A 60,948-nucleotide genomic window follows, 5' to 3' on the forward strand; every position below is an offset into this window, starting at 1 on the left:
TATAAAATATATATATATTTTTATTTTTTTATTTAAGAAGACTATTTTCATTGTTTTTCATCAGAAATAATATTTATTCATTGTACATACTTATTATTAATAAATTTGATAGAAAAAAAAAATTGGATTTGAATACTTAAATACATTATTACATAGATGATTTGTGCCTGCGCGTGCTAGGTATTACGCAAATATGTAGCTGGGTACCTAATCGTCGTACTTACATGCACCGATTATAATTTACTACTCTCATAAAGACAAGTTAACCGGAGTGGAACCAAATAATCGCCTGTAAATATACCATCTTAAAAATTGTATTAATAATTATGTGTTTCCGAAACGCTTTTACCTATACACGTAGTCGTATAATAATATTTAAAAATATTTTACGTATTTGTGTATGTGTGCGTGTTTGCCGTACTGTCGTGTGTAACGACGGTGTGGTCGTCGGTTTTACAAACTAGTGTATTCTTATGTGTATGTATACAGGGCCTGATTAAGGAGTTGGTCACCAGTAGGCTAGGGTTAGCAAAAATTCTACATTCGTAAAAAAAAAATGTTGTGGTGCCCCCAATTTAACGTTGACCAATTAGCGCCCTAGGCTGTAGCCTACTAAGCCTATTGGTTAATCAGGCCCTGTATGTATATAACTACATATTACTCGCGTTCCCCAAAAAAGGTAGATTGGAGGTAAGTCGAGGGGCTATTAAATTTAATATAGCCAATTTCGGAGTATACATTATATAAATAATCGACATAAATTATATCTCAAAAGCCTATAATTATATGTTATAGAATAACCATGACTGTGTCTGTACGAGTATAAATTATATAATTTGGTAGGTACCTTACAAGTATTTATGAGAAACAATTAATAAAATATATAATATATATGTATATATTATGATATATATTTTTTTTAAGTTTCAACCTAGTATAAGATATTTTTATATCAATTTAATTTTAATTATTATGATTACTATTTATTGAAATTATTATTATATTTTAATTTTACTCAACAGAATTTATGTTTAATTCTTTTTTTTTAATTTTTAATTTTGACCATTAATAATTAATTAAATAAAAAAATTTATGTGTTTACTGTATACTGTTTAAAATACGCATGCGTTTACCAAACATTTTTTATCAGAATTATATTTTAGTTATTACCTATAATTTATAATTTTTTTAGTGTTTTTTGTCAAATTATGTAGTTTTAGGAAATGATAAATATAATTAATGTTATTATGATTATTAAATTTATGCAATAATATTAAGACATTCTTTAACACTTCCTATGTTATGAATTATAATTGTTATGAAATAATTTGTAATCACATCCATAACAGTTAATTTACATACACTGTGTATTGTGCACCGGAATAAACCTGATATAGAATCTATTTCATTCGACGCGTTTTAATTCTTACATAGACCTTTGCGTAGTAAATGTGTGCTCTTAATGAGGAATCCTTGAAAAATTTCCAAACTCCACTCAACTAATTCAATAACCAACACAGCGCATTCAAAATCAATTTCTATTGACAGATGTGCGTAGTAGGGAATGCATTACTTATTTATACGCGCATATAATAATAGTAGGTAAATATACGTAGTGCGAAAAATAATAACAATAACCATTGTTGACAGTGTGACGGTCGTCCAAAGCCCCTGTAAAAGGTTTCCCGACGCCAAACCGGCGGCCCGCCATACCCTATATATGCTATCACCCGGCGTTGTTTGTGCTCTCAACGTTATTTGAGTAGGTACGATAAATAGCGGTAGGAATAACAAAAGGATTTTGTTATAATGGGAAAAAAGCTCGACAAAAATGAAAATAAATAAACGTAGAAATATTGAAAATAATATGTGTGGAAAGGTATTGGAGACGTATATCATTAAATATACCTATTGTTGTTTGAAATTGAGATACAATTCAGCACTCGAAAACACGAAGCCCGTCGACGTCAGTCTTTTCATGGGACCCTAAGTAGAATATTAGTTTCATGGCAGCCGGAGTTATTTGTGGTGCTTTCGGTGACGAATAAGAGGAACTACAAAGGATTCTAGACGCGAACAGGAGTAAAATAATAATGGAAACTGTTCGGAATACAAAATAAAATAATAACGTTATGAAAAAACCCATTCTATCTATATGTATATAAAAAGGAAAAACTTGTCAACAACAAACAGGAATTCTCCCAGTTTATTATGTTATACGTGACGGTAATATTATTTTTCTCTTATAAATCGTCTATGTGACGTGTAGCGTAATAAGAACAGTGGGCGACAATGGCTAAAAAATGTTATTTGTTACATTTTTCCGAAAAGTAATAAATCTGCAACTTTTTCTCTTTATAGAGGTTTAAAAATAAAATAAATTCTTATAACAATTTTAACATTTTATATTACTTTTTGAAACATCAAACACTTTTATAATAACATAATATTTCAATTTTAAGTCACCGCGTTCAATTTACAGTATAATATTTTATAAAGAAATTCGGTAAAAAGTAAAAGTGTAAACCTAATGGAGTTTTTTTACTTGCCAAACATTTTTTATATATGTATAAAGTGTATACATATATAAGTACCTATTTCAAATAAAGGTAAAAAAATATATAAAATGTATATAGGTAAGCGCTAAGGCGTTTCTATTTTCGTCTTAGAGCGGGACGAGGAATCTTTTATATTAAAACCTACTTAGTTTAAGAGCAGAGTATAATATTATGTGCGTAACAGCGGAAAATATTATTCCGGGCCTTTAAAAAAAGAACTAAAAGTTACATGTTGCGTCATTACAAAGATTGAAAATTGCGTAGTTTCCGCTAGAGTGAATTATTAAATTTATTTCACATTTTTTATTCATACAGAAATCCTATCGAAATCTTAAATTCATTAAATACATTATTCATGAACACCGAATAATGTTTTTTGATCGTATCACTAGTAATAAACATCGGTGTTATATTATTATATATTTTATTTATACATTACACACATCAGTGACATAACGTGTGACAAAATGTCATATGTTTCATCAGTTGATAATAAACCAAATGTTTACTTATGATGCAATACGATGGAGAAGGACGGAGAAAAATAAAGGAATAAGTACCTAAACGATAATGAACATAATATTGGAATCTTGTATACTCGGAAGAGACGGTTTTGCCACCAAAACACGAGACCTCGTCTATACCCTACAGCTATCAGCTGAAATAAAACTTGTACATATTTAATTCAAATGTCATCAAAATATAATAACGATTATTCTGTTTGAAATTAAAAATTAAAATATTCGGTGCACTGTAACTGCGAATGCATTGTGGACATTTTATAAAATATCACCTCAACCCTCATGATTTTTTTGATTTTTTTATTATTTGAATACTATATATTATTATGTTATTAAAGGTTAAATACAAATAATATTAAATAAGTATAACCAGAAACAGCATAATTTAAAATATTATGTACCACTAACATTATTTATACCAATCATTTTAAATTTAAGCAGTAATAACTAAAGTCTAATTATGTATCTAATAAAAATAGTACATACATGATACATACATACATACATACAATAACAAACATAGTCGTTATCAGTATTTTTTTATCGAAACAATGCAGAGCCACATGTGTTTTTTTTAAATTAATGTTTTTCAGTATACACTCGACTGGGAGGTATTTTTCCTATAGTAATTAATAATAATGTAAATATTTAAAGCAATAAAATATTATTGTATGAACGAATGCACACTAAAATGTTCTATAGCTAAATATCAACTATTTATGGCTTTTGTGACTTAAAGCAAGTTTAATGTTTATAAACATTAAACATACATACCTAAATAAAATGATAGATTACGCACTAAACTATTAAATATTTTATTATATTACGATGCACGGTATTTCTAACATAAATCAAATAAGCGCCTAAAATTGAAATTTATGGGGTGCTTAACAACCTCAAATATATTATTTGATTATTTGATTAATTATTATTTATTTACTTATAATTGTGTATTAATTTTTATAATGTATTGAATAACAAATGATTACGGACAAGTATGACGTGAGAACGATGCTCAAACGTGTCAATGTTAAAGTGTTAAATATTTTTCAATATTTAACAAATTAATTATAAGCTGAAGATATAAATATATTATTACCTATTATATATTTACATCTGTAGAGTGCAGGATGCTTTAAGGTAGATAGTTAGTTATGAATTATTATTATTTTTATTTATATAATTCATTGTTATAATTAAAATTGTTGTAAATAAATCATTTATTACAAAGTTATTTGTATCATTGAATGTAGGATTTGTATAATTTTAGCACTTTCAACATTAAGACCTATGTAACGATGAATTGTAGAGTGTAGACTGACTAGACCATGTTTAGTACTGAGCTTACATACAAACTACAAAGACCTAATAATGATATAAAGTACAATATTCCCGTACCAGGTGTCTGTCATAGGCTAAACTACTGAAGTATGTATACGCCAATAAAACTTACAGATTTGTAACTTTTTGTCTGTTAGTGTTAACTTTTATAGCCTATTATAATTTATAACACATTGTTATCATATAAATTATACGATAAAATTTGGTCTAACTTATTCGAATTAATCACATTTTAATCTTAATAGTGCTATTTTGAAATCATTAAATATATTTATATTTTATGCAATAACCTAACATACTGGCTTATTATGTAGGTATGTCACAAGGTTATAATAATATGTCATGTGGATGTGGTATTTGTGTTTTATTTTTTGATTATTCGTTCTATAGACACCGTTGGAATATTTCGGAAAGCAACACTAAAATGGTGTCTATAATTAAACGTTATTTTTAATTTAATAAAATCGCACATTTGAAATCATTTAACACCTATAATTTAGGTATAACTACTCGATAATGTATCTGTGACTTATGTTTTGAAAAATAAAATATCCATCATATGTAAAATTTATGTAAACAATGAAAAATGGTTATACCTACAAAAACTAAAATATAGTATGCATATAAAGGTTCTGTTTGACAGAACCTTAATGCAGTGTTATTAATGAAAACATATAACTATATTATAGTATGAATTATAAGTTATTAGTGTCATAAAAATAGTCTGCTTGACGAAAAATATAACACCAACGTATTTTGTACTGACGATGACGGTTCATAGTAGGTACACATTAATACATTATTAGGATGGAGAACAAATAAATTAGTATTTCATTCGTCTAGCCAACGCAACGGCATTCTTTTTCTAATTTAAAGTTTTTAAATAAGTTTCAAAAATGTACAATACTATTATCTTGTCCAAAATTGAGTTTTTTGTTTTTAAACATCTATTCGTATTAAGCACGTACACATCATCGGAGTATCGCCATCGTTCCGTGATGAATTTAATCCATACAATATATCGTATTATATATTAAATTTTGTTTTATGCACATAATGCTATTTCTACTAGCTGAGTATAATATTTTTTGTTATACTCATTACTCAACATTGTGTTTCATTTTAATGCACGTCATGTACTTGCACAAAAGAGTTTTTTTTTCGAAATTGGATTTTCATTACTATTCAATACCAATTCATGGGCCATCACGACCGTAAATCCATAAATAAAGTAAAGGGAGACGCTCGCATGGCCCTTCCCCGGGGCCCCGCTACTAGACATCTGCACTTTTTTTTATACATTTCTTAGTTTTGTATGACTCATACTTCCTAATAATAAATAATAATTTATTAAAAATAAGAAATCACGGTAATATTTTCTCACAAACATTTTTATATTTCATGTACAAGTAAATATTATATATAATACGTATATGTTTTATAAATAAGAAAGTATAACCATATAATAATTTGTTGCATATTTTAACCGGGGACCTCGTAAGTTCCAATGTCGGTACTGAATACAGTGTACACGACTGCTGAGGTTCGTAGATTTTATTTTGAATAATTATAATTCTACCTTATAGGTGCCTCGAAATGTTTAAAAACGTATTTTAATCGTACCTTCAGAATTATTTTATTCCTTATTTTATTACCCTTAATAATAATAATAATAATAATTTATTACTGTGAATACTATAATCATGAGTTCGTGACTCACTCCTGGTAGGTAAGTAGGTAGGTACCATCTATTGTGGCGGTGCACCTGGCTCAAATAAGAGAAGTATAAAAGAACAATGCTGTATAAGAAAAAAACATTTCCAGTAATGTTTTGAAAAAAACGTAAAGCTACTGCAACTAGAACTACTGGTATTAAAAACAAGAGCCTTGTCTATAATGTGTAGCTTAATTATTATGACATTTGTTATCATTGGAAAGATTTCTATTCCTTACAGGTAATTGTTAATAGCTGAAAGTTTGAGTACTTTTGTTAAAGGTTTCTATCAATAACACATTTGCTTTGCAACTCTATAATTATTTATATAATATTTGAATAATATAGTGTTTTCGCGATTCGCTGTATCTACCTATGTCCTATTATAGGAAAATAATTAACTTAATCTTATCTAAAGGTTCTCGTTAATAGTTTTTATTACGGTTTTAGTTATTAACTCATATTGGAATTATTATTGTTGTTATTTATGATGTGGATTTAAAATAAAGTCTAAGTCTTATTTTAGAAATAAATCGAAAGATCGACTGATAAAATATTTGTAATGATTTTCTTCTGATTGTTAATGTAATTTATTGTTGCGTTGGATTGTCGTTTAAAATTCAACCCAACGGCGAATATTGCGTAAATAATAAATAGGTACCGGGAACGTACACAAGTAAATTAACAAATAGTAAGTATAATAATATGATTTTTGAATTATTATTATTTAGGTACCTATAACTTGTAGTAACAGTCAGTTTATTGTATCTTGTCCGGGTTCGCACAAGCATTATGGTGAAGTATATAATATTGTAATATTATACTCACCGGCTACTACGTCCATGTAAAATACATATATATATATATATATATATATATTTATGTTATAAAAATATTGCCAGTTACCTAAAATAATGATACGGATAAAAATGATTGGAAATGCTATACGAATATAAACATGAAATTCAACCCCTGCAGTAACCGAAAAAAATATATAAATATAAAACTAGTGGCCGTCAATCTGGCGGGTCATACACGAAAATCCCATTATCGTCGACTGTCAACCCTCGTCAAAACGTATTCCCGCCATACAGTCGCCAGCTCACAGGACTCCATCAAAGGTAAAAATATCGTAATAACAATGTAAAATAAAATATGACACTGTCTATATCCTTCACTTCATGGCTCCGCCGAACACGTGTTTGACCGCTTTTTTTTAAATCCACAATTTATGAGTCATAATTACTTGTTTCACACATTATACACTTTTCGAGCAAATTGACTGTGGCATGTGATTATTTGGCGGTAGCTACGTATTTCTCACCAAAGGTATGGCACTTAGTTTCCCGGTCAATTTTAAAGGTTTAAATTTTAGGTTATTTGTATTCAGTGTTAATTTGAAAATGATTTATTTATGAATTATGCATAGCTTTAAAATTTGTCATGAACTGTTCGGTGTAAGAACAATAAAAAAAAAAAATATATATATATATATACATTCATACATATATAATTTATAGTTTAAAATATTCAATGTAATCTATACCTTAGTTGAATATTATTATAGATAAATATAAATGGTAAAATGTTTAATTCTTTTTTTGTATTCCGATGTTTAGAAAAATATGTACTATTTTTTCAATAAATAAATAAAATAAAAATAAGGAGTAATTCGAAAAATGTAAAGACCCAAATAATATCTATGGCGATAGTAATAGTATTATAATGTTTATCATAAAGTAGAAAAAATATAGTTTTTTATAAGCATACCCGAAATTATCTAAACTTAAAAATGATCACCGCGATAATAAATTTAGGGTTCTATGATTATCGCTACGACACTGTAGACATTATAATATTATCAAATATTCTAACTCGTCTCGATAATATAACTAGGGATCGGCGGCGGAGCGGTGTGCCAAGTTAATGAAGATCCCGAGTAACAATAACGACTAACTACCCCTAGCACCCTACCGCCCGCCCGACGTGCCGCACCCCTATTGAGTTTATTAGTACTATATATTATTATAATATACCTATATTTAATACGTTTTTCAAATATCTACTATACGAGACATAAGACGACCTGACAACGTATTGTGTGCTCGTATTCGGAATCAATATATTTTATTATTATGACATCGTATCAACGTCGCACGAGAATAAAATAAATAACCTATGTCGACCGATCTAACCTGCTTTCTAGTCAAACCAAACCGACTACGCGGCATCAATCACATTAAAAAATGGTCCTCTCAAAACGTGTCCATTGTCTAGTCAGAAATCCACATTCCTAACGTAGCCGTCTTAGGGTGCGATCTTCTTCGCACGATCGGTATTTTCAATACATAATACGTGTTAGAAAGAATGGTTAGATTTTTAATGTTCGTCTTACAGTAACCGGTTTCAACGTACCCACTTACAATGGATAGAGGGTAAAAATGATAATAACACATAATATATTATTATTATTATCTGCGGTCGACGGCGCCGGTGCCGTGTTCTGTTCCTGACTCAGCTGGCTGGCGCCCTACGGTCCGTCACAGAACACGGGACCGGCCCGTGTTAAAAAAAAAAAAATACGAATTCTTGAAAGAGGGTCGACAAAACTCCGACTACGACAGATATCCGCCGACAAGGTTGATACCGAATGAGGGTGCGATTGTGTGCAGCACGTACAGCTGCACGATTTTATGGACGTTTGCCATGAGGGAATATCATATCGTATATATATATAACTATAGTGATATTATTGTAGGTACATAGAAAACGAAGCAACAACGCACACAAAGACAATAATACACTGCACAGGTGTATAAAATAAAATCTACAGTTTTTCTCGATTTTTAAATCTATACCTATGAAGGTAAACTGAAAAATTATGTTTCTTTATTAATCTGTTAATTTACCATCGAAAAAGTGTTAAAAAAAAGTATCAAGTAAATATTTTACATAGAAAATAAAATATAATATTTATATACTTAAAATAATCATAATATGTATTACGTAATACGTACTAATAAAGTAATAAATAATTATGATCTATATTATATTATTATAGTGTGACCATAATATTCAATATTGTTTGTCTAAATGTGGTACACTTATTGATAGATACCTTTTGAATAAAATTTGTAATATACTAAAACACATTTTACATTATTTAATACGATTGTTAATATGACATATTTTATTTTTCAAAAAATAGTAATGTTTTTTTTAAACTATAATATAATCAGAAAAAATAAAATACCTTTATTAGATTGCACATTACTGCTTCATTATTCAAATGGTTGTAAATTGTTTCTTTTCGAGAGTTATTGATTGGTAAATATTTTTTTTTAACTACATGAACGTAAAATGTTTTTCACCAATTAAATTATCGAGTATATTTTGGTAAATATATATTACCTAATAGTATTTGAAAAAAAAAATACTCAACTATTTTGAACATAAATGATAGTAACATAATAGTTAAACGTTAAACAAATTGATACATAAATAGTAAATACCAATAATAATGATTTAATACCTATTTATGCAGCTTGTGTATAAATTGTTTGATGTAGGCGGATACATATTATATTTGATTATCTTACACAACGAATTTAAATTACTTAATTATGTTATTGAAAATAATTTATTTAGAAAGTACCATGCCTACTTGATTTTATATTAAATTGTAATAGGTATGTATACCATTTTATTGTAAATATGTAACTATAATCATAATCAATTTATATAAATATTATTTATAATATTTTATTTAAAATATCAAAATCAATTTAATTGTGAATGGTGTAAGAGTTCGATCAACTTTCAATAAAATTTGAAAATTGTTTTTAAGTAAGCTTCTTGACAAATTCAAATATATTTTTAAGAAATATTATCCGAATAACTAAGACGATTATCTAGTATAATTTACATACAATATTTGGATGCGAAGGTATGAAAACACAGACGGAAAATATTATTTTGTTGCTATGAGGAACTAATTTAAACAAATTTATACTTAAACATCTGACCGAATTAGCCTAGTTAGAATAATAAAATTTTAATAATTATATTCAAATATTTGAAATCATCAGCTTTTTTTTAGGTTTTTGTAGAATATGATTTATGATTATTGAAAAACTGTTTTGACTGTTTGTAAAAACATCGGCCTCCTAAGAATATTTAACTACTGACTATTTCTAAGGAATTCGATTTAACTAATTTACAAAGTGCGTGTTGTCGTGCGTGACTTATTGACGTACTGTTATGATGTTTACGTAGTAACTGATTAATAAAGTGTAAATTCAACAGAAAGGTATACTTGCAAGTATAATCCTCGAATGTCTACAATAATAAGTGTTTCACAAGTACTTAACAACAATTTAATTAATTTTTGTAATTGACCCGTCATTAGTCACGCTAGAGTATATTAATAGTTACAAGTCGCATCGTGGTATTTCCGATAGCATTATAATTCATTATAATAAAGAACGTTGTTTCATTGATTTATATTACCTCTATAAATACAACATTTTTGTATAAAGTTCTTTCTTATATTAAATTAAATTGAATTCAATTTTTTAATTTTGTTTTCGTAGTATTTAATCATTTTTAAATGAATAGTGAATTTAAAATAAATTTAAATATAATGTTTAAATTAATTTTCGCATCAACAATTGTATCAGTACTTATTTACCATAAAGAGTATTTTTAAATAAAAAATACAGTTTGTATAAAATTCCATGAATATTAATATTTTCATATTCTGCGAAGTATTTATTTTATACTCGCAATACTATTTTAAAAATAAGTATTTTTTAACTGATATAGTACTATACTTAAGACTTATGATTTTTTTATGAATACATATTTTAATATAGAGAGAATACCTACAGCTTTAGTTCTTAAAAATGTTGTTTTTATTCCTTTGTATTTTATAAATGGTATTAAACAACCGGTAGGTATAGATAATTATACTGTATAAAAGATTTAAGTGCAAAAACATTCATATTTAAATTTTCTTTATTGTAACCTTGTTTTTATATTTTGCTTTTGTGCAGTAGAGATTATTTTAGGAAATATTACGTTTATGTACTTGTTGTACTTACATAATAAAGAAAAAATAACAAATGTATCGTACCGTTGATGAGCTTTAAACTTTTAAAACACTTAAGTAGGTACTTAATTTTTGCTTTTTATTTCATAGAAACAGACAATAGTATGACTTTTACAGACAAAGTAAAAAAAAAAATTGCCGCTGTTGTATTTCACTTATTAATATAATGTATTGAAAGTTATTATTTCGAACAAAAACTTCTTTCTATAATATTATCATTATAAATATTATAAAATACGTTTTAAGTTGTTTAAAATGCTCCTATTCTAAAATAATAATTTATAATACCCATTTTAAGCACGTAATCCAATGTGTAGTACACATTTTATTTCTGCACTCGAAACATAAAGAATAAGATGAACACAAAAAAAAATCATTTGTGTATTTTTTATTTTGAATAAAAATAAACGATGAACAAGAAAAAAATATAATAGTGGTCAATCACATATTATTGCCTAATTATAACCGACACACGTAGTCAAACTATATGCATATAATAACCGTAAGTTGCATAAACAATATAAACATTATTATTATACGTATTATAAAAAAAAATACTTTAATGTATACAATACTAATAAATATTAATTAATAAGGGTAACCTTTTTTTACACAACAGCAAATAATAATGAATGTATCGACTACAAATCACAAAATATTTATCGTGTGAAACAAAACATAATGCGTATAAAGATACTACAATGTACCTACATCACGCATGTATTAACATGTATATATAGGCAATATGTATGTATAATAGCCAATAGGTATACCTATAATTTTTTTAATTGCCACAGTTTATATACCGTATCTTATCGGTTTTGTTGCAGATTGTATAATCTTAATTTTTTTGCCGCAGTTTACACATCGACTTTTAGAAAAAGGTTAATTTTGCTACAGTTTATATAATTGTATACAGCAGAAATATGTTATGTGGGATATATTAAGTGTGATTTGCCATTCCTAATAATAAAGAACAAACTTGAAAACCCCGGGAGTTGTATAGTTTATTAGTTTATATTAGTTATTGATTAGTGGGTGGCGATTTTGGCCCGGATTCTGCAAAATTTCATCCCACCAGCTCGGCATGTAACCTACGTTATACACAACTTATACCCAGCAGCAGTATAATATTTATCATGATATATCATATAACTTTTTGACTTAGGTTCTAATACACATAATATAAAACTATATTATTATAATATGTGAATGTCACTGTGACATTCTATAGACCATATGTCTGAACGTAATTAGACATTTTTTTTATTAAAATCTAAAACGTACTCCATATTATATTATATTATTTTCATTATTAGGCATGACCCTGAATTTTTATTTTATAATTTAATACCTGAATCAATTTTTGATAAAGAAAAATATATATTGTTGAAAGCAATAGTCATGTTTCGGTAGGTACTCATTTACCTGAAACTAAAATAACGCAATTTTATTTATTTATATTAAACATATAATATACCTACACAATATTTTGTGCGTGAATATATAATTAATTAATAAATAATTTAGTACCTAATAATATTCCATTTTTGTGTTTATTATTGAATAATTTCAATTTTCAGTAATAAACACAAAAATGAAAATATTATATTTTATTGGTAGGTTATATTTTGTATAGTTGTGTATGATACTTCAGTATTAATTTAATGGCACGTGGCTCGAGACTATAACGAGCGTTCTTGGTCTAGCTTGAAAATATATTAAATATTATACTTATTTATTTAGGAAAACCTTTTTTGTAATTGAAACCATTTCAAACTTCTCAGGATGATCCATTTGTAAATAAAATACTTACCGTAAGTATAATATGGTTCACGCAATTACGTGAACAAACAACTTAAAAGATTGCGTCGAAAAAGCGTTTAGTAGTAAAATATTGTAATGTTCCAAATTATATTTTGAAAGTATGCGTTGCGTGTTTGCTGCGACGATGTGTTAATAGGGCAGTTAATTGATAGGACAGGAAATTAAATTAAACTCTAACACACCAACTCCCTAGTTCCCTACTCCACGTAGTATTTATATTGGGAGTACAATAGTATAATAAAAATACTGTTTATACAGTTACTCGCATTCTATGTCTGCTAAATTGAGTGGCCACTATTTCACAATTATTATTAATTTTATTTTTATACGATAGTGCGATGGGCTGGAGAAATCAAATTTCGTCTCTGGTCGGACCATCTACGAGGGCGTTTATTTGAGACCGACGCGGCCCTCATATTTATATTATATTGTACACACGAGGTTATGTATTATTATATAATATTGACATAAAAGCGACGTTCTGCCGCTTCATGTGCGTCATCGCAATGAACCCAAATTTAATTAAAAGGGACTAGCTCGTTTATTGCGATTCATCGTGGCACAACTTGTGTTTACTTTCTGTGTCAACCAATGAACATTATTATACACACACACACGTATGACGTTAAGGCCGGTTCCTTATATATAGAATGTCTATCTTATTATTATTGGACGATCAACGTTCATCCTAATAAAATTACGAACGTCGATGAGTATTATAGGGGTAGATAAAAACGGTGAAACGGAAATTAGATCTAATATAAAAGTCAGCGAATTGCCCACATACATTATACATGATGTATATATGTACTACAGAGAGAGATGTAGGGTTTGTTATATTGAGTTTTAACTTAAAACGTGACCGCCCGTAGTCCACCGCTTTTAAGCCCCCAACCCACCTCTATACCTTTAACTCAATAAAACCATTGAATTGATGACCGACCGGATAAGTTTTATACCCACTGGGGCTTCGAAAGTAATGTATAGTCCAAACGTATAATACATATACGTTATTAGCCGTATTCATGTGAGTGGATCACGCGCGATGACAAGTCGGCAACAGGAAATTGCGTTTCGCATTTAATGTTTACACAACGACTTTACTGCGTCCACTTATACAGTAAGACGTACGCCCGTCAACTGGAATACTTATATATATATATAAAGTTGAGGAAAAGGTCGGCGTATAAGTTTTTAAGACATACTGTTGCGCAAATACATTTCAACTACTATTTTATATATTGCATTACCGAAAAAGAGGACCGGAGAAAATAAAAACGGAAATTGGATTTCTTCGAAAGACAACGACCATGTTTGCCTTCGAAATGTAATAATATATAATATATTGTATACGATACATAAAAAAAACTATCTACGACGTTTTTATCCAAATAAACAAGTAGCCGTGAGCGATGAGTGAGCCGTAGGGAGTTATAGATGAACGATGTCCATTGGACGTGTGTACATGTTGTATTTTGTACATGTTATAGCAGCGTGTGTAGCGTGTGTAAGTCTATACATATTATACTGTTTAGACGAGAACAGGAAATTAAATTTCTTGAAACTACAGAAAAACGGCATTATTAGAGTTTATCTATACATACACGTGTAGAGGATATACGACTTTATGTCTTCCGTTATTTTGTGAACCACGTCACTGTTTATATAATATATATAAGAGGTACATTACACACTGCGCACAATACATTTACCATGCTTCTAATATAATATGTTATAAAATAATAGGTATAATATGGAGTATTTTTTTCGGCTAAACTGTGTATTTAATATGTATTTTTAAGTCATTACATGCATAGTTTTTAATACAATATTCCTTTTTTAATTTAATGTTCCAAAGCAAAATAGTTACATTTTTTACGATTTCGATTGACAAAAATCGAATGTAAAATTATCTACAGTTAATGAATTATAAACATTCCGATTTTAGTATATCATATTATTATGTCTTACGATTTATTTTTATAAATTTATAATGTATATATTTATATATTTTTTTTTTATTTTTTACTCATTTATTATTATTTTTATGACTTACGATCCCGATTTAAATATAAAAAACAAAATACATACAATTTTCTCTTATACTTAGGCAAAACAAATGTTACAATCAATTACTTTTTTCAAACTTAAAATAAAATACATACTTTTACAAATGAAATGACTAGTTATAGTGTCTAAAGAATTATCTTAAATATATTACATGTACACATTGAGAGTAATATATTAGGGGAGAGTAGATTTAGGGAGTTTTTAAAAAGTCGTTACAAAAATTGAATTCTACAGAAAATTAACTGCTTGGTATGCATCTGAATTAATGAATTTCGACGTGTTCCTGAGTGTTTGGCCATTATTGAAAAGTTTGGATTTCTGCAAATAGAAAATTAAATTAAATTTAGTCATCGTACTCTTGCGTATTATTTCGTTAGAGATAATGTTTTTTACAAGGTTGGGTATTATAGGGAACGTTTTTTGAGTGTCAAAATAATATATCCCGTCACATACATTAATAAACATAATAATATTATTATATTTGACATATTTTTGTCATTATTTGCATCGACTTTTCACTTCTCATTGAGAAATCAAAATCTTATTAAGCACAGCGTATTAATTTTTTATTGGAATACGGTTTAATGATGTAGTTGTTTTTTTATACTATATTATACTTTTATACTAAATTTTATACTAGAATATGTAGGTATTTTGTAAAATTATTATTAATTCAAAAATTAGATTTCATTATATTTTCATTAATAGTACAACGAAAGTATTTTTATTAAACGGAATGATACGTTTGCCACAATAGAATGAGTAGGTATATTAAGAATCATTATGTTACTAAAATGAATATTTGCAAGAAAAGTGCTACTCTTAGATAAACAGTAACTCGAATTTACAAAGAGTTAAATTTTTTGTTGAAATGTTCAAAAACTTTAAACTAAAAATGTTAATCATAAAAAAAATATAGTTTTGGTTTCGTATAAACTACAAGTTATTAAATCATAAGTATAAAAAAGAGCTCAAAGGATATAAAATACATTTTAGTTGCGATAGGGTCCAAGCATGAAAGTTATTAAAACAGTTCATTATTCCTAAAAATAAAAAAAATGTAAAATGTTATTTAAATAAGTATAAAAAAAATATAGTTTAAACAAAGTTGTACATAATTAATTCCCCATTACATACAGCTAAAACTATTGTATAACAATAAAATGAATATAAATAATTAATAATAATAAATGTCTTACAATTCCATAGACTCGTTAACTTAAAAAAACTAATGTTAAACTAACTGCTCGTTTCGTAAAATTACTTAAATTAATAAGTTCGTAAGATTTAATGATCACTTTATAATTAATACTATAATACTCATATTCTCGGATGTATTTTTATTTTCATTTTGAAGGTATATATATTATGTATATTGTATAATGCATTTTATAGAATATTAAATATACTTTCATACTTATTGTTTAGTTTACGATATGCCCCAGGGCCGCATTTACTGATGTACAATGTATACACGAGCATTTTATCCTAAATACATAGAATGACATATTTCCTTTTATTATAACAAAACGTACAAAATATTTTTTTTGAAAATATAATTTTAGATTCTATAGTGGTAATGAGAGGATTGGTTTTTGACAATAGTGTACGATGTAATTTTTTCGTTCAATGTTTTTTCATTTTTTCCAATTAAATGTACTTTATGTCTTTATTATTTTAACGATATTAAATAAATAACAAAAAGATTTATAAATTTATAATACTATATTTATAGTACAACAAGACGTACCTACCTAAGTCCTGCACTCATGTCTCCTTATATACGTAGGAGTTAAGTTTATATATAATATATATTAATATATTATACCTACAACTTACATACCTATTTAACTAATTTTAGTAATATTATTAGACATAAGATTTGTATATAATCTATTGCATTTTTTTAAAAATTAAGAGTCGATCAAGCAACTAATGTGTTACAAAGTATGCATTTTTACTTGGTTTTATGTAATATAAAATAATAGGTAGGTATGTCAATTATGTACATTTAAACTTCAAAACATATTATGTTTTGTTAATTTTGTAAATTAAAACTTATAATTTCGTGTTATCGCCTACTCCGCTTATTTTGTTTTAAATAGCATATTTTTAGTTTTTTTTTTCTATTATTATTGTTTTAATATATTATTACCTATGTGTAATCAATATCGTCTCTATTGCAGTATATATATTATATATATTATACATAACAACTTATTTAATTAAATTATAATATTATAGTATAGAACTATACTGTTTTTCCCTTGTTTTCAGAACACAAGATAACATTCGAGTAAAATTCGTATACAGCGTTTATTTGCCGTTGCAATATTATAGAGAGCAGCACCTGACGGACGCTGCCAAAATTTCCGTGCGGGAGTGCCGCCGCGAATTATCGATCGGTAGAATTCGCCGCCGCCACAGCTGCCCTTTTAACGGCATTCAACAACGATAACGAAAGTGTTATTCTCAAATAATAATATTATTATTCATCGGCCACTTGTTATACCACCGTAGTGGGTACGATTATACGTTTATAATTCAGTGACCACTTGTGTGAGTATTTTAAGCAACTCGTGAGTGTTGTCGTCGTTGCATAGTTACCATACGTATTATGAACACGTATCATTTTTTTTATGCGAACGAGCATTGTTAACACCACTGACAGTGACGTTTCGACAGCTGATTAAACGTAGATTTTATTTAACAGACACGCTGAAGTGTTTATTTATAGTCAAAACGTAATTAATGAATCGAAAAAAAAAAACATTTTAATTACATAGATAATAGGTACCTATTATAATATATTTTATGAAAAGGGAAAACAAACGTTTTCGATTTATGTTTCGGTTGTAGGTATATTATAATATAATAATATACTGTATTATATTATTATTATTATAAATAATACACGACATAACCACGAATTATTGATTACGTAAATATTGTTCTCAATTAAATAATTAATTGAAGTTTACCTATAGCGTAATATTATAATACAATCAGTAGGTAATAATATATAGTAGCAGTACCGCGACTGATGATTGTCGGTCGATTTAATTTGTCAGAGAAGATTTATCGTAACTTAATGTTTTACGCCTGCGTTTTATTATCTGAACGAAAGCTGCAATATTATAATACTTGTCGTATTTTTTAAATACAATGAAACCACATTGTAAAATAATTATATTATAATCACTCAGTTCATAATATAAAACATGGTATAAATGTTCAATAAAATATTGGACTAAAGAGTATTTTGAATAGCTTTTATAATACACGAATAGGTATTAAGTATAGCACATAGTCTATAGACAATATCTCATAACCATTAAATTTAAATATAATTCTTTATTTTTTTTTATCTTTTATTTGATTACTTAAATGCGTTCAATCCATCAATACGAATTTTATCAGAATACGAACAACCATATTATACTGTCTAATGGACTTTAGAATCTTAAATAAGTGAACCCGACCCATATTATCACGTGTAGTAGCCGTGTGAAATACTCTAATTATTTATTTCTATATTCTAATTTGTACAAATTATTAGTGAATATTCATTGAACAAATTTCAAATATTACTTTTACTCTAAAGATACAAAAGATAGGACTTTTGTTTGCATTTTCATATTTCGTAAATGATTAAACATTTATAAGAATAATACATAGTCATTATTATTTATTTAAATTTACAATTTATATTGAAATACCTAATTTAAATATTTTTAAATGAAAAATAAGGTACCATTTCAATTTAACATTGTGTGAGTGTAAATGACGGACAATTGTATGATTTAAACGTACATATAAATTATTTAATTATTAGAGATATAGACCTAGTGAGATTCTCGTTGTGAGACCTACTACACAGACCAGTTTTTTTGCTCAAAATCATGCCTAATAGGAAAACTTCTCACACCTTGTAGAGGTATGGAGAAAAACTTTTTACTTGAAGCAATACATTATGATTTACAAAGAAATAAAGTGTGTTTTCTATAGGATATACGTACTATCTTCGTTATTCATACTATTATACACTGTAGTCTGTAATATTATTTCGACAGATAATATATTTTTATAACACTACACTAAAGTAGTAAAATGTATACTACGCAGTAGATATTATACAGCGTCGGAAAGGCGGACAGCTGCATCCCTTATTGTATACTAGCTAAGTAAACAACATGTGTGAACCGTAGGATCTTTTCATTTCTTTCGTTTTTTTTGTTTCTTTATTCTTGGTCTACAGCTATAAGTAAAATAAATTTAGTTCTGTTCTTTCAATAATGTAGAATGTGTGAGGATGTTTTCTTAGCGGGTGGTAAAGTCATTTCCTTGCTTTTGTATGGTATTTTAGATACTGTGTTATTGATATATTATAATATTTATTTATTTATTTATTTTTTATTTATTAATTTATTTATTTATAACACCCCAAAAGGGGTAAAAGAGTACAGGAAATGTTATACAAGCTTAAATCAAATATTAATAACAGTAATAATAATATATATATATATACTTAAAAAAATATTATATAATTATAAGAACAATATGGTTTATCTCTTCGACAAATAATCGACGAGTGTTCTTCGAAATGAAACAAATTGAAAATATATTTATATGGATTGCCGATGCGTCAGACAAAAGTTATTTTTCTAAAAAACAGGATATCGCATACGTTATATATTATTGCTGTGGCCGGTCGACTTATGAATAAGAAGGTCTCTTCTGGAGGGATTATCGTTAATTTATAGCGAATACAGCTGTCTGTATTATTTAGGTATAGAAGATTTTATTTTTTTGAAAACACGAGGCAACACCGCTCGGTCCCCAGCAACATAGTCGCATAATATAAGTGTACATAGACTAGAGTTTTCATGTAATTACAAAAACATCACTAATAGCCGTTGTGTAATAAACTATATTAAACAAAATTAAAATAATTTAGGTTATCGCGATTAATTGTATTGTTACGGTATACCTATAGTCACTTGTCTGATTTTTCAAAAAACGTATAACATTATTATTATAGAGAGCAGCACCTGACGGACGAGGCTTAAAACATCTGCGCTTTAGTATTCCACACATACGATAAATCGTAATGATTTTACTTTTCAACACCACCCAAATTTTTTAGAAAATAAAATCACAAATCTCAAACCGATATCGGTTCTTTGTTTTGCCATTTATTATTATTACAACCACAAACCGCATTCAAAATATAACGAGCGACATGAATTACATGTATGCAAACAATCACAATATGGTAGTATTAAAACAATGTTTATTCCGTGTATTGTATATTGGTTTCAAACGTAGGCCTTAAAGTAATAGGCTTAACCTATAACAATTATACAAACCGTCATCATGGCTGTAGACGTTTTAGTTTAGGTATTCTAAATCTACATCCGCTGTAGAGCTATTAAAAGTACAAACCCGTAGTCTGCGTACACTATCATCTTTCGAAATTCTGGTCATTGGATAATAATATTATGAATTTATATTAAAACAATATTATATTATTGTTATAATAATATTACACGATATTGTCGCAGGTAGGTATAATTATTAAACAATTTCAAACAGATCGAAATTATATAACCAATAACCTATAATATACAATTTAAATATGGTTAATTTCATGATTTAGTAACATTCGCTCACTGTCATTTCTTAAATTTCGTACTGCACAATCAATGCGTAAATAATGGCGATAAACACTTTTTGATTTTCGTTTTACTTAAATATTACGTTTTTCATTTTTTTTTTTTGGTCGCGGTCAAGCAGAGCGCGTGGTGTACGGCATCGAGAAACCAAGCGCTGGCGGTGCTGTGGGTCGCTATATGGAAGAGGTGAGCGCGGGGTGGCGGTGCTGTGGGTCGCGAGTTGAAAAAGGTGATGCGCGGAGAGGCGGTATTATGGGACGCGAGACGGACGAGGTGAAGCGCGGGGTGGCGGTGCTGTGGGACGCGAGACGGACGAGGTGAAGCGCGGGGTGGCGGTACTTTGGGTCGCGGGACGGTAGCGGTGAAGCGGGGGGACCGTGGACGGCAGCTGGTACGTTCGAAAACGGCGTACGCTCCGCAGCGATATCGATCGGCGGCCGGGCATCGCTAGCTCGCTTCGCGCACCGCCGCCGCCCGAACCGACCGCGCCCTACAAACGCGACGTCGAGCTTGCCGCCGCCGACTATAGAGGGCAGCACCTGACGGACGCGCAGTGCGCACGCCGAGCCGCCGTCGCGCTATCGATTTTCCGTTTCGTTTTCGTCGTACAATACAGCCCTGGCCACGGCCGTGGCTTTCGCTTTTTGGGGATTCGATCGCGTCCGTGAAACTTTCTCCCAAAATGGATTTTTCCCCGTGTGCCGACCGTACCGACGACGCCTCAGTCATCCGATCGAACTTTTGTGAACATAACATTCGAATTCGTCACGAAATCGTGTAGACGATTTCATAGTATTCAGATTTTTAAATTTACTTTTTCATTTCAACAATATTATCGACGTTTCAAACTTATCGGTGTTCAAAATATAAAAATATGATATTGGTGTAATAACCCGAGTCTTGGACTTCGATTAAAAAAAAAAAAAATGGGATAATATTATACAAATAGAATTTTGCGATTCAAGACGAATTCAAATATATTTTTTAAGAAGTTTTTTCTGAAAACTACGATAGTCGATCGGCATGAAAATGTTCTATAAACTAACAATGTTCTATGAAAACACACCAAATCGGTTCCTAGACGGGTGAAATGTATTTATTTTTAACTCTTCGCACACATCCGATCGAAATGTGTCGTCTGCTTGTAATGATTTATACAAGCTTATTTTAAATTAGAATTGGTTTTCCTACGTAGGCTGTATCATAAAATTATTTATTATTGCAATAAAGCCTATCGGCTGTTTGCAATTCATTTTCATAATATTATTATTGTTATTACTTATCATACGAGTTATTCGACTATTCGAGTATTATTATGTAAAATGCAACGATTTAAAAATGTTAATATGATCATCACACACGGTTGAAATATCATAAAACAGAAAAATATGACGCATAAACACAGATAATGCTCTCAACATCATGTTTAATGATAAGGAAATTGTTATGTGTTGCGTGTGTGTGTGGGTCAGAGAGAGAAAAAAAATTCGTCCACTATAATAACGCTAAAATATGATATGATTGTGTAACGTTATTGTTACTGTAAATACTAATCGTTAAGATTTTTTTCTCGTCATTTTCAATTTTTTAACGTTTTATACGGTTCCAATCATACACGGTTTTTACAATGTTTAGATCGAAGTGTCTATTCGGCGAACAAAATAATGTAAAATAAATTGCTCCGGTATTTCTGTCTGCGCGTGAAGACGAATTAAATCGTTTGGTCGGTTTGTCGAAATCGTGATTTCGAGTCGTCTAGATTTAAACATGAGACACTATGGGTTTAAATCGTTTTTAATATTTTGTTTTACTCGTCGCAACTGCCGATGGAAACTCATCGAATACAACGCGAGCCTACAATGATAAATTAAAATATATTATGTTTGTCGAGTTTAGTAGGTTTGTAAAAACGCACGAAAAATCGTGAAAACCGTGAAAAATATCAAGTCCGTAATGACCCACATCCATAACTGATCATTTTATTCGCAAAAACGATAGATAATATTATGTTATTTTTCTGTGCCGTGCGCGTTTGAAAATTATTCTCGCGAGACGTTTTCACCGAAAATCGATCGCGTCGGTACGCCTTCGTCGCCGTCGGCCGATACGACCGGCCGTGTTTGTGGCCGCCGACTATAGGGGGCGCCACCTCACGGGACGTCGGTCGCGGCTCGTCCGCGAGCGCGAAGTGGCCCACTCTACTCCGCCGGCTAAGCGCGCGCGAAATGGCCCATTGTGCACCGCCGACCGAGCGCGCGCGAAATGGCCCACTCTGCACCGCCGACCGAGCGCGCGCCACGGTTGCCAACGTTGCCCGGGCCGCGGCGAAACAAAAAAAAAAAACCACGTCGGCGGCGGCGTTCTCGTCATCGATCGTTTTCCGGCGGCGGCGGCGGCGGTGGCCACGACGCAAATCAAGCTGCCAACTTCGCCACCGCCGAGCGATTCGTGTTCAGAGATTGTTCATTTTTCGCGTAGGTGCTGCGCTCTATCGAGCATATCTGTAACCGCTGCGAAATCGATTTTCAAATTTACTATTACTATTATTGTCATTATTGTTATCGCCGTGGTCGTTCGTCTTCGCGCCGCCGCCGCATGAAAATAATGATAGTAATAATAAATTCACGGCGACGCGATAGAGCGCAGCACGTGACGGACGGTACTCCGGCGCGAAAAACGAACTCTCATTTTTTTAGTGATACGATTTTTTACCATTTTTTTTATAAATTAACGCCTACCGACATTTTACGAAAAGTTGAAATACGGTTAGATAACGCAAAATAATTACGAGTTAAGTGTTAGTTATAGCCAAGTCGAATTCGTGTAGTTTCTTCGAGCAACGAAAACGAATTACAATCATGAGGTCATTATCGCTCGTTAATCGTTTATCAATTTAGTAGGTCCATATAGTCATAAAATATAAAACGCCCACAATCGGTGAAAAAATACATTTTTATCACACGAATATCGTTCTCGATGAGAAATAATAAAATAGGTAGTTTAAGTCGCACATTAATCCTACGAATAAGTAAAATGTTCTAATAATTATTAATTATTAAAAGTAATCGCATCCAAAATATTTAAAAATAATTTGTATAGCCACATAATATTGAAACAGCCGTTTGTAGAAAACGAGACAGTATATTATATACATATTAACATAATATTATGTGAATCATTATATTTTTGTAATTGAAACTTAAAATAATTTTATCCTTGATGTAACATTTTAAAAGAACTTAAATTACACTTTTAAGCTGTTTGACCGAATGGAAATTATTTTATCCTTGTTTATATTAAAAAAATAATAATAATCTAAAATGCTTATAAATAGTTTAAAAGCTATCAACATATTCTGAAAATTATACTTTTTGAATAAAACCCTAAAAAAAAATTAACCTTTGGTAAAAATATAATGTTTTTGCGGTTATTTAAATTACAACAGAAACCGTATAATGATAAATCATCATTTTATGCGTAAATATCCAATTTTCTCAAGATTAAAACTTCAAACGCTTATATAAAAAGTATAATTAGAAAGTTACGCTTAATTTATTTTCTTATTTCCGTAGTAATAACAACTTATGAACAACTTGGTATTATATTTTCACTTATATTTTTGACTGAGTGAAAATTGTTTTTTTGACATTAATAATAAGAAATAAAATAAAAAGGAAATTATATACTATGTATATAAAACGCTTATTTATAGGATATTTCAAGTATCAAAAAACTGTTTTGTACATAATTACAATATATTTCCCAATTTCCTTTTTGTAACCATAACGTGGTCTTTGTCGCTGTGATCCGTACATAATATACCCCCAAGTACGGTCCTAAATTCCACGGAAGTTTGTAATTTGTACCAAATTATATGTAATTTGCACCACTGCAGGTAGTCAAAAATAGTGTTTGTAATTTACACCAAAATAAGGGTATGTAATTTGCGCCACCCACAGGTAGTCGAAAATAGAATTTGTAATTTGCACCAAAATGATTATTTATTTGTTCGATTATCGAATATTCGATTATTCCTCGGCATCTTCGTAGACGTCGAGAGTGATGGACACGAATAGCAGTAATAATTTTTTGGGATTTTTCGCCTTATCTGGTAATATTTTGACGTTTTACTTCCAATTATCGGTCATAATCGCGTTATATATATTTACATAATCTATACGTTTAGTCTTGCCGTTTCGTCGTAATACGTAAGTTAACGTAATATTTTTGTTGTGCGGTTTTAATATTTTTTGCTTGAATAATGGAAGTTAATATAATCAAAAGTAATCGCGGGGAAGATATTTTAGAATACTTTTTATTTTGCATATAAAACAAAAACCACAAATATAATTCGTTGGCGTTGTACACATAGAAAATGTTCATGAAAAATTGTTTACTACAGGTGAAAATATGACGATTGTTCGTCATGAAAGTGTACATATAAATCACGATGAGAAAATTTTTATATTTTAACATTTTTTTTATTTTTAACTTTTTATATTTATACTAATTCGATATCAATTATATATATAATTTTTTTAATTAGCTAACTTTTTTTTATTTTCATAATAATACGATTTTATATAAATTTATTATGACAATTATATGTGCATATAGCTCAACTATTTTATAAATTTAAACTTAGCTAAATTTATATTAGGATATAAAAAGTTGTAAGTTTATACTATCAAAATACTATCGAAAAAATAATCGATTTTAATTTTGGTGCAAATTACAATTCCTATTTCTTACTACCTGAGAATGGGGCAAATTACATATCTTTATTTTGGTGCAAATTACAAACGCATTTTCAAAAAATGGTGCAAATTACTCATGTAAATATTTTGGGTCAATTTTGGTGTAAATTGACTACAGCCAATTCCACTTCTGCCGTGGACAGGTAAGGTGAGAGTCAAATTGGGCTGTTTGTGTTCCCAAAGGGCGGTAGTAACGCTAAGCGAGTGTCAGTGGTAAGCTACAGCTTGCAATGTTTGAACTTTGTACTTGCGGCTGTTATGCTATGCTAAAAAAATAGTAAAGTTGTCGAAGTTATTCGACAAATATCTATAACTCTTCCTATAAACCATAGTAAATTTGCTTTCAACAAAACAAATGTTGTTGTTACTTATATAAGAGTGAATTGACCTGTAATAAAAATGAGAGGTGGAGAAATATTATCTGTATTTATAGTTTGTTTTTTTTTGTACTATTTTGATTTTTAAGTGAATTTTAAGTAAGTAAAATATTATAAAACAAAAAAAATAAACCATACTATTTAATTTAACTAATAAGCCAGTGCACTAATATTAAAGTGAACGAAAAAAATTATTTCCAATGAATGTAAATTTACAAGATAGCGTTACTAATTTCGTTAGAGAATATTTTCCGAGTTGATAATGTATGTAATGCGAGTATATAATATAAATATAAATGTATGTACTTAATTTTAATTTGTATAATTACCCAACTACAATGTACAATAGCAAATAATACATTATACATATATTTATATTAATGTGATGGGATGGCTGCAAGTTAATCGCGAGTCCCAAAAAAAGTATATTTTACAGGTAGTAAATTTGACCATTTCGTTCCGTTTTAACTATGTAAAGGACGTAAGACACCTATACAATTAATATCGATATTATCTATTAAAATCACTAAAATTGATAGTTCATAAACTGTACTGTAAAATAAAATTCACTATTCGTACTTACGTGTTAATATTAGTATTATTATATCAAATAGTTTACAAAGAACAACAAATTTTTGTAAAACTTTTCGCTTGAAATTTAATTAATATAGTCATTCACATATTTTCCAATTATTCATAGATGTTTTACAATTATTCTAGATTAATACATATTATGTATTAATTAATAGCATCATTAATACTACCAAAAACATTTAAAATTAGAATACTTGAAAAAGTAATCGAAAGTTTAAAAAAAATTTATTAAGATATTAAACCATACTTGAATCGAACTATAATTAATATTATCATGACAAAATTTACAACATGCATTTTTTTATTATTTTAAATCGTATATACCTAACCTATATCGATATTAAAAAAATATATATTTATTGCTTTTGTTATCCAAAACATTACATAATTACAAAACATATTATTTAGGTACAGGACAAACAAGAATTATTTAATACCTACATTTTGCGTCGATGTCTGTTTGGCAGTTCATTTTATAATTGGCAGTGTAAAAAAAATTATTTATTATATTTATTTCATGATATATGATCCATGGCGCCTACTCGATATGCGTATTTGTCTGGTTCGCAAATAATAAGACCCTATGAATGGCTGGCTATGATAGTTTTCGATAAATCCGTTTCGAATTCGTAGTTTCTGTATAGGCGACCGAAGTCAATGCCAATCTTGAGGTCATTATTCAATGTATAGGTATAGGTATTCAGTAAAGTTCATTATAAAATAAAACGCTTAGAATCAATAAGATATATTGTAAATGGTAATTATATGAAACATAAATATCATTCACGATAATAAATGTAATAGTTTGAGTCATACGTTTAATCTACACAGATAGATAATTAAAATATTAGAATAAATATCATAGTAATTATATTCAACATTTTTAAAAAATAATCTTTGTATCCACATGATTTAAGCAAATATTTGAAGATAACATAAAACATTAAAACGTCATTATACGTATTGTTGACACGTATATCATAATATTGTAATCCCAGATATCTCATTTTAATAACAAAATTAAACTTTGGAAAGATAAATTAAAAAGTACACGGTCCTCACTATTCAGTCTGTTCTTATAATGCAGTCCAATGGGCATGAGATTTCGTTTTGGTCATTGTACCCGACATAATCTATCGTATAATGTAATGATTATGGCTGTATTGTATTTGTATAATTTCGCGAAAGTAAAACAAACAATATGACTACATAGGAATTTTTAATAAACCAGAATGAAATTAATGCTAAATTATTAATAATTATTATTACATACACGTTTTGTATACGAAAAAATGCATATATTATAATAATTTGCTGTTGTAGATGGCGGAGAGTGTGCACCAAGAGTGTCGCGCTCTGGATTGTTCGAACGTACCTACCTTTCACCACCAGAGTGTAGTAATAATACAAAAAGAAATCGGTGGTTTTGCCTTATATTAAGTTAATAGTAGGTAATTAAATCAAAAATTAGTATTGTAACCGACAAAACGTAGTTAACTTAAATAATGATCATAATATTATGATGTTTAACTTAAATCGGAACAGTTTTATTACAAACATTTTTATTTTTATCTTATATTAATAAAATGCATTGTTTGTATGTGCAAACGATCCTCAAATAAGTCTATACTCTATTGCACTAATATATGCAATTAACTACTTGTATAGGTAATATATTATATACATCGAGTCTCAAGTATATAAGTACATGACTTTATACTGAAATAAAAAAAAATGTTCAAAAGTTCCAATGTAGTTGAAATTTTATAACTAAACGAATAATAACGATTTAGTTCTTTTGTTGTAGTTCAAAATTACTATTCGTGGGAACCGGAATATTTTATCGTACATTATTATATTTTATTCTTCATGACATTTTCAAATGCAATGTTTTTGGCAAACATTAATTCAGCTTATTTATTGCTATTAGCAAAACAAATTACAAATGACAATATAATAAATTTATTATAATAATAAAATAGGTACTTTTTCAAAAATAGACTGACAGACGGTCTTCGCTTTGAACAAAATATATTGTAAATATATAATCATTGAATTCAAATTGAAAACATTCATTATAGAAACCTACTTAATGACGATGAGATACTCTTTCAAATCAGTCAAATCTCAAAATCAGTACTATAATATGCAGTATGCTCCTCTACAGTACAGTAAAATGGTTGCCTATATTTACCGCCTTTTAAAAATTTATTTTTTAAGTATTGACTTAAGATTAGGTAATTTTCTTGACCTATTTTAGTTTCTGGGAGTATAAATTATTTTTATAAAGTAAGTATATTTATTTATAAGCGCTCATAAATGAGAATGTAATATATTATATTGTTTATTATTATAATATAATGCATCTGTAGAGATGTACATATATGACCACATAGCAGTTTATAACACATTAATTATATTATTTCGTTTTATTTATTACAACACGGTACACTAAATCGTGGAATTTGTACTCGATTTAGTATAACGTCAATACTGACAAAGGTAAATCCACAGATGTATAATAATATACTAAAGTAGTAGTTTAGTATATATATTTGTGGGTAAATCCAGCAAACGATCGACAATCGAATTATCTCATGCGATAACTTAATGACATCCTGCGACGTATATAGACAGCCGATACACCAAAGTGCACCAAAATCCGTAGATTGTGTCCGAGTCTAATTCTACAAAATAATACAAAAATACATTTTAGTATACATCGTAGAATGAGTCATCATTTACCAAACATTAATTGTAAATGTTACTAATCACCTGTAGGTATATGAACGCGTAAAGACCATTTTGGCTACATTCACTACGATTGTTGCGAATGACAATAATCGTCGATGATGGTCAACGTTCAATGCGGTCATCACCTTAATTATGTTATTAACATATCCATTATTTTGATTTAATTATAAAATATATTTAGTAGTTTATGTAAATTAAGAATTAAGTTTCAGGTGCATAAAAAAAATGTTTTAATATTCTATTTATTAATTTAGTTTTTTAGTAAAAAACGAAAAAAGATTTTTTTAATGGTCATAAGTCATAACTCATACACAGTGTTTGAAAACACATTTAACAAGAAAACCCCAAGCAACAATCGTAGAAAAAGAATCTATATAATTTAAACACTTAACAGAAAATAATATTTTGCTGTGTAGTATAAAATTTAAATATTTTTATTGAAAATATTAACAGATTAAAATACATTACTTTTTTCCAGCGAAAGTATTTTTTTTATATTATGTTAATGTAAATTTATGTATGCATATAAAAATGTATAATACAACGTGATAATATTGTTTATGATTTGAGCTTTTTAACATTACTAAGTATGTAACTTGCAGTGTTTTGAGTTTTTTTCACATGAAAATTTTTTTTTATTATTATTATTATTATCTCGTAATTAAGCATTAACCTAAAAAGGGTTCGGTAGGTTACTTTGAATTAGTATTTAAATGTAAAATAATAATATAAGATCTTACATTTGTCTAAATATTTCACTAAAATATAATAATTAATACTTCGATATGTAAATTAAATTGGCACAAACAGATTAAATTACAATACTATACTCGTATACTACCTACTTACTACTATAAAATAACGACTAACGAGTACTTAACTGAAAAAGTAGAAAATATAATATTAGAATTTAGTTAACACAATTAAAGCTTTAATAAGAGTACCTATAGTTGTTTGGTTTTTAAAATGTTTATTACTGCGTCAATGGTCAATTGATACTAGCGTTGTAATAGTAATAAAAATAAAAAACAATTTAAAAGGACCCGCATGTGTTGTCTCCGTTTTAAAATGTGAAATTTCAAAAAGGTCATATTAAAACTTACTTAAAAATAAAATCAATAAAAGGCTACTCGGGACCCTATATAATAATTTTAGTTTTAATTTTATAATAGGTCAATTCACTCTAATATCTAAACTAACAGTACGCCATTGAAACTGGTTAACGAAAATTTGCTATGTCGTACTTGTGTAAGACGGAGGCAACACACGCGGGTACGATGCCCTCTTAAGGAGTAGGGACTATCATTACATGAGATAATGTTATTGTTATACATGTCCACATATAAAATAATATCAGTGTATCACATACTGTGTACATCGCTCTTGGTACATATAGGGAGGCACACATAAACTTATATACACGCTCACGTATTATAACAACAAAAATTAAAAAATAGTGATACTCATAATGACAATTAATAATCATTTCCCACTTTCCCGGCATACACGAATTTCCTGTCTACAGTTCCTTTAAGTTTCAGTAAATTATAAAAATAGATTAGAATACATCTTACTGCCAACAACTAGACAATCAAGGCAATGGCTAAAATCAGACAGCAGGGGCGGACGTAAGGGAGGGGGTTGGGAGTTCAATCTCCCTCCGAAATTAATGGATGATTAATTTCTAAGTATTTATTCTCTCTTATGAACCTTCAAAAAGTTCTCATTTTTTCAACCCCCGCCCCCGAAATTTTTTCCTGAGTCCGCCCTTGTCAGACAATTTAACCGACGATTTATCGCAATAGATCGGGATCCCAAACATAAAAATAAAATTATAATTATTCAATAATTATTATTATTATTAATTATCTATTAACAAAAAAATGAAATGAAATATTATATATAGGTACAATTATATTAAATATGCAATAAAAAAATCAGCTAACAAGCAGTATAATACATAGTAATAACTAATAAGGTACAAATATGTTATTATGTCTTAAAGTATATTACACAACCAGTAATAAAAATAATTAAACCTTCACTTAAATTTGTGACATTGGTATTTTCTTAGAATATTTACACATAGAAATAAGAACGAAAATACATTGACTCGTAGATCCGAAATCTTATACATTATTACCTTTTATTTTTAAATTGTATATGGTATAATATAAAAATAAAAAGTTATAAAATAATTTTTAAAACCATATTAGGTGTATAAGATCCCTCGAGCATGTATTTATTTATAATATTATGTTCTTTGAATGCGCTTTGAGTAAACTTTGTGTCATGTTGGCTTAAAATGTATTTATTTTTACAAAATCAATTTTACCGAGAATTTCTAACGGTTAGTTAAACATTTTTTCGTCGGAAATACTTTCAAAAGACTTCCTGCCGCTTGATATTTTGGTAAACGCATTTACTATAACAGCTGCTTGTATTAGTTTTTTGCAAAAATACACAGTTAATAATATTATATATATAGGCATACAGTAATGCTTTCTCAATTCCCTCGACGTCGTTGCAGCCGGTGATTTATTCATGTTATATAAGTCTTACTCGGTAAACAAATTGTTTTAGTTTTACACTGTTTTGTGTACGCCTTTTAAAAACAACACAAATAACGTCGATTTTTGGAAGTAATACCCCGGGGGGTTCGGGTAACTTGTACGTATAACAGTAGTTTTACTTATTGGTTTTTTTTATATTTGTGTGTGATGTGTATTCATTAACTCGCATATTGAATTTTCAAAATTCTATTTGAAAGCAATATCGAGTAACTATATTTAACTTTACAGTACGTAACAAAGTCAACAATTAACAGACAAGTATAAATTGAAAACAAAATTTAAGATAATATGTACTTTGTACATAATTATCTATACATAAAGTAACTCCGATGCAGCATCCGAGTAAATATTGTACTTTAAAAAGATAGTTTAATACCGCGCTATAGTACCTATGTATAATATGTACGCACATTTATTATACCTAATAATTAATATAATATTTACTTATACGTATGGTTATTGAACGCAACATTAAGTTTAAAACGGCGGAGGGTTAACTAAATGTCTTCAGGCCGAGACGTATTTTTTTTTTTATGGCGACTTGCTAGTCTCGATTATTATAATTTATAGTCGTGGTTCTCCCATCAGTTTCGCCACCTTTTCACCATATTTAAGTACACATGTAATGTAGAAAAACATAAATCTTTAAATCTATAAACCATAAAACTATTTAATATAGAATGAAACAATAATTAAATGGTTATATATTCTTATTTGCCTATAATAATATAACTTATTTTAAAATAATACATTTTATTATTTGTAATTGCATTTTGAAATATTTCTTATTTATAAATATGACAAACTTAATTTTATTGAATATTTCAAAAGTTCCCTCTGTCGATTCACTGAACTATTATCGTCACACTAATTGTATTATAAATTATTACTATTTCATCATTATAGCATCATGGCCTATTATTTAACTATTAGCTTTAGTCGATTAGTCGCTTTAAATTCTTTTTGAGCTATTTGTAGACAATTGTTTAAAAACCGAAAACATGCGTCGATCTTTTCGTTATTAAATCGTACCCATGTTCGAAATCAATACTGTTCAAGGGAATTTAATACTATATTAAAGGAATAAATAAATGCATAAGACATAACGATTATGAATATTTCTCTACTATAGTGGTGGTGTGTTATAATATTATAATATAAGGAATGTATATTGTCGTTCGTGCGACGCGGCGTTTAATAATATAGTACACACTTAAAATTCATTTATTTATGTATAAACAATATTAGTTAAAATTCAACAACCACTTAAAAAAAGGTTTTGAACCAACATGTGTAAGAATGTGCGTAAATTGATTATTTTAGTGTTTCGACACTCATATTAATATATACTTTAGGAGTACCTATGCGTAAATTAATTTTTCCTCAAAATATTTGAGGACTTATCCGATTCATTTTAATATTGATGCATACCATTATAAATTAATTATTTCAAACAAAATATCAACTCACACAACCAAGTAATGCGTAAATATACATTTTGGTATTAATTATAAATTAATAAACCAGGCATTACATAAATGATATAGCTACCGTATAGAAAGTATTCTTATAATTTAAATTTGCCAGTAATGCATTTATAATAAATTTTGTAATCCATAATAAGTGTTACAAAAATTAAACAAATTTGCTGCTTCCCGTTGTATTAAGCTATAGTACTTACAACATATCACTTCGTGTATTATTAGTTATTAGTAATACGAATAGTGTTTTGTGGTTTTGCGTCACGTAATAGTCCACACGCCACACGTACCTGCAAATATATTTTATTCTTAACTTGAAGCAATAATTTACATTATAATGTGACTATTATTGTGATGACTGTAAGTTGCAACCCATACACAAACATGTAGGTACAATCGTATAGTACAATTTCGTTTTTTTCCGTACCGACAGTATACCGTCAATTTCAGTTTTTATTTCTTATTTTAGACCGTCGGTTATTTTAATTCAATATTCTCCGAGTAGAGATTTAAATTCGACAATTTTTTTCCATCATCATTCATCAATGTCACGGGACACTTTCGTGTAAAACAACTATAACGAGTACTCGATAAGTTTTGAGAAGCACCTACATAAATTGATAATCTACACTTTAGAATAATGTTATTTTCTCCAAGCCGATGGAAATACATATAGGTAACTATTATTGATATACGCCGAAAGCTTTTGTAAAAAAAAAGCGCTGTTTTAATTCAATTTCACACTCAACCGCTTTTTGAATGTCATGATTTATCACTGTTTTAAAATATATAATAAGTTTACATAGCGTTCCATAAATATATTTGCCATGTATATATTCGTGTTCGCTTTTTTTCTTACAAAAAAAAAAAAAACTATTTACCAAGAATCCTCCCGAGAAAACAAATTTTATTAAGTTTTTCGAACCCGAAAACTAAATTTAATTCCAATAAAAGCATTGTCATCTGTATTCTACCACACTTGTCGTTTACGATAAATCTCTCACCCATCGAGACGCGTCGGTTTTTTTTTAGAGTTTTATTATATTATTATTTACTGGTAAAACGAGATTCTTGTATATAACGACCAGCCGACCCTCCGTGGCTTCACAGTCCTCGTTTATTTCATTGTACTACCGTTGTGGCTCAAACCATTAATTTAATAATAATGTTAAGTATAAAAAATAGGTATCAGTAATTTGATGAATTCCATAAAATTCAACCCCTCAGTCAAAAATAAAATATATACGAGTAGTAACCATTACGGGTCCTGGGCACTTATTTGGCTTCACAAGTCTCGGCGCAAGCTGCAGCTGGTACATTATTCATTATTTGAAATCACCGTCATTCGGGGAATAAGTTTGGTTCATTAGAATATTTTACTTTATAAATGATATTATTCAAATATTTATTTTCATGAAGTCGTAATCATAAAACTGAATAATAATGATCAATTATACGAGTATTTTAAACATACAAATAAAAACTATATATTTTCTTACATTGTAATAACATTTGAAAAATAAATAAATATCTAAAATTGCATTGAAATAAAAAAAATAATTATATCATGAGAAAAATAAAAAAACTCAAAACAAATCGGAATTGAATAATAATTATAAATGATTTTTATTATGGTTAATATTATTTTGATCGTTGTTTAAAAAAAAAACGGCAGCTGTTTGGTTAATATTTTGACGCACCGTAACTTCGCATTCTAAAAATATTATTAACACCAAAAGTCGGCATACCGTAAAATTAATTAAAATGGGTATAGCTATATCGGCGTAAAACCATGTTGAAATTAAACTATTATATTAGCAAAAGCATATTTAATCGTGAAAGTAGAAATAATAGAATAGGCAATTAGAACTCAATAAAAAACTAGTGTACATTGTACATTTTATAAATAAAAAAATAGAATTATATAACAACAGCCAAATTGATAATTATAATATTTTTGTAAAAAGTTTAGCTTCATTTAATTTTATACTGACAACGACTATGTTTGTAAATGTATGTATCATGTATGTATGTATTATTATTATTAGATAATATTAGATATTAGTTATTACTACTTAAATAATTACGTAAATGATTGGTATAAATAATGTAAGTGATACATATTTTAGATAATGCTATTTCCGGCTATACTTATTTAATATTATTTGTATTTAACTTTTAATAACATAATAATATATAGTATTTAAACAATAAAAAAATCAAAACAATCATGAGGGTTGAGGTGATACATTTCACAATTGTCACAATGCATTCGCAGTTACGGTGCACCGAATATTTTAATTTTTAATTTCGAACAGAGTAATTGTAATTATATTATGATGACATTCGAATTAAATAAGTATCTACAGTTTTCATTTCAGATAGCTGTAGTGTAAACGCGTCTCGTGTTTTTGTGGCAAAACCGTCTCTCCCGAGTATACGCGATTCCAATATAATGTTTATTATCGTTTACCAATTCGTTTATTGTGATTGTAAGCGTAGGCTTGGTGGTCTCGGTGGTATGTGAGCGAGGATGACAGTAAGCCATATAAATCACTTAGGACACAAAAGGGACGGAAACTGTCGAAAACGCTTGTCACACGTGTACCGATTTAGGTCACAGCTCGGCTCAAAGGTGAAACCGAACAACTAAAATACGCATCCTGCATTCCAGCCAATGTATTATTAAAATACGTTTCTCCGAGTCGAGAAACTGCGCAGTATTTTCTGTTCTTTATATTTTTACGGATTGTACGTTTTATAGTACCTATATTGTACGATGATATTATACTCTCGTGCGTTATAAAATACAACAATATCGTCTCGTACCTTAACATATAATGCGTATTTGATGCAGACCATCTGCTGTGACAAAGGTTTATAGCGCAGGTACCCAACGTATTAACGTACACCGTACGCCGGTACACCGTACACGTACCCTTCGGTCAACCGGACGTGTTATCGGCGCCACAAACACGATTACTGTTTTTTTATCTGTATGTTTGTATACAAAACACACACACACACACACACACACACATCACCTTTGCGCTCAAAAACATTTTATAATGTTGATTTAAAAATTATTTACGGTTAATACATGTATAGGTATCCACATAATCTTATAACGTATACGATACACTTAATATAAAGTGTTTACATTTTATAATTTATTGCATCATATACACATACCAAGTTTTGGAAGTGTAAGTAAATCATTATAGACATGATGATATTTAAAGAACAATATCGTGAAATACTTTAAAATCAACATTATAATATAGGTATATTTTTCTCTGTGCGCAAATGTTCAAGCACAATGTTGTGATTTGTCAAATATAACAGAGTGAAAAAGCACAATCGTTTTTCGCAAAAGAAAAAGGTAAAAATTCCACAATCGCGTCACACCCGCGCGCGCATTACATCACACTGGATGTCTATAGTACCTATAGTGGTAAATATCACCGATTTAAGTTAACTTCGTGTTGTATTAATACGTCTCAATACTAGCCACCCTGGTGTGTTATGTTAATGTGTAATCATTACGCTCAAAGTTAGGTTAAAATATATATGTAATTTCAGTGATCCTTAATATCGTTAGGTATATGGTTCGAAAATATAATATTTATATTAATATAAATGTAGTTAAATAATTATAATTAAAAACTATATTATAATTCATTAAACTATTTTTTTTTCAATGTCAATTTCTACGTGTAATCGAGTTTTAATTTGTAACATTTTTAAGCATTCTTGATAAAATATACTTAGTAGTTATGTAGGACGTATAGGTACAATAGGAAAATGTATTCTTAACGACTTAATAATATTATAATATATACACGATTTCAATTAATAATATAAATAAAATACAATAATATCAATTATTTGATGGAAACTGCTATTAAACGACAACTCAAATTGAATTTAGTTAATATATCTAATATAATACTATGATTATTATTTCACTATCGGTTATAATTTACAAACGCGAACAGCGTTTTCTACAAACAAATTAAGTAGAAATAACGATTGTATTTCGAAGAAACGATAAAATACCAATTTATGTATAATTAAATTTATTAATTCTACATAATGTGATAATAATAATTATTTGATTTCCAGTCGGTTAGTCGTTAACCATCAATTTAAACGACAAAATTATTGATTTTAAGTACGTTTATTCGTGAAAAATAAATCGCATTACGAACACGGCGCGCACGAATTGCCGTACTTGTTGCGGCCGGTCCCGTGTTTTGTAACGGTCCGGAGGGCGCCAGCCAGTCGAGTCAGGAACAAAGCACTGGCACCTGGCGCCGTCGATCGCAGATCATAATAATAATAATAACAACAACAAATGTATATAGCTATAGCCTTGTGTTACAAATCATGACGGATTTTCGTTTGTGTGTCGCGGCCTTGAAAATTTACTCCCAGCGCGCGTCTAGAAATTTAACTTCAAAAAATATTTAAAAAATTATAAAGTTTGTTTTAAAAACCTGAAATCAGTTGCACGTCATGACCGAATATTATAATTTACGCATCATCTGTTTACCCGCGCTAAATGATCATAGGTATATCAAATGCGCAACAACATATTATTCTGAACAATAGAAGGGTAAGTATGAAAAATAAAAATATAGTCATATCGTGGCTATGCGACTATGAAAACCGTGCATTAATTTATTTTAACGCTAAATTAAAATATAGGATATGGTCTTATATTATATAATTATCTATATATAAAGAATATAAGTACCTTGCAGTTCAGTTTTTATTTAATTAGAATGAATAACTACGCCAAATATTTAAAATATTTTGATATTAATAATTATATCGCTGTATAAAATCATAAGTGGAAGTGAATGACATACCAACTTGAAATATTTTAATATATACAACGTGTATGTGGTTAGATATGGGCTTTCATCTTGTTAAAAATAATTTTGAAACAAATCTTCTTGTAGACCTTAATACATTATAATATTAAAGTTTATATTATACGCGTCATGTAATTTTATTTTTTACTCGAGTGTTAAGTAAAAATGGTTACCTCGCCAATGTTAATTATTTATCAATAATAAGTGTATTTATACTTTATTTTAAAAAGTAATATTTATTACTTACATACATACTATTACTTACATGCAGTCATTATAATTGATTTAATCACTGGATTAAGTATTCAATTTTGTAATAAAGATATTATTTTTGAAAATGTTAACTAAAAAATGCATATTATTATATTATTATACAAAAAAAAAAAGTGAATAAATGTCAAAATTTCATAACAATGCAATTCATACTAATATACCATATACGCTTGTATGAATCATATAGATATGTACTAATGATACAATACTACAATAAATGAATGGTCGAGATACTACTGAGAGAAATTTCAAATAATTATTGTACACCTAATAAAGTAATAAATCTATTCTCTAATATTAAGATTATAGTGAGTAATTATGCGAGAAAAACAAAAAAGAATACCTAGGTACTATTCAATTAATATTTAGTTATATATTTTATATTATATATGATGTACATTTTTAATTTAATATTTCTTACTGAATATTATGTGACAGTATTTTTTTTTCAAACAATTTTGAATTGTTAATAACACTACGTGTCGAAAACTCGAAAAGTATACGCACATTATGTTCATGTCGATCAACAACAATAAAACCATACATAATGAAATTCACAGAATTGTGTCGCCTTTTTTCAGTACCTATAGATACAAAATATGTATTATGGTGTATCTGTTATGTACTATGTGTATTATATTATGTGCACCTGTTCAGTAATGGTTATTGGGTTGTGTCAACAATATGTTTTTGAAAAGGCCCATTGAAATTTGAACTGCGCAGTAAGTATTAACTTCATCTCGTTATTACGGTCACAGATACTACGCAGTATTTTGCGAGTAAGGGTGGTCTGCACGTGCATGTGTGTGTGTGTACGAGGGTAGAGGAATATAACGAGTGCATTGTTACGCGTTAATAATAGGGCGAGGGAGATCGAACGTCAACGTGGCGTCGTACAAGCATCGTTGACCGAACAAAAAATTATTCGATAAAGGACAATTTTATTTAACGTGAACACACCGCTACACTTGTATAATACCCTGTTTGTGAAATCTTGTTTACCGTATCGCATTCCTCATACACCGTGATCGTTTGATGCCAGATTTCTGAATAGCTGTATAGTGTATAATAATAATAATAATACTACGTACTATACAATTTAAAATAATATAAAATTATAGAATTTTAAAGAATGCACACAATTTACACGGCCTAACATAAAACAATTAATATGTAGGTTAGTATGTAGGACATACTATACCTATACGTATTATATAAACTAGAAATGGCAAGTGTAACGTCAAATGCGTTTCGATGATTTTAAACGTCTCTTATATACGTTTTTTTTATTATTATTTATCGTTGTAGAAATGTAATAATATATAATAAAATAATAATAGGGTGCGATACTCCGCGATTCGTCATATAACTCCCTCGAGAATTCGACATATTTTTTAGAGTAAAAACGTCAAGCTATATCTCATATCGGCCGGCTATAAGACATGTACCTTTGGAATTACCGTGCGGGACATGGCCGGTGACAGATTTTTACGGGATTATAATATAAAATATTGTGTTTCAGACTTCAATTGTATTAAAACGAGAAAAATAAATTTTACATTGTATACGAATTGAGGGAGGTTAAGTAAGTCAATGCGGTTTTCCACAACGATGTGTTTACTCGAAATTGCTTATTTTAATTTAACAACGCCATAATGTGTATATTTTATACATAACTATATACTAAAAATCGGACTATATTTTATTGAATTTCCTGCGAATATTAAATTAAAAAAAAAATAAAAAGTTATAATAAAATCGGCTTATAGTTTTAACTCCCATTTATTATAAAAAAAACCTAGTTAATGTGTTAAATAAAGCACGATAAACGAGGTAGGTAATAAATGTCATGTGCAAAAGCTTCACCTGTCGTCCGTGGTTCACCACAAAAACAAATGTCCGGACGGACGGCACCAAGATTACTTTTTCCAAATGAGTAATTAAAGTACGTGAGCAAGCATCAAGATTTTACGACTAAGGGTTCCATAATTCTTTCATCTAAATAAATAAAATAATAATTAAAATCATTATCAAAACCGTGCAGTTGTGTATAAAAATAAACATAACTCATAAGTAAAATAAAACGTATATATGTAAAAGAAAGTTAATTTAATTTAATATAATATAATACTGCGATAATTACGTGCGACGGCAGCTTGTTAAAGTCTTCAATTTCTACGTTCTAAGACATAATATCTTTTATCTGACAATCTTGATATTATAACTATTCTATTTTTTAAGCTTTTAGATTGTTTTTTAGTACGGTTTAATTTGACGGTCAAATTTTAACCTAAGCTATATTGTCAGGTGTCACGTCCTTTCAATCAATATTTCATATATAATACGTATATTATGTTATGTAAATTGTACATAATATCAAAAGTTATTAGGTGAAATTAAACTAAATAGAACATTATAATAAATACGTGTTACATGAACATTAATTTGTATTGATTTATTCAAAAAATATGGTATTTATAAACACAGTTATTTTTTTTCCCTTTCTCATAACTTAAGAGCATAGGACTCATTTTTTGTTTTAGTTTTAAGTTTACGGCGTTTACTTGAGAGCATTCAAAAGAAAATTACTTTTAATACGGAACCATTATGTCAGTACGGCAGTAGTATGTAAAGTTTCAAAATGCATTTTGTTTCTTAAAAATTAAGCAAGTATTTCGTGAACTGTATTTTAAATTTTGTGTAACAGTCAATACACTTGATCCAAATAAATGATTATTATTATTATCATTCTGTATGCCATCAAGTATGATAGTTGATAAATACAATCATACACTTGATGTTATTTTCCTTGGGCGTGTGCGTGACAATTGATTAATTGATTTAAAAATGGATATCACGAATAAACAAGAGCAGTGAAGAGCTCTTTATAAAAAAAATAAAACAATACAGAGTGGCCCTACAACCTACCAACCTACATCATGCAATATGCATACTAATTAATAATTATTGAAAATCTTTTGTCACGTATACGACGTGGGCGACACTAAGACACTAATAGATGAGATATTTTTTTTTTTTACAGTTCTATAGTCTATACGATATAATTATATATAGTTATAACATGTGAATTTATTAGACTAGAGTTGATTAACGACAGTTAACAGAATTACAATGTGATACGTTAAATGTATCAAACTGATCAACAAAATGTTCAATAGTTTCAAAAGCTCTGAACTGTTGACGTCTGATTTAAGTATGTTAGGATACGTGGATTTCAACCTGGCTATTAATTAGTCCGGTTTATCCTATTGTATATTGTTAGTATTTATATAATGATCCATTTTTAACCAAATTGTAATATTTTATATTGTTTTAAATTTTTTCTTGATTATCAGAATAGTCTATTTATATAACATATTATTTAGTGATATATATTATAATATCTTTCCTATAATATAGGTACTCATACAATCAAAATATAGATAATAAAAAGCTAAAAAACTTTCACCAAAGGTTCCATACGAACTGATTACTAAAAAAATATTTTAGAGTGAATTAAATACCAATTGAGTTTATGTTTAAATAGGTACCTACTTTTTGAGTCCCGTCAAACGATTTAACAATAAACATTTTCTTTACTAGTTTTACTTAAGAATGCATGTCATAAGATATTCTATAGGTAAAGTTAACATTTTTTTATGTTTATTTTGAAAAATTTGACTAATGTGTATACCTAATATTATTATGTATAATTCACGATACAAATAAAATCAAATATAAACCAGATATACCAGCTTATTATCGAGGCTGTGCAAATAGCAAATTTTTTAATACACATTTTGTAAACAAAATAATACAGTTGATAGTGTTAGTAATAATATAGCGATGATGTGATCATAAATTATTCTTAAGTTATTTTTTGTATTTGGTCAAGTTATATTACTTTTGAACTCAAAAAGTAATTTCATATCAATTAAACTTTCTTTTTTTTTTTAAATATTATTAGAACTTTGATTAATCTGTTTTACATTAAATATTAAATAAGTAATGCTAGTCAATAATATTAAAATATTAAATCATATAAAATGTTTGTTTTAAACATATTATAAATATATTTTAAATAACAATGATTTTCTCACATTACTAATTTAAAAATTATGCTTATTAAAAATAAAACTTTTTTGTCAAATAGATGTGACAAATATTTCGTAACCGGAAAATCGTACTTATAATGATATTTGTAGGTACCTGGTACATATATTATCAATTGGTTGTTATATAGTTTTTTTTTAAATAAGCAACGAGTATTTTATTTAGTAATTTTACTACTTAAAAGTAATTTAAGTTATACTTACAAATAAAATGTAATTCATTAATTACAATCAAATTACTACAAAAGTAATTTTTTACTGTTACTTGTAACACTTTCTAGCACTGATTAGTGATTACGGTGTAACATAAGACAAGTATCACCAGTGACTAAGTGTGTAAGTAAGTAAGAAGTAGGACTAGAACTTCGGTAAGTTTGCGAAAACACTTACACGTTTATTCATGTTTACAATGTTCGTTTAAGGTTGTATAGTATAAATATTTTGTATCGCGGTAATTTCAAATCATATGTTCACGTTGTAATTAGCTATCCAGTGTATTTATTTAAATATAACTTGGAATATTTTCTATTTATTTATTGCGATAATAAAAGTTTAAAATGTAATCTTATGTAGTTGTCTTATCTGCATAAGGTATAACTGATTATCTTCTTTGTATATAGTCGATATATTCCAAGAAAAAGTTTGTTTCAGAGTATAGTAGACATAATAGATGATTGTTAAGGAAAGTATGAAACTACAATTATGTAATCTCGTAATAAAGTTCAAAAAGCAACCACTCAACCTTTCAGTGGCTTTTTGCACTAACATTTTCTTGCTGTTATCTCCGTAGTAAAATTTGACGTTCGTTGTTTTTTAGAGTGCGTATATTATAAATGATTGAACGTTGAAGAGTAACAAATAATGTTAAACTTTATACCAAGCGAGATTCATAAAATGTTAATTCATATTTTCAAAGTTTCTTCGTTTAGGTTATACTACTTTTACTGATGAGCTGCTATTATCCTGGCACAGCTATAATACCAAAAACCTATTACAAAAGTTTATCAAAATAATATATAATGTAAAATCAAGTTTTATAAGAATTATTAAATAATTTTGAATAAACCCTAATAAATTTGTTTTCAAATTCAAATTTATAATTCAACGCGTTGGTACGTGATTTGTAGCTTTGTCATTTATATTTAATTAGTTTAACACTATTATTAAAAGTTGAAAATATGCACAACAATGTTTCGACGTATTCGTTTAAAGTTTAAGCATAATGAAAAATAATATTTATAGTCAGAATAATGCTAATATTAGCGTTATATTTACATAATTTGTAATATGACGAGTATTATTTAGTAATAGGTGTCATAAAAAAGACTTGCCATCAAGAATATTAAATGTTAAAAATATTATTTTCAAATATTAAAAATTGATTATTAATTATTATAATTTATACCATAAAGTAATGTAACATAGGTTAACAAGTATTAATATACCTATCTTCAATCAACAGTCAATAATACATGGTATAAATTAAATCGGTTTTTTTTTTGTTCTAGATAAACTCCATAACGGCTGAATGGATTTTGATACGGCTTACACTATAGGTATAGGTATATAAGTATAGAGAATATGACAAAATGTCAAAATGTCAAAATGTTTGACTAAATAATAATTTTTACAATGATGCAATATTTTGGTAGAAACGATCAACATTATAATTATACACACTGAAGTAAAATGAATGATGAATTATGATGATATTATGTTAATTATGAATGATAATAATTAAAACATTCATGTTTATTCATGTACAAATAAGTTTCAGTGACATATTTACAGTTCGATGAGTGTTGTAGGAAATATAAAAATTCAGTACCTACCATCGACAATCGGCACAGTATATAGATATACATTGTTGTGTATTTGTGATATAACATGTTCACCTAGTATACGCCTTTGAACATAATTATATTACAAAAATTTAATTACTGCTAAAATAACTATATATCTTATCATTATATTATATTATAGTTTTAAATATAAATAAGTAAATATTTTTTTAACACACTTTTAAATTATAATATAAATATTATTATATAAAACATAAGCTGTACCTGAAAGAGTGCAACGTTTGTGGTTCAATTTTCTTAACAAAATGAAAAAATAGACTTTTTCCGATTACTAACCAGAAATAGGACATTAGGATCTAAGTTTCTATATATCATAATATTTTTTTTCACTCAACGATACAGTTAATAAAAATATTTCTTCAAATGATAATCGAATTAATGTGAGCAGCATTTTATTATCTATTATAAATTGATAGTCAACTTTTAAACTTCTAGATAGTATATCAGTTATATAACATTAAAAGTAGTCCTATAGTAGAAGTGAGTTTTTTGTCTGAATAGAAGAAAGTGGGTAATTTTTTTTTTAATATTTACACCACCTAGACGAGTGGACTAATACGGTCATCGATAATTAAAATAATATTTGAAAACAATTATTGCTTTATTTAGTTTACCAAGTACTTATTTTTGTTTCTAAAATTGTTTGTAGTAGCTCCTTCACATTATATCCATTAGCTACATGTCTAAATATACAATTCAATGGTGTATCCAAGTGTTTTCATTGTGATTTCAATCTGCTACAGCTGAGTAAAGTTTTAACCACATTTCACGTTATATTTGTCTGGTTGATTGTTCGTTGTTGCTGAAATAATATCGTCGGCTAAGAGCGTTTACTCTATATGAAAAGCTTCACCGACCCCCTAAATAGTCGATACAACATATATAATATATATTTTAGTTACCTTAGTGAGCACGCGTTCGACTATTTTCTCGAACCGTGGCCGCTCTCATACATAAAATACTTAATCAAACAAACCAAATGTGTTTGCCCAAGTGACGAAAGTGCGCTGAATGTGTATGTTTGCTCAAGTGATGAACAAGATGAACAATGAGAAAAAGCAATAACCGACCATAAAATATACGGAAAATTATATTACGGCCGTTCGTTGACGAAAAGTGTATTATATGTCATATTATATATCCCTGTAGGCGGTTAAAAATGAGATAGCCTCGTATCTATACTTTATACTGTTACCCTTCTAAATAGCTTGCGTTTAGGATGATATAATATTTTTATATAAATATCCCGTCCTTTGGGTTCATCTTCGGAATGATAATATTATTTCAGCCAGCAATCATGAATTTATATTTTTCCGTATAATATAATGCTTGTATACAAAATAAATATTTATCCAACGAAAAACGTTATTGCGTTCAAGTTTTTCGATCTGCCGGCCAGAACGCCGGACTATGTGTAAGTACCTATATTATTCGCGACCCCACCAACGGCACTCACCACTTTTGCCGATAGTCAGGATTGAACGAGATTAAATGAGTTTTATTATTATGACCCGGAAGATTCAATATTATAGTGGTGTATAATATTATTATTAGACACACGCACTCGTATAAAATTATACTGGCGCGCGAGTTCGCCCGTAGGGCTGTAGAGTTGACATTTATTTTTCGTTGGAGTTTTATATTTAACGATTGTCCAGCGGCATTATTGTTATCAATATTTTAGCAATAAAATTATTATTAAACGACTCGTTCGTCTAAAACCGCTGCCGCAATGCCGCTGGCACCAGTACTGCAGGACTGTCAATGTTTGAGTTCACAAAAAATATTGAAAATAAGTGTATAAAATTATTCCGAAAATTCTGTTCCGGTTATTGGGCAGTAAAGTTTTGGATTAGTTACGAAAAATGTTAGACCGTAAAAATTAAAAGTGTTTAGATTCTGACGTAATTAATTTACTGCCATCCCGTAATATTTTATATCGCGTTGTTTATAATTTAAATATTTAATACAACGTTAATGCATAATGTTAGAACATGAGTTTTCACGCCATATATACATAGTTTTAAAAGTTATATAATATGTATAATACGACTAACAACTGATAATTTACGTCAATTTATCGCGCACAGAGGTCGTTTTGTCGTCAAATTATTGATGATAATTAATTATATCTTAATATCTGAGTAATTCGCTAATTTTTGTCGTTTTTAGATATCTATAAATTAATGGCTTACAAGTTCCATTGCATAATATACAATTTATTTATGTCATACGATTAACTTTGAAGGTATGTAGACATTATTGACACTGTTAAAAATTTTAATAATTACAAATTACCTCGTATTTTATATATAATTTAATATATATATTATATATAATATTACATTATATTAAGCCGGTTGTTTTAATTATTTTAAATTCTGAATGGAGCCGAATGTATATTATTGTAAAATCAATACATTCGGCTCCGTCCAGAATTATATTAAATTATATGTTTTTTTAATTTATTTATTTTCTGTCTGTCATCACCTTTTGAGATTTTGGGGGAGGTTAAATATAGAAACTCAAGGTTAGGAATTCAAATAAGATTTTAACAAAATTTTACTATTATTATAAAAGTATCTACTTTAATATTGAAATAGTTAACATAAACTTTAATGTTGATTTTTTTTTTCAAAAACACAATTTTTTATTAATAATATAAAATAATATAAGTTGTATTAAAAAATAAAAATGAATTTTACTATGTTTAGAACATGACAATATAAAAACTTGGTAAAAGTCTTAACTATAAGAAATTAAAAAAAAAAGTGTCAACGAATGGTTAGGGACAAATATCACTGTCACTCCTTTATAGTATTTTTTTTATTTTTTTTCTGATTATTAAGAAATCGCTCAAAGTACTGGAACAAGTGCTAACTAGAATTCTAGATTCAATTTGCAAAACCAAAATCTCAATTCAAAAAACAAGAAGAAAATCGAAACATTTTTACGGGCCTAAAAGCTGACAGAAACACACATTATTGTAAATTCAATATATTCATCGCTCGCCGCTCATAATTTAATACATTAAAAAGAATTATAACCGTAATCAGGATTTTTTTGTCACTGCTCCAGCGTACCAAAAAATACGTGCTTCATCATGAAATATAAATATCAAGAATATAATTGAAATATTTTTTTCTAAATATAACACCTTCGCGTGGTGTTTAGTGATAATGTTATAAGTGTTATTTTCAATCAGGTTTTTAAAAACGTATATTTATAATAATCAAAACTCAGAATGTTTTACGTCTAATTATGAAAATTTAATCCTTAAAAGGCACCACTTAAGTTTACTTTTATATTTATAATAATCCTTAGTCCTTACTGAAAGAATATTAATATGCAAATGGATATTATTATCATAATTCACGGTTTTTTTTACTCGTGTCGCTTAAAGCACATTTTCGAAAAATATTAAGCATTAATAACACATCGGAGTCTATGATTATCATAGTTATTAAAATATTAATTCACTGTATATGAATTTCAAACGAAAATTATTTGCTTCATTTTTACTGTTTAAAGCATAAAATCACGATTGTAATTTTTTTAGTGACTATTATACATGATAAAATAGGTCACAGCGTTTAAAGAACTATAATACACAAAAATGGTCAATTTTATGTACATATATTGTACGTATTATGTGGTCTTCATAAAGTGGTCGAATAAGTTAAAGGGCAATATAAATTTATCAAAAAAATTATATCTAGTATAAAAAGAATGTCGACAAGTTGATCTTTTCAAATCTGATGACCAATACGATTTATGTATAAAATATGTTTGTTTGCGCTTCTAGAACCACTTGATACCTATAATATAGATACATACAAAACAATCTCAAACTAATTTATTGTTGCATATTATAGCGTATAAGGTATAACTAGTTTTAGTGTAAAATTCTTGAACGCTGATAATAACTAATAGGTATAGATATTATTTGACGAAAATAGAAATATTATTTAAATTATATTTTATGTAATACAAATACTTAATAAATAATGTATCTCTTTCTATTTTATTAAAATGTATTTACATTTTTATTTTTCAGTAAATATACACTATTATAGCGGTAACTAAGTAACTAAAAAAAAAAACAAAAAAAATATATTTAATGATGATACAAATAACTGCAGCTAAGAATTAAAATTGAAAGATGTCAAAAATAGGGAAAATCTCCCCCAAGTAATAAATTATAATAATAATAAAAATATTAATTTAATTCATAGAATAGTCAATATAGATTACATTTTTTTAGCATCAAACATCAAATAATTATTTTAAAATATTTATTATTTATAAAATATTTGATTTAAAATTCAGATAACATAATTAATTACCCGTTTTCATATTTTTATCAGACTGAGTGAAGAAAATAATGTTTTAACATAATTCATTGTTAGCAAATATTTTTTTTATTCATGAGCTCTTGGAAATTTTTCATTTTCTTTCGTATTGCTTGGCATATTTTTACATTTTTATGGCATGGCTTAATTTTATTTTGTTACCGGATCGATATCTACTCTTCAATAACATTATTTGTTTTTAAATCTTTAACAATAAAATTATTATAAATTGACATTAGTGTTTTCGTTTTTGTTTTATGCTGATTTATGATTTATCATACTAGAAAAGTAAAACAGATAAATTTTTACTGTGATAAAAACTAATTGTATTTTTCTATGGACTGTACGTAAATATGTTAAATTCTAGAATGTATAAATAAAATTTAAAAGTCATTATTATAGATAAAATGTCATTATCTGAAATCGTGAAAAAAATTAAAAGTTTAAATGTAAAAACACAAACAATTTATACAGTATACGAAAAAAAATACCAAGAAAATGCTGAATTGAAAATTAATATTAATAAACTTTATACTCAAATACAAAAACAAAGTTAGCCAAAATATAATAATACTTAAAAACATTCTTTTACTAAAAGTTATATTTATTTTAGCTTTGCTTAAAAATAAGTTAATGGAAGAAATCATGAATTTTGATAAAACCAAAAAAGATCTCGAAGATGAACTAAATATTAGGATTAGTAATAACAGAATAATGGAATCAAAGATCAATGTTCAATTTGAAGAAATACAAAAATTAATGGGTGAGGTAAATTTTTGAAAATAAAACATAGATTTAAAATTAAGTATAACTATTAACTAGTATAAGTATAACAATGTATGTAATTACTTTTTTAATTGACTTAAAAACTGATACAATTTAATGTTTGGCTAATTATAAAAACCACAATTTATTTGTATATGTATTTCTAATATAATTATTGTTATATTTTAATTATTTTTGAAGGCTATATTGTATAAATATATTTTTAAAAATCTATAAATTAAAAAATAAATTATTTACTTTTTTATTTTGTATATTATAAAATATTGTTCTAAAATTCTATAGCATTCATATCAAATTTGTATTTTTATATTTCAGAATGAAATAATCAGTGTGATATCTTTTAGTATGTCGCAACTTATATAGTAGGTATATAATATATAACTTGAATTTTTATAGGTGAAAAAGATAAAAAAACTGAGAACATTGATCAGCAAATGAAAATCATTAATGAAAATTGTATCTACAAAAAAAAAATATTATTGTCAAAGGTATATTGAATAAAGATATTTTAAGTATTTGAATGTTGATACTTATATAAGTACAACTTTATAGTAGATATAAAGTATAAAGTTTGTATAAATATTTTTTTCTCTTTTATATAATATAAGCTATTATTTAAAATACTTTAATAGCATATACCAGTTACTTACATAAATATAAAAATATTGAAATGTTATTAAATGTTATTCAAATAATAAATAAAAAGTTAAAATTATTTTCAGAGATTAGAAAGAGAAAAAGAAAACAAACATTATAAATCATTGTGCAAAAACTTGATGACAGAGGATATTTTATCTAATAAAATCGCTATTAAAAATGCCAAAAAGTTTACTGATGAACACATAATATTAAACAAAAAATACCAAAGATCTAAAAAAGTACGTAAAAAAAAAAATTAGTTTAATATGATTTGGCGGTCCACCAATTATTTTTTATTGATCGTAGATAACAAATTCTTATGTATTATTATTCACCAATGTATAGGATATGAAAACAGTATTGGGCAAAATTGAATTAAATAAATACAACTATTTATCATATTTTGACGAAAACTACGATAATGTGGATAAAACCAATATAATAAAGGTTGGTTTAATTTAGTTTAGTTAAGTTATTGGTAATTCTATAGTGCAACAAATTTAATTTAATTTTATATTCATAATTAAATATAGGTTTTAAAATACAAGTATCCACATTGTAAACATTTGTAAATAAATAAACAAATTGCTTAATATACATAATACATAGTGCATTATAATACGCGATCAGGGGGACTGACAATTACAATTACTAAAAAGCTTCATGTCTCATAGATAGGGGCGTAGGGCCATATTATGCAAGGATATAATGGGACATTTGCACTGGGTCCATTTGAAAGAAGAGCATATCGAAAACTTATTAATTGTATTTGTAACTACATCTTTTTAATTAGCAATCCTGAGTTTCATCGATATTAGTTTTTAGGACAGAAAGCTAAAAAATGCTGCTTAAAAAATTAGTCTTATAAAAGTATTATTAAAATCAAAATTATAAATTGATAAAAAAATAATGTTTATGCTATTTTAATTAGTGCGTAATGTTAATAAAGTATTACGTAATGGTTACGTAGAGTAGTTTCTTAAAAATGTATAGCAACGGTTCTTAAACTGTACAGGTATGCGAAACACTACATGTTGGTACGCAAAAGCCGAAAGACCGTATGACAGTAGAACGGAAAATAAAAAATAAATATTCGATTGAGATCTCATTAAAAATTTGTATTTAATTAATATCTTATTTTTTAAAAACTAATACATAGTTATTATCTTGTAGTATATTACTACCTTAATATTTCAAATTAATGTATTTAACTAAAAAGTAAAGTATTTTATTGTACAATTTGGATCGTTGTATTTTTAGTCATTAGTGGTACGTGACTGATTAATAATACACATTAATAATAAGTGGTACGCAAAAAAAAACTTTGAGAACCGCCGATGTATAGCGTTCTTGTATATTAAGTAATGATGTTATAACCAATATAATTTTATTTATTGATTCAGAGGCTCAACATTTAAATTGTAATGCGTCCATGGATTGGAAAATCGTGGCCTATTTATAGGTCGATAAATTTGGTTTGATATTTTGTTTGCTATTTAGTATGAACAAATACAATAAATGCTTGTGATTTTAATTGTAAATTAATTTGCATGGACAAAATATCGAAATTAAATCTTTAAATAAAAATGAAAGCCACTCCGAGATATAAGATTAATTTTTGCTAATTATTTAATCATGTTTCGTAAAAATTTCCGTAGGACTTATTACTTAACTGGATAATTAGGCTGATGTATGGTTTTATCTCCCTTCTCATCGGGTAAATAGGATTACGGGTAAGTGGTATTATCTAGGTACATATTGAAAATACCAAAGACTTATTATATATTACATTCCTTGTGATCTTATAACTAAATACAGTAAGGCAATAATATTTTTCAATAAATAATGAAAACATTAAAGCTGGTTTCATGTAAATTAATAATTGATATAACTATATATTGTATTGTGTAAGTATTTTTATTTTTAATATCCTTGTCTATATAATAATTAATGTATTATTGTTTGACAATAAATTTCGTCTTTACCATATTTTAGTTAATAGCATCAACGTTTAATCAATTAATCAATATTGGATATATATGCTATTGGGAATCAAAAGCCAAAATGTTCATTAAACATGCAAAGGTATGGACGGTAGACAACCCATCCGGAATGCCTATACAATTCATTACACCGTTCAATCAGACTATTATATCGTTTCCAACTACAGATGCTGTGCCATCATTTGAACCTTGTTACAGGTTAAAAACTGCTAAGCGAATAAACGAAAATAAAATTGAAAATAATAACCAGAATACTAGACAGATGAGTACTTCGAGTCCCTAAAGTAATGAAATAATTGATGATCTTACACTTTAATATAATTGCATAATGTTGCAATTATTTATCTATATCGGCTGTACACTTACAGCGAATTACAATGTATAGGTTTAAGGTCCATCGATTGATATGAATAATTAATATTATTTGATTTTAGATTATCTACATTTTGTATCTACGTATCTATTTGTTATTTACATTAATCACAAGATACTTTTATGACAACCATTAACTCACGATAATTAAATAAATCAGCATGAGCATTGTGTATAATGTATCTTAGATTCTAAATTGTCATTGCTATAACATCATTGTATTATTATTACCGTCTATACATGAAAAATATTGTTAAGGATTTACGTCTGTTTATACTTAAAAATAAAATAAAATAAAATAGTTGACTTTGATTTATACTTACGACATTATATGAAAAATTGTATTTAGTAATCAACTATCTGGTGTTAAGTAGTAAGGTAGGAAATCATGATGGTATCCAGATCCTTCCTCTCAATTAATATAAAATACAATTATATACATTATGTACAGTTATTTTGAAAAGTTAATTTGATTCTTTAAAATACCAAATAGATCCAATTTGAAAGAAATTACTCTCAAAATTAAAAATGAAACTTATTTAAAATTATATTTTAATGTTTCAATAAGTGACGATAGATACAAAAAATTAAAATAAATAACATAGTATTGTGAAATTAATATATTCATCACTCTACTAAGAATCTAAAATTATATATTATAATATTATAATTATTAATTACAGGTACGCCACAATTGTTTTTATTAATTAATTATATTTAAGTATAATTTATACTTTTAAAACTTACAACTACAGTTACTTAAAAAAAAAATTTACAATTATATTGTATTCATAATTTTATTATTATATAATTTACTGGCAGTATTTTGCTTTAAGCTAAATAATAATGAAAATATCAATGTAATGATATTGTTAAACTATAAGAATATTAATAATAGTCCTTTAAACTTTTTAATTCTAATGAAAATTATTAAGGCGTGATGTGTAAACAAAAATTACCGCATGGAATTGATTAAAACAAACGACGACTTATTAATATTAAAATTTAATCACATTTTGTCACTGAATACAATGTAGTAGTTAAGTTTAATACAGTTTTGAATTTTAATTAAAGTTATTAAAGTCGTATCGTTTTTAAGTAACTAGTGATTATAATACTATATTATTTACAACAATATAAATGTCACAAAGTTTCATGATTTAGAAAAGTATAACGCCAGATTGCTGGTTTCGGTAATTAAAGCTTTAAATACATAGTCGTTACTCAAGTTATAATAAAGTTAAGCGAGCTTGCTACAATAATGTTTTTTATGATTAGTGTTATGATATTGAACTATACATAGTAGACTAAAAAAAAGCGGATTTTGTATGATTTATTATTTTTTTAAATTATATTTGTCAAATAATCTAATTTTATGTTCCTAATAAATTCATTATATTTTAATCTATCTTATTATTTAAAAACTATAATGATTAATTATATATTTTTTTTCAATAACACAATCGATAGTGAATAATTTATAACATACTCTATAAATATTATATTACCCATGGATAATGTATAAAAGTGTTTTACATTTTATTTACACTATAAATTCGATAACAAACATCCATGTTTGTAAATAAATAAAATTAATTATCTACAATTAACAGTTATTGGTATATTATAGTGTACATGTGTATTATAAAATCTATAGATTGCAATTAAAAGCTATTAGTATTTTGTGTTGTACTTATGGTTGGAATTGTGTACAAATACGTATTTTACTAGATTAATAAGTAGAAAAAAATCTAGTGATCTTAATGGTATAAGAATTATAATGATTTTTCATTATTATAGATAGTACTCGTTATTTATAATATTAAAAAAAATAAATAAATAAATAAAAATAATAACTGAATTAAAAGCATTGGAAAAGGAATGAACAAAAGCATATTATAAATAAAGATATTTAAGATACTTTGTTATATTTTTTCAAGTGAACAATTCAGTGTTAACATCGAACACGTAAAATAAAAATAAAAATTTCAGCACAAAAATAGAGTGTTATACGATTGCGAATGAAACGATTGTGGATCGACCTTTTCCCGAAACACGATTGCGAATGTTTTTACCTGCCTATTTTCGTGCAGCGTTGTCAGATTTTGTGTCAGTCAATTATATACATATAATAAATGGATTTAATATTATTTGTACGAATTCTGTTTTTTTTTCAAATAATCAAATATAGTATTAAGGTTAACAACAATGGTTGTCTGCCAATACGTCGGGCGATAAGTTAGGCGTAGATGCGATGTAGAATAAATACGTATTATAACATTAATATTATCTAAATATAATTTTTTTTTAATTAATCGACATTTTAAACTCTACCTATTATTTTGTATCGTATTTAGGTTTTGTAACGTAGTTAAAATGTAACATTGTATTATTAATATCTAATAGTTTGGTTTAGGGAAGGAGAAGACCGTCTTAACTGCTCATCTTTAGATCCACTATTAGTTATAGAGTTAAAAAGTCTTTCAAAATAATATGTTTATTAACCACTGCGTACGGTGTAGGTACAAATAATTATTTACAACGTTCGATAAACATAATAACAACAATTCGGAGCGACTAGTGATTTCGGAGTTCAACCTTTTTTTGTGTTCTTTGTGGTGGTGCTGCCGCGGTGTTGGTAGGGGGTAGGGTGTATAATATAGAAAGGAATTCTTCAGAAGTGTATACAATATAATATATTACCTACCTACCTATAGTGTGTATAGTGTATACTTGTTTATTCAGGCTCGGCCGTAGAAGCGCAGAGTATGATACATATAAATAGTTTTTCTTCTCAGTATCTACCCTCCCAAAAATGGTATAACATAAGTATATCCACCGAAAACGAATTTCTTTCTAACAACGGTCTCTTATGTGTACGTGTGTATCGTTTTAAACACCGAATAATAATTATGGTCATGAACATAAAAAAAAAAATCATGATAACTAACCCGTTTGTATTTACCGGGGGGTGATTTTCTAGTTAATAATTATTATGGTAACTGTTACGATACTTTTAGTTTCATCAAAAACCTGTTTACAGCGATATTTTTTTTTACAAAAACATGTCAGGACGATCTTCGTTTTTTACTCGAGACAACGAAACGATTAATGACGTCATCGTTGTTTAGCGTCGAGATAATTCAAAATGAATATTGTTGTTTTTTGGGCAATCGTGACTATAATGGAATCTTAAAATAAAAATTTACTTAAAATGCAATGGAACATGTTATAATACGTCCCGGTATCGTACGTCCCAGGTCCAAGTTTTATTCTACTTACGGCTCTACTGATAGTGGTACAGACATGAGTATAAAAAAAAGTACTTATCGATATATTATTCTCATAATATTTTTGATCTGTAGTTTTTGCGTGTTACATTGTCTCAGTATTATAATAGTTGGCTAAATAAATATAAGCTTGAATAATTTTCATCGTACTATTGTGGCGACAGACGTCTGTCGATAAAATGATAAATAGCATACAACAATATCAATTATTTAGTACTTACGTATTAATCATCTTACTCATTGAAAATTAATACCATTTTTCATGTTTTATCTGTAGTTCGACTACGAGTATATTAATTCATTTAAAACGTTCATTTAATTTCTAAACAATTATTAAATTGAGACATATGCAGCGCTATATAATTATAGAGCGTTCATTAATGGACATTTTGGTTTTATTTTTTAAGGTCATCATGCGATTTCGGGATACACATTACTTATTCATAAATCGTGTAAAATGTATATTCTAACTGCTTTTGTGTTTTATAGTTGTGTTTCCGGTATGCGTTCAATTAACAATAATCGTCACTTGTCTAGACGCATTATACAGTGATAATTAGACACAAGAAAAGTAATATATATTATATATTATATATTGTATCATTAAATCAATTATAAATTATTTTTCTCACGAGAAAATACATTAAAAAGTACTTGTAGTTATAGTATGGTATTAAATTATATCTGTTGCTATATAAGGCTATTATACAGAATGTTGACAAAAGAACCTTCTCCACGACGTCACTGTAAGCTATAATAAGTTAATACTGAGATTATTTTAGACTGGAACACAGAGTTGTGATATAAAATTCTTAAAATTCATTTAAATGTTTTCAAAATAAAATTACCGATAGTAAATTATAATATGTCCTCGATGACAAAAAAAAACATTTTATTAATTTATTCAAAATATGACACTTCACAACCTTACATTAAACAAATTTTATAGAGGTAAGGAACTAGGAGGTGTGGTGCGTGAGAGGGGAAGTCGTCACCCAGAGTGGCGGCTATAGTTGTATACATTAAAATTTTCTAAAGGTACGTTTTCCTTGCAGCGTCCGGACACAGATTTTGGTCGCGGCGTCTGGACGATCTACACTGGTCCGAGACCAGTGCTGTCGCCAGACACGGCGTCACGTTCAAAATACATATAGGTTTATAGTACAGAGTACGACGCGTCCGGACGCTGCAAGGAAAACGTACCTTAATAATCGAAAATAACTACAATACATTACAAATAAAACTCATGTCTTGTACACGATAATTTCTAGGTAAATAATAGTTAAACACACATAACAATATGCAGATGAAGATTATATATATATATGTGTGTGTGTGTAATTTATATTTATAAATGTGTGTATGTAAAATATAGGAAAAAAATTAAAAAACAAATATATATATATATATTTTTAAATTAATTATTTTATTAATAAATAATAATTAATAATTAATATTACCAATATTATTTTATTATTTTTAATCATTCAAATTGTTTTAATTTTTTATCATACAAAAAAAAAACAAACCATTTTTAATCATACCCGTAGAATTCATTAACAGTCCCAAGTTTGTTAAAATGAGAGGAAAAATGAATTGATTTTCCAAATACAATATTTAAAAGTCCCCTCCCAAAACATGACAATGTTTTAAAATCACTAAAAAATACACGAGTACAATAAATATTTAAAAAAAAAAAAAAATACAAAACAGACTTGGAAAATTATTTATTTTAAGATTTAAAGAATGTTAATCTTTTAGTGTGCTTCATTGTTGACTGTCTCTTTAGAGTAGCTAGGTCCTTCAATAAGTCCAGACACACTATTCTGCGTCAACCGTGTCAACTCGGCATTTTCTAAATTTTAGTCTTATATTTTTTCATTATCTTACGTGTCGATGTATCTTCTTCATCGTCGAGATTATTCACGTACTTAGAGATAGAGTCAGCATTTTTTTTTATATCTGAAATTGTGGATGTTCCAACTCCATACTTTTCGGCTAATGCTCGGCCTGTTTCGCCTTTTTTCGATTGCGCAATAATGTCTACTTTTTCTTTGATAGTAAGTACTATACGTTTTCTTTTAGTCGACATAGTGGTACTACAATTCACTTGTTGTAACGGCTGATAAACGCAAAGGTTACACAATAACTAACTTACTTAAAAAATGCCGAAATATCGACGGCCAATAATCAGCGTTCAATAATAATTGTATTTAATAGTTTTTATTTAAACTATACATTACCTATATACATACATATACATGTATAATACCTATAAACCTACTAAAGCGGTTGATATCTAATCTATGGATATAATAACGAAATACGAATTCGAGTTATTAATTAATTTTTTTTTTTTTTATCCGGTTGATTTGTATTTGGATAATCAGAGTTCTACCATATAATATAAATTAAATATTGAAATACAGATTAATTGGAGGGGGTGAGAGAGAACGCAGAGTATGATGGTGATAAGATGTGAATAACGACCTTTAGGTCAATAGTTGGAGTATCATTATTGTTAACATTTTATATCAGTAAAAAAATATTTGTTTTTGTGAAAGAGCTTATATTATATTGATGTTGATATACTTGAATCATAATCACACACTAACATAATGTAGTATAACGATGTCAATTTTCCAATAAAAAAGTTATAAATTGTTCGAGATCGTTATGCGTATTTTTACCGTTAATAATCACAAAACAAATGTTGGACATTGAGACTCAAATATCAATCATAAGATATTAACATTCAAAGTATAAAGTAATTCGTTAATATTAACGTACCTACCTATAATTGTATAAGTTAATAGTGTAATGTATACGAGGTAATTTGAATACAACAATATTTTAACGAGTATTTATTATACAAATGAAAAAAATCAAATAAATTGTATGTAATTTTAATTTACTTCAAAAATAAATATACAATAATATATAATACATTTTACAAATAGTAATAAAGAAAAAAGTATCACAATTATTTTAGTTATGATATTTGGTTTTTATCAAATTAACTAAAAACTAAATAACTGATAAAAGCGTTGAAGAATATTATGGTTATTGTAAAAACAAATATGATGATTAGTCAACTTAGTAAGGAAATTTTAATTCATGGTTTATTTCACTTTGTATTTATTATATATGTTGTATCTGTGGACCAGTGAAAAATTCTAAGGGGGATAAGTCAAAGTAATACAATAGATAACACCATTTATTTCAACCGGAAATGTCTTTCTTCACTGAAACAGATATCTATAAAATGCCCATCACCACAAGTTTCAATACTACATTAATCTATTGGGAAATTGTTATTAGCAGTGCTAATAATAATTTGGTTTTGTGCTAATTAGCACAAAACCTTTAAAAACAATCTAGAATGCTCCATTATTGTTATTCATTGGAATGTGTCAGAGTCATTAACTGAGGCCAGTGTATATTATTTATGCATTAGTATTCGATTTATTGGTTTTTATCTATTCTGATTTCTTTATTTTGATACAAATTATCGTTACACGTTTACGTATTACATGAATTGACACTTATATATATATTTTAAGTGTGATATTATACCTTTTACAGTAGCACTTTGTCTCGGAACATAATAGTATAATGGTCCTTAGGCCCGTTTCACATGGACGCGTATCGTACGCGCGCGTTTTTAGTTTACATTGTTTAAGTTCATACACGCCATATCGGCGAGCAAAACGCGCGATCCGCGGAATGGCCTTAGGGGATACACTCGTGAGATTAATTTTTCCGGTTGAAAAGTAAATGAATAATTTGGTGCTATGTCACAATAAACAAACTTAGATACAAAAACAACAATGAAAATGTTTAAATCTAAAATTTGTAAATAAAATATGTTAATAAATTTTAAATGTGAAAGATTTATGTTATAAAATGATTAATTATTATTGCTTAATAATTGAGTAGGTTTGTAGGACACATAAATCGATGTAATTACAATTAAATGCCATGTGCAACTATAAATACTTTTGTCTATATAATAAAAATTAAAAATACCAGTTCATTACCGTCGATTAATATCATAAGTTTACATTTTACTGTTTACGAGTATATTTATATTTTATAACATTTAAAAATATTTTATTTGGTCATTTCGAACAGTCATCACAGTAACGGTGTTTGGTGTCTTTACTATATGGATAGTATACATTCTACGAAATTGAAATATTTTAGAAATACAATATAAATAGATATATAAACATTCGTAATAATAAATATATAATACTATATAGGTATTTATTAAAATTAGGCTACAAACAAAATAAATGATCGAAGATTGGGATGGTAAAGATAACACTATAAAAGTATAAACTGATCTTTTGGAAAAAAGTTCTATATAAATATATAAATTCTTATTACGTTTATAAAATTATAAATAATAATAAATATTTTTTAATGGTATAAATGTATCACCATAATATTATTATGTACGAAAAAGATTAATTCAATAACCGCGATATTAATGAATTTAAATATTTATATTTAAAAATTAATTCATACCGATATTATGTATAAATAAACGTATCCAACATTACTAATTTAAATTAAACAAAATGTTTTGCATTTTACTAATTTTGTGTTGTCACTGTTCATAAATCGGGAATCGTCACAGTTAATGTCTCGGAGTCAGCAGTTACCTCCAGAGAATTTATTTTTATGTAATATGTTCATTTAAAACAACAGTACAATAATACTAGGGTGTTGTGGGTGTTGAATTTTCGACATTACGTATGTCGTTAGACGTCTAACACGTTCGTAAGCACGATGTGTACACAGTGCATTGAATCTGTTTGGGAAACCTAATTTAAGTTATTTTGTTTGCGGTTGAATGATTTCCCGATAAATAAAACTGTTCTGTTGGTGTATTTTTTCAACATATCTTAAAAATATTTCAGTTATGTCGACAATATGGTATAGAGTATAGAAAATACCAAATGTTGTCATCCGCTTAACAATAAAATAATATTATGTCTGAACGCTATGAGTACAATGTT

The 60,948-nt window shown here is 27.7% G+C and overlaps 1 protein-coding gene across 5 annotated transcripts; it reads left to right on the forward strand.

Annotated features, from left to right (window-relative positions):
- The first annotated feature begins 48,556 nt into the window (after positions 1–48,556).
- On the forward strand, positions 48,557–56,473 carry LOC114119184 (uncharacterized). 5 transcript variants are annotated; one of them, XM_050206091.1, is made up of 8 exons: positions 48,557–48,670; positions 49,234–49,383; positions 49,445–49,594; positions 50,014–50,105; positions 50,340–50,495; positions 50,602–50,703; positions 52,252–52,543; positions 56,411–56,473. In XM_050206091.1, exons 2-7 carry the CDS (start codon positions 49,239–49,241, stop codon positions 52,540–52,542), a joined length of 936 nt encoding a protein of 311 aa, XP_050062048.1. In that variant the 5' UTR covers positions 48,557–48,670; positions 49,234–49,238; the 3' UTR covers position 52,543; positions 56,411–56,473. The 5 variants fall into 5 exon arrangements, with proteins under 5 accessions (XP_050062048.1, XP_050062047.1, XP_050062046.1 ...); XM_050206090.1 differs by lacking the exon at positions 56,411–56,473 and adding an exon at positions 54,572–54,726; XM_050206089.1 differs by lacking the exon at positions 56,411–56,473 and having other exon boundaries at positions 52,252–52,692.
- The last annotated feature ends 4,475 nt before the right edge of the window (positions 56,474–60,948 follow it).

Source organism: Aphis gossypii, chromosome X (assembly GCF_020184175.1).
Source record: "Aphis gossypii isolate Hap1 chromosome X, ASM2018417v2, whole genome shotgun sequence".
Taxonomy (NCBI): domain Eukaryota; kingdom Metazoa; phylum Arthropoda; class Insecta; order Hemiptera; family Aphididae; genus Aphis; species Aphis gossypii.

Excerpts from the sequence above, each read along its gene's own strand:
- LOC114119184 (XM_050206091.1), top strand. The coding sequence starts at position 49,239 with ATGTCATTATCTGAAATCGTGAAAAAAATTAAAAGTTTAAATGTAAAA. Across the intron at positions 49,384-49,444 it reads TACTCAAATACAAAAACAAA|CTTTGCTTAAAAATAAGTTA; the intron begins GTTAGCCAAAAT and ends TATTTATTTTAG. Across the intron at positions 50,704-52,251 it reads ATAAAACCAATATAATAAAG|TTAATAGCATCAACGTTTAA; the intron begins GTTGGTTTAATT and ends ACCATATTTTAG.